This window comes from Lolium perenne, chromosome 5, assembly GCF_019359855.2.
Source record: "Lolium perenne isolate Kyuss_39 chromosome 5, Kyuss_2.0, whole genome shotgun sequence".
Taxonomy (NCBI): Eukaryota; Viridiplantae; Streptophyta; class Magnoliopsida; order Poales; family Poaceae; genus Lolium; species Lolium perenne.
Window position 1 is genome coordinate 140,256,019 of NC_067248.2, and position 72,089 is coordinate 140,328,107.

The following is a 72,089-nucleotide window of genomic DNA, read 5'->3' on the forward strand; positions in this document are numbered from 1 at the left end:
TGGTAATGGCAAATGGAGTCTAGCTAGGAAGGTGGTTGGATGTTAGGGCTACGCAGATGCATCCATGTGTTCAGGTTGCAGCTTATCTACATATATACGTGCGTAAATTGACTAGCTCATTCAGTTCGGATAGATAGATATATGATTTCATTTCACATTTCAAATTTGAAAACAATCCACATTTGTCAAAGATTGTTCTTGTTTTGTTTCCAAGAGCATATCTATTATATTATTAAAGTACAAGACAAACGACGGTGTAGATTAAACATGGCAAATTGAGTGGATTAAATTTAATGCCAAAGTACACATCGTGACTATCCCTACCCACGGGAAAAAATAGGAGATGTACACAGCCAGGCGTTTAAAAAAACTGAATAGATATCATAGACCCAGATACACACGACCAGCCGGATCATTCGTTTAAAAAAACTGCGATATCACGCACCTGCTACCCAGAAAAAAAACCAGAGATATACACGACCAGGCTGGATCGTTTAAAAAAAACTGGATAGATATCCACGCACCCGCACGTACTGTAGAAGATCTATTCAACGTAACCATACTTCAGATCTTCTGTATAAAATAACCGGCCAACCCTGCAGCTCCCGTCCGCGGCCGCAGGAGGACGAGCAGCACGCATGCGAGGATCGAGAAAATGGCGATGGTCACGTGGTCTTCAGGTTCCTCTTCTACAGTATCCTAGCACACCACAAACCCACACCTTCGGTGGTCGGCCTGACATACGGCATCGGTACAGCTAAGTTGCAAGATCAATTCGGTACAGCTAAGTTGCAAGATCAATTCATCCATGAATTTTCGAGGTTCAGCCACATAACCAGTTGGTCGATGTCGCAAAATCGACTCATCTATGAATTGTCGATGTTCAGACGGCCGCCAGCCGGCAAATCGGAGGCACGGCATGAGCAAGCCCAATACAAGCTCAAGACGGAAGGATACCAAATAGATATCAAATAAAAAAAGATAAAAGGCACAACAGCAACGCCCATTGATTATTGGGTAATATCTGCAAGCATTCTTATCTGTGTGTGGTTAGATGTTAATCCCATCCCTACATGTCCTGACAACTTCTGATGGATAGTTCCGAGGACAGCAAGATTCAGACTAAGCAGCAACTTTCGTATGGTTCCAATGGCAAATGAAAAGAGTTGATTTATTCTGGAGCAACATGCAAAGCCCTGGTCACTCACCGCCTCATACATCGCAATCGCCGCCGGTGTGCTGCCGCAGGCTTAAGCCACTGTCTTGCAAGAGGCAGTCTCTACGTACAGTTCACTGTCTCTGAATCTTTTTGCGCACTTGAATGTCCCTTGTGATTTGAAACAAGAGGAAGACAATAATAGCGTCTCGACTAATTAGTAGATGCAACCAGGTACAAGCTCACTTCTATATAGCCTAAATGTAGTGCTTGAAAGATATATAGATGTGGTTTAAATTCTATATCAGATATGACATGCATCTGTGCGATCATTTGGTTGTGAACCATACATATTGTATTGCATAGGCCGATGTGTTGGACTTTTGCTAAACACAGATTAAGAATCAATTTCATTATACAAAAATGAAACTTACGAAAGGGTGGATAAAATAGAAAAGAAGTCTACAAAGCATGGAGACAATCATAAGAGGTCATGCAAGTCATAATCCATCTTTAAGGGGTAGGGTAATTAGTTCTATGGATGATGTGTGAAAAAACTCTTTAAACATAGCAACAGATATATTCAGATACCTATCATCACCATGCTCTCATTCATGTTCCTATGATTCCAAATAATGTTCCAGCGATGAATGATCATGGATATACTATATTATTAAAGCAGAAGTTTATTGTAGTATGTGGCTAGCCATATTGGGCAACCGAAAATGCAACACCCTTGGTGGAACGATACACATCAGGGATCGAGAGAGGAATAAAAGAAAAAAAAATTATTATGACAGTCTATTATTTTGCAGCACGCACACGATCTCATTAACCTAAGTGTTATGTTCCCACTATTGTAGTTAACGGCAATCTAATACCTTAAGCGTAATACTCTTTTTTTAATAATCATGTTGTAATTAGGACGGTTTTTTATAATCCTTATTGAAAGTATATTTGAATTGTAAACAAATGCTAATGGAACAACAAATAAAATTAAAGAAAAGTCAGATAAGAAATTAATGAACTATGTATATATGACCAATAACAAACAAAACAAGTTATACTAAATAAGATATAGAGAAAATCTAGCCGCGCGAATGCGCGGGTCATCCAGCTAGTTAGTCATAAGTTAGAGTTTCGGTTTAAAACATAAAGGGGGTGATTCAAGTTTGGAATCAAATTTAATTGACAAACGAAGTGGGTGGGCGATACAATTGCATTTCTTACACTAAATATACCATCATTAACTTAGATGCATCTACAAGAAAACGTCAAGGTGCCGATGACCAAAACCTGTGCCGGCGACTTTTTAGTGTGCCGACGGCACAGGAAAGTTCGTGCCAACGGCCACCGTCAGCACATGGCCTCCGCCGTGATGGCGAGCCAACATCGTTAGGGGTTGCTGTTGGCACAAGCATTTTTTTCAACCCCCCCCCCCCCTCCCCCGATCGATATCGCCTTTTCAGTTGTGGAAAAAATAAAAGAAAATGAGCATAGCAATAAGTACTTTGACATGAAGTTTGAATATCAAATATGTTACCTTAAACAAACAAGATTATCATTACTGTCACATGATGAACATACCACATGCATTCACTTTATCCCTAGTGAGGTAGCAAAAGAAAGACAAAGTCATAATAGATCTTGAACATATTGTCTCTATCCAATCACTAAACACGTGCTACTCCATCTAACACACACATCAACACATACACGCTCTTGCATAGATGTTGGATCATAACATAAACTTAAGAATGGGGTACATAATATACATCTATCAATACATCCCACCATATAATAAGATCAGATCTCATAAAAAATATCATAGAATAAGGATCCACCACATAGGTATTATAAATATGACCATAATCATGATAGGCAGCTCATATGGCACTAAGGACTATGAAGAACATGCGAGAAATAGATCAAGCTACTGCTACAAACCCGTAGTCCAGAGATGGACTACTCCCTCTTGGTCATGGTGATGATGAAGACGTTGGAGAAGGTAGAGACCCCTCCGGCGGTGATCCCGGCGGAGTTTCCCCCTCCAATCATTCTCTGGAGCAGCCTCCGTTTTCGTGTTTCTCTGTTTGTGCGGCGCTCCAATCCCGAGAACTCTTCGGGGTTATATATATAGTCGTTTTTAGGGCGCAGCAGCGGGCGATCGTCCACCTCTCCATAGAGCCGGGCAGCCAGTAGGCTAGAGCTGAAGCCGATTTCACATGTCATCCGGAATCGTGGAATAAATAATGTTTTACTTCCTGCGAAGCGAACCCGGATTCGCTCTGCTAAAACATTATTCATTCCTCACCCATGAATAACATGAAAATGAAACTACAAGAAAATATTTAGTTTGTCTAAAAAATCCTATCGGGGCCGCTGCTTTGAGGGCTGGTGTGGGAGCAACACCGCAAATGGAGGATGCAGTGCAGGCGCCCCCATTCGGCTGTGTCGGCGCCTATTTAGGGAGCACCGGTGAAAATGCTCTAAAGACCCTTTCCAACCGGGAAAATAGGCCCGTTTTCTTCTAGTGATGACGCTAGAAAATCTGTGTTCACCATTTAGAAAAAATATCCACGTTGAGTGGCTACGGCAACTATGAATACTTACAACTGCATGATATGATAATCTAGACGGATATGTATACGCAGCTGATGATCACTACATAAGATGCATCTGCATCTAGGTATGCCCAATGGATTTGTCTAGGAAGAAGATAATATCTAATTGGTGGGACTGGGATTTTCGGTAACCCTAGTTACCAAGAATTTTCGATCGCTTACCACATGAGTACTTGGGAAGGCTTAAAAGCATTCCCACTCGCGTCCCCCAAATCGTCCCCCAAAGGAATTTGGGGCGCGCCGGACAAAAAAAAACATTTTCAGACGTATCCTCAAAAGCCGATTTTTGTTTGGCGCGGTCCGGTACGGTGTCCGGCGCCCCGAGCCCATCCCTGCCCCACAGGGGACGCTCCGGGGACGCTGGACACACGGAAAAGCGAGGCAGGGAGTGGCGGGGCCGACGAGTCAGTGACACATTGAATTTTAACCTAACCGTCGCCTACCTCACGACGGAAGTTATTGACGCGTAGCGACGGTGCAGTTTCCGCAGAGGCGCAGCGAAGCGTCTCGTCGCGCCTAGCTCTGCGTGTCGGCGTTAATGAGCGCCACCACTCCCCGCCACCCTCCGGCCTATAAAAAGGACCGCCTCTCATCGTCCCTCTCACACACAAACCCTAGCGCCTCTCTCCCCAACCCTAGCCGCCACCATTTCAAGAGTCGACGCCATGGCTGGTAGAGACGGAGGCCGAGCTCGCGGCTGTGGTCGTGGTCGTGGCCGCGGCAGAGCTGCACGCTCGCCATCGCCTGCGATGCCATCGTCGTCCTCATCGTCGGACATGCAGGATGAGGAGGGCCATGTGTTGTTCGAGTTTGTCGTCGTCCTCAAGGGCGACCCGCACAGCCTCTAGAGGCTGCCGGACACCTTCGCCAACTTCGTCGCCGGCGACGAGCGCCCGGGCTCGGTGCATCTGCGGGAGGATGACTGCGGCTACTGCCGGTGGATCGTGGACGTGATCTACAACGTGCGCGGCAGGATGTACCTCCACATCTGTTGTGGATATACTTCATGGGTGTACCATCGACAGTGCCTAGATCCGGCAAGCCCGGGTGGTCCATAGACGGTGATGGTGGTATGGGGCCCATCGGGTGGCCCAGATGATGTAGATCAAGCTGGATGAGGTCCAGCCCAAGAACAAGGAACCGGATCGACCAACCGACTCTGGAAGTCGGATCCAGCCTGGCCCATTAGGGGAGCTGGATCCGGTACGACATGTGAGGGAAGGTGGATCCTTGACGTACACGGCAAGATAACATACCGTAGTTAGGCAACTTGTATTCCGGCTAGGACTCTCCTTGTAAACCCTAGATCCGTGTATCTTTATAAGCCGGATCCTGGGAGCCCTAGAGGCACAACCACAACTCATTGTAATAACGCGAAAGCGCCCATATAATTCTAGACAAGCAGCAGTAGGCCCTGTCCTCGAGCAGGTGTTCCGAAACTGGGTAAATCGCGTACCACCGTCCCGAGAACTCTCCGCCCTATGGCCCCTACTTCTTCTCCCCCTCGTGAGGATCCCTCCTTCGAGGTATCGTCGCTTAGGCAACGACAGTTGGTGCCCACCGTGGGCCCTGCGGCATCTCGAGGCCGGAACCGGGAGGGTTCTACCTTCGGAGGCATTGGCAACACCATTGCTGTGGGGCGCGTCTTGTACGCCGGGAACTTTCCGATCGTCCCTCAGGACGAGTGCTGGATTCCGGCTAGGACAGACCCCGTCAAGCTCTCCATCATCCCGATCGGAGGGATACACATCTTCATCGGTGAGACCGTCGGTTCTGACGGGAACGCTCTGGTAAGTAACGCTGACGCGACCGCCGCCGAGCGGGATGCAGTCGCGAAGATCCGATCTGAGATGCAGGAGTTTCCTAAGGAAGATTCCGCCTTAGATCTGGAAAATTCAAAACCCACCCAATCCGCCCCTGAGCAGGAAACAACGGTGGAAGACCAATGCAGATCCGCCTGGGTCTCCCAGGTGTTAGAAAAGAAAAGGTGCCACTTCGTGCACTTCCTCGCTCATACCGCAGGAACCACCCTTCCTCAGGATGGAGCTGGACCCATGCAGGATGAGGCTACCGGAGCCGACAACGCTCCGGAACAACAAGAGGTTGTCGAAGACAGCGACGCCCCAGATTAGGAAGAGGATGCCAGAGACAAAGAAGAATCGATCCTGGGCAACCTAAGCCCAATTTTCGGTGATGCTTCCACTATGGATACAGAAGAGTACAACCGCGCCATGAAAGAGTTAAAAGATGAAGAACAAGCTGAGGCGGAATCCTCCCCGCCTAAGGAGGTTTTCGCAACCATAACTGGGCTGGATCAAGGAACCGACGAAGAGACAACCCCTTCCGACCCCTTGGAGGCAGGCCCCTCCGACTATGAGACTCCGCAACGGGTGCGATTTCGCATCGTGCAAGAATCCGAGGACCATCTGTCCGCAGAGGAGCTCGTCGAGCAAGCATGCATAGGTGCCATCGCACACGCGCCAGTCCTCAACAAGCCAATAACTCCGGACGACGTCGCAGATCCAGAAGCTCTAGAAGCTACAAGGATTGAGATGCTAGACACCGCCAGGAGAATTGGTCACACTGCAATGGCTATGTTGGAGGAAAGATCAGAAGCAGAAAAGGTTATGCAAAACTTCCTCCAAAGAGAGAAGGAAGCTGTAGACTCTACATAAAGCTAAGCAGCTCTGGGAACACTGGGGGTCCATGATGGGCGATGCCCACAAGGAAGCAGACAGGATCCGGCGGGAGGCTGTCACCCCTCGCAAGATCAAGTTTGCAACCCCCACTGATCAGCAGCCGCTCACAACTCCAAAAGATAACATGAAGAAGGCCGCAGAGCTACTGGCTAAAAAAGACGAAGAAGTCGACATCAATCACCTCTGCACACTCGTTGCATCAGCAGTGAAGCAGCAGAGCAAGGCAGACACTTCGCGCAAATTGGAATCCAATCCGGAATTATGTATGTCCACTGCACAGAAGGACGCCCCCGGAGGCCAGCATCGTGACGACGAATCGCGCACCGGATCCACGGAGCGCAGAAGGAGAACCAGAGAACATCCAAATCCGATCCCCGTACCCTCAAAGACACCTCCGTCAGACCCGAAGAACGGAAAGGATCTGATTTATACTGGCAAGGACAAATACGGAACCCGTCACCTCCGCCCCATGGGTACCCGTGTCCTCCATTACCTCGCCACCGTAGTCTAGTCGGAAACACTAGGCCCCATGGGCTCGGTGGAATCAACATCCGCGACAACATGGCCCCTTAGAGGAACAGGAACACGGAGCGCACGCCGGAACCTCGCTAGAGCCAGAACGAAGAACGCGAGCCGGAGCCCCGCAGAAGCCGGAACAACGGAGGCGACTGTCACCAGGGTGAAGGTAGACACAGAAGCCGGAGTCAGCAGCGCGAAGGACGTGGGGAATCTGAATGCAGAAGCAAAAGATCGCATCGGCCCCCTCGTTGATCTCCATCCCCACCACCTAGTGGCGGAGGTGGAGGCGCAGGCGGAGGACAGAGATCTCGCTCCCGCTCAAAATCTCCTCGCAGTGGCCCGCGTGATGCGCGGGAACGTCTCAACAAATACAGATCTGACTACATTGGCCCAAAGTGCTTTGGCAGGATGATTCGAGAGGAACGAACGCCAAGGAGCCTGAACCTCAAGCTACCCGGAAACCTGAAGCATTATGATGGCAGTGAAAGGCCGGATACCTGGATCGAGGATTACTACAATGCAGTGACCTTCCCCAGAGGAACCCCTAACATAGCCTGCCGTATGCTCCAGTTGTACCTTGTGGGTCCAGCCCGTATGGCTCAGCGACCTCGAGAAAAACTCCATCTTTTGCTGGTTCGACCTGAAGAACGCCTTCGAGAAGCACTTCAGAGGCACCTACAAAAGGCCTGCCACGACAAGCGACCTACAAGCTTGTATCCAGAAGAAGGGTGAAACATCAAGGAACTTCCTCGGCCGATGGTTAGCAACCAGGAATGAGTGCGAGAACATTGACAATCGCACAACTATGCACGCCTTTATAGGTGGATTGCAGAGGGGAGGACTGCTCCGACATAAGCTTACTTGCTTGGTCAATGAAGATAAGCTAACCTTGGATGACATGATCAACATCGCTAGCAATCACACTGCCGCCGATGATGACGCAGCTAACAAGTCCAACCCTTTCGTCAAAAAGAGTGCTGGTGCATATCACACCTTCCTCGGAACTCCGACGTTCCGGGCCAAGAAATCGGCCCTCCGGATCCTCAATGCGACGGTTCCAGCCGTACCTCAGTATGTCAAGTGGTCGGAAAAGCCCTGCACATTTGACAGGGCGGCTACGCCCTGGTTGTGAGTCCCCGCATAGACGGGTATGACTTCTCCAAATGCCTTATGGATGGCGGAGCTAGCCTAAACATCATGTACCTGGAGACTCTGGAGAGGATAAACCTTACCAAGGAACAGCTCAAGCATAGCACCACTGAGTTTCATGGTGTGGTTCCGGGTAAAAAGACGAACTCCCTCGGCAGCATCAAACTTCCCGTGGCCTTCGGCGATGTTAATATTTTCCGCAAAGAGATGATCACGTTTGAAGTTGTGCCTTTCAGAAGCTCCTACCATGTAATCTTTGGCAGGCCCACCTACCACAAGTTCCACGCAAGGGCATGCTACATCTACAACAAGCTCAAGATTCTGGGTCCTAACGGTATGATTACCATATCCGGAGACTACAAGAAAGCTCAGGATTGCGAGGAGGGCGAAGCCGCCTTTGTAGAATCCGTCATATCTGGAGAGGAGCTACGAGGCTACAGGGCCGAGGTGGATCCGAAAGAGATGCATACCACCAAGAAGCAGATATCCGAACAGAAGATATCGTTCAAGGCCGCGATAGACACCAAGAAGGTCGACCTCAAGGTAGGCGACAGCTCCAAGCAGGTGTCGGTCGGAGCCGATATGGACCCCAAATAGGAAAGCGCGCTCGTCGAGTTCCTCCGAGCTAACATGGATATCTTCGCATGGCAACCTTCTGACATGTCCGGAGTACCAAGGGAACTCGCCGAGCATTACCTCAACATAAATCTGGGAGCAAAACCGGTGAAGCAAGCTATGCGACGCTTTGGAGATAAGAATCGACGTGCCATAGGGATGGAATTAGCAAAGTTACTAGAGGCAGGTTTGTAGTAGAACTAATCCATACTGATTGGGTCGCAAACCCCTTCCTTGTACCCAAAAAGAATTCTGAAATACTAAGAATGTGCATCGATTACTCCGACTTGAATAAGCACTGTCCGAAGGATCCGTTACCCTTGCCGCGCATTGACCAAGTCATTGATTCGATGGCAGGGGCAGAACTTCTGTGTTTTCTTGACGCATATTCCGGGCATCAGCAGATCCGGATGAAGAAGTCCGACCAATAGGTGACCTTGTTCATCACACCCTTTGGCACTTACTGCTACATCACCATGCCTTTTGGTTTGAAAAATGCAGGTGCCACCTACCAACGTACGATGCAGTGATGCCTGAAGGACCAAATTGGCCGGAACGTGCACGCGTTCATCGATGACATCGCGGTCATGACCCGAAAAGGATCTGACTTGATCAGCGACCTCACGGAAACCTTCAAGAATCTCCGACGGTACAAGATGATGTTGAACCCGCTGAAGTGCGTCTTTGGCGTACCAGCCGGAAAAGTCCTTGGCTTCATTGTATCTCACAGAGGCATTGAAGTTAACCCGGAAAAGATCAAGGCTATTATGTGCATCAAAAGGCCAACTTGTCTCAAAGATGTGCAACGACTAACTGGTTGCGTTGCTACAATCAGTAGATTTGTTAGCCGTCTTGGCGAGAAGGCACTACCTTTATACAAGCTGCTGAAGAAATCTGACAAGTTTGTCTGGGACGACGCGGCAGATGCAGCACTTCAGGGGTTGAAAGATATACTCTCTTCCCCACCTATTCTAGCGGCACCAGCTAAGTCAGAACCTATGTTCCTCTATCTGGTAGCCTCCAACAAGGTCGTCAGTCTAGTTATCATGGTGGAGCGAAAGGAAGAAGTCTATGAACACAGAGTCCAGCGGCCAGTTTACTACATAAGCGAGGTCTTAACGGAATCCAAGCAAAGATACCCTCACTTTCAGAAGCTAGTCTATGGAGTTTTCCTAGGCAGCCGGAAGTTGAGGCACTACTTCCAGGAGCATCATATGACAGTGGTGAGCAAAGCTCCCTTGTCAACCATCATCAATAATTCCGACGCAACAGGGCGTGTAGCAAAATGGGGCATTGAATTATCTGCCTTCGATATCAACTACCAAGCCAGAACTACGATCAAATCCCAAACTTTGGCGAATTTTCTCGCCGTTTGGACTGAAGCGCCGGAGGGCGCACCTGTGCCGGAACCTGAACCTTGGATCATGCACTTTGACGGATCCAAACAGCATCAAGGCTCGGGGGCTGGAGTTACCCTGAAGTCACCAACCGGAGAAGAACTGCAGTACGTCTTGCAGATTCACTTCGAAGCTACAAACAACATGGCGGAATATGAGGCTCAACTACATGGATTACGCATCGCTAAGGAAATCGGGATCAAGCATATCATATGCTGCGGAGACTCCGACCTGGTGGCACATCAAGTTGCCGGAACCTGGAACGCCAGAAACTCCGTTATGGCAGCTTACAGATACGAAGTTGACGAGATCGTCAAGAGCTTCCTCGGATACGAAGTCAAGTACGTCAGGAGAGATGATAACACAGCGGCAGACATGCTGTCCAAGCTCGGATCCGGTCGGAAACCAATCCCACCCGGAATTTTCCTGGAGCACCTACGGACACCCTCAGTCAAGGGCGCTAACCCGGAAAACCCAGATGTGGCAGTGTCTCCGGCTAAGGAGGTAATGGCTATTATTCCGGCCTGGACACAACCTTTCCTGGACTACCTCATGGATCAAAAGAAGTTGCCGGAGGACGAAGTCCTCGCGCGACAGATCATCAGACGAGCAAGATCCTACACAATTGTTGATGGACAGCTCTACAAAAGAAGTGCAAACGGGGTATTTCTCAAATGCGTCTCAAATCAAGATGGCATTGAAATCCTCAGAGAGATCCTTGCAGGGGTTTACGGGCATCATGCCGCCCCCGGATCACTCATTGCAAAAGCTTTCCGGCTAGGATTTTAATGGTTAACAGATAAAGAAGATGCTGATAAAATCGTGAAAACCTGCCGAGGTTGCCAGTACTACGCTACTCAGCCAAATGCTCCAGCTCAGAAGCTAAAGACCATCCCTATTACTTGGCCGTTCGCGGTCTGGGGGCTAGATATGGTCGGAAAATTAAAGAAATCATCTCCTGACGGTTTTGAATACTTTTTGGTCGCTATTGACAAGTTCAGTAAGTGGATCGAGGCAAAGCCACTGAGAAAAGCCAATGGTGCTACGGCATTGAAATTTGTTTGCAGCCTCGTGACGAGATTCGGCATCCCACACAGCATAATCACAAATAATGTCACGAACTTTGCACAAGGATTATTGAAGGATTACTGCAATGACGTAGGGATCCGGCTTGACCTTGCATCTGTGGCTCATCCACAATCTAACGGTCAGGTTGAACCAGCCAACGGCCTTATACTAGCCGGAATCAAACCTCGCCTTGAAGAACCGCTGCGACGTGCAGCCGGAGCTTGGGTTGAGGAGTTAGATTCTGTTCTGTGGAGCTTAAGAACTACCCCTAACAAATCAACCAGATTTACTCCTTTCTTCCTGGTATACGGATCCGAAGTAGTGCTCCCCTCCGACATCATCCATGATTCACCGCGAGTTTCCGCTTACAATGAAGAAACTACTGACGAGGCTCGACAACTATCTGTGGACCTGATCGAAGAAGCTCGGAATTTAGCCGACCAACGTTTCGCCATTTACCAGCAGAAGCTCCAACACTACCATAGTCGTCGAGTTCAGAACCGCTCGTTTATGACAGGAGACTTGGTCATCCGCCTTCGCCAGGTGAAAGACCATAAGTTGCAATCTCCATGGGAGAGACCTTTCGTCATCAGTAAATTACTTCACATCGGATCTTACTACCTCGTTGATTTCCGAGATTTAAAGGATAGACCTGCCAATTGGCACCGGAAACGCAAGCGAGAGGATCCGGATGACATATATGATGAAACAGATCATCCCTGGAATATAGCACAGCTACGTCCTTTCCACACTTAGCAAATTCTGCATTACATACCTTGTAATATCTATGATACATGATCAATGAAATAAAGCATATGGTTCACTCTTAGAGTCTTTTACCTCCTTTAGTTTTTTCATTTTTGGATCGTGTATGTTTTCTGACTAAAACCTCAGAGCTGGATATTTTCGCCTAGGTGTGTATGAAAGTTGTGATTTTCAAAATCGTCCTTTAGGACGTAAGCTTAAGTTTTATGCTGGACAAGTCTTTCGTTGCGAACTCATGGATTCCTGGTAGCGACTTCTGGCACCTTGGCTGGGGGCTTGTTTCCGCGGTTATTGAAGGATCGCCATTGGGCTTCGTCGCCGCAGGCGAGTCTTTCCGGCTAAAGGTCTTCCGGCTCGTGGAAGGTCAAGTGAGCAAGCCGGAAAACTTAGAAGCTAGCACTTGCTTTTTTTCAACAAACGAAACATTCATTCATAAAATATAAAGGATTGCAGGATAAGTTTTCCGCCCACGTGCAGTTGTTTCGTCCCTAGCTACTTAAAAATACTTAAGTTATATTACAAACCCACTCCGGGGTCAAAATGATGCATCTCATTGTTTTTTAACAGGAATCACTCGGAGGCTTGTTCTTCATCCTCCGAAGCTTCATAAGGAGAGCCCTCGTCGGAACCATCACCAGAGCCTTCATTGGAGCGGTGCGCACTGGACCCGGAGCCCTCTATGACGTCTTCATCGTCTTCGTCATCCTCTGTGTTGGAAAAACCTTCGGGAAGTGCATGCTTGTTATACCAAAATGAGTGATCAATTCGTCTGGCAAACAGCCTATCGTATCCTTGGGTTTCCGCGAGGGTGGCCTTGATGTTGGTCCCCTTAGGAGCTCTGCGCGCAACGGTCTTAAAACTCATGGCAGGGAAATGTGCCTTGCACATCGCCAGGGTGATGGAGGCAACTCCGCGGGCGGAAGGTTCTTGCCAATCCTTGATGAGATCCGGCACCATCCGCATAAGCTTGGTCATCCGGTCAATAAGCGTGGTGCTGGCTCTCTTCAGGGACAGGGACTTGGCGATTCCACAACAAGCCTCAAAGAGGTCATCGACGGAATTCCGCACTTCTTCTTACGCTTCAGTCCGGCTGAGAGGAGACTCCGGCGGCCATTCAAATACGAGACATGATGTTTCACATGAACAAAATGCGTGATCAGTTTTCTGGGAATAGGCCGGGATGAATGCAGTAAGGAAGGCCGAAGAATGAGAAGTCCTTACGGAAGATCATCTTGTCAATAGCGGCCGCTTCCACCTCATAAGCTTTCGACTTTGACACCAGAGTTTTGATCTTCTGGTTGCTCGTCTTTAGCTTCTCAGCAAGATCCGATATGTCTTTGATGTGCTTCTTCTCGCGTTCCTTCTTCTCTTTGGTTTCCCTCTCGGAGGATTCCTTCAGAAAGTTCTTGAGGGAGGCATGCTCAGCTTTTAGAACTTCGAGTTCCGCGGAAATTGCGTCGATAGAGGGGCGCTTGGCAAGTTGTTCTGTTAGGCGGAAAGCAAGAGCAAAGTAATTATATAAAATAATTGTTCATATAAAAAATGCGTTGAGGAGCTCGAAGCTTAGTCGGAATTTTTACCCTCGTTATTTTTCAAACGAGTTTCAAGGTGAAGGATCGCCTTCTGGCTCTCCGCATCCCTTTTGTGCAGGCCCTCAATCTCCGCCTTCTGCTCTAGTACTAGCATGCGCAGATCTTCGTGCAGCTTGCGGGTGTTCTGTGAAGCAAAAGTAAGAGGTTAGCCGGAAATTTAAATCTGGGGGGCTGGGCGCGAAGTTAAAATTTCTTGTGCTGGGAATATTTCAAGTTTCCGCTAAGATCTTTTGAGTTTCGATTCAGTTAAAGTATCGGTTTACACATGTTACTCGAAAACGTCCAAACCAATGCTTGGGGCGGATGTTACCTGGCGCACGTTCTTGTGCTTTGCGAAGAAGACTTTGAGATTGCTCTCAGCTCGTTCAAATCTTGCCGCTCTGTTTCCGGGTTCCCCCACACTTCGTTCATCAAATTCGTCATTTCCGCATGACGTTGTGATAGGGGAACTTTGTTGAGAACCGGAAAGAAATGCGGGTGCGTCTGGGGCGTACCAGTTGCACCGCTGAGTAGCAACTTCTTTTCGACATCATCAGCCGGAGCTTCAGTCGAAGTGACATCGGGCTTTTCATGCGGAGGTTGTGATGAGGAGGCGCCTTTGCCGGATTCCGCAACTGGTTCCTCAGGAAGGTCATCAACGTTGATGACGTCCTTTGGATCCGGCTTAGCAGAGGAAGAGGTTTTGGGCGGAACCTCCACTTCCGGCGTAACTAGCATCGTGGCAAGGGAAGGCTTGGCTTTCTTCTTGGGGTTCTTGGGGTGCTTGCTTCCGGAACTTTTGTTGCACAACAAGAAAGGACACAATACATAGTATATGTCGTATCGCAGTAGCAAAAGAAAGTTAGTCGGAAATCAAGCACTTACGAGGATGAAAGGAAAAAAAATGCTCGATGTGGCGTTGGGACTGTTTGCTGGTATCAATTTGCTTGAGGCGCTGCTTCTCCTTCTCAGCTTTCCGGGTGGCTGTGGCGCTTCGCATGCACGCTTCGAAGCTGGGCCGGAGGATGCAGCCCTCTTGCGCTTGGCGGGAGCCGGAGCCTCAGGGGCTTCCGCATCGGAGGCGGCCTCGGGATCAGTGGTTCCGGTGTGAGGAACTCGGGTTAAGGTTCCGAGATCCTTCTCCTCGAGGGCCTCAAGCTGAGCATGTAAAGACCAAAAAACATAGACAAATAATGCAATAGCGAGATAGAGATTCGATGGTTAAGTCAGATGACTTACCGCGGTCCCGGAGCCGTTCATGCGTATGTCAATGTTACACACGTGAACGTGAAGATCACGCGGAACTTTGATCAATACCCGGATCCGTTTGTCCAAGGCGTCGGCGGAGAGGTTGTCATTAGAGGCACGCATGAGGTCGTCGCGCCCTGTGTTGAAGCGGTTGGATCCGCTTGGTGAACCACGGCATGGTCAGGTCCTTCCCCGACAAGCCCTCTTCAGTCAGCTTGCAGATCCGCCGAACTGCCCCTGTTAGCTGAGGCGACTCGGAAAGGTGAGGGCATTGGGACCAGGCGGGGGTCTCGCTGGTAGGGCCATCTTTCAATTCCGGCAGCGCCCTCGAGCTAGCCGGATCGGAGACATCCTTCAAGTAAAAGAAGCCTCCGGACCAGTACCGCACGGACTCGTGCCGGTCAGTGTGCGGGTAGACGCGGCTGGGGCGGAGTTTGAAAGTGATGCTCCCGCAGGTAGCCAGCGAGGAGGTCTGCGAGATTGTCTCCTTCTTGACGGAGAAGTAGTATTGAAATAATTGAAGGCCGGGGTTTACCCGGAGGTGGCCCTCGAAAAGTGTGACATGGTTGCTGATGGCCAGGATACTGTTGGGGGAGATGTTGTGAGGCTGCAGTTGGTACGCCTGGAGGATTTCCTTGAAGAAGTCACTCGGCGGCAGCGAGAAACCCCGCTCTATCAGCGCCTTGGTCACCACCCACTCTCCGGCTTCGGGAACTGAGCCAAGGCACGCGGAGTCGATCGCCAAGATCCGGGTTGCAGGAATCCTTCCGCCTCGAGGTTGCGGAGTTCGTTCTCCGTGGTGGTGCAAGGCCACCATTTCCCTTTGGCTTGACCGTCGCAGGATAGGGCCTTGGATTTTTTGGCGGCAGCCTCTTCCGCTTTCTTCTCCATCTGCTCGGCTCCGACAGTTTCTTCCGGGTTGGCCGATGTCCCTTCTATGTTCTTGCTGGAATCCTTTGAAGGATTCAGCTGAACGGGGACGAAAGGCGGAGGAGCGGAGGAGATTGGAGTTGCGGATATGGGCTCGGACGACGACGGAGGCGGAGTTGATGAAGACATCTACAAAAATTACGAGATAGCTGACCTTAGCCGGAGCCGATTCTATACCCTAGTCATCCCTACCAACCTCGGCGAAAAGACTAAAGCTCGAAGGACTTACCGGAATGGTGTCCACGGTGGTCGGAGTCGCCGGCGGTGAGATTTTCGTCGCGGTGGCTCGTCGGACTTAAGAACACGACGAACTCGATGAACTCCATGCGGCGGCGCTAGACTCCGGTGATCTTCCGGCAGACTCCGGTATGGTGGAGGGAGGAAGCTCGGAGGCGGTGATACGTCTCCAACGTATCGATAATTTCTTATGTTCCATGCCACATTATTGATGTTATCTACATGTTTTATGCACACTTTATGTCATATTCGTGCATTTTCTGGAACTAACCTATTAACAAGATGTCGAAGTGCCAGTTGCTGTTTTCTGCTGTTTTTGGTTTCAGAAATCCTAGTAACGAAATATTCTCGGAATTGGACGAAATCAACGCCCAGGGTCCTATTTTGCCACGAAGCTTCCAGAAGACCGAAGAGGAGACGAAGTGGGGCCACGAGGTGGCCAAACCCTAGGGCGGCGCGGCCCCTGCCCTGGCCGCGCGGCCCTATGGTGTGGGCCCCTCGTGCCGCCTCCTGACTTGCCCTTCCGCCTACTTAAAGCCTCCGTCGCGAAACCCCCAGTACCGAGAGCCACGATACGGAAAACCTTACTGAGACGCCGCCGCCGCCAATCCCATCTCGGGGGATTCAGGAGATCTCCTCCGGCACCCTGCCGGAGAGGGGATTCATCTCCCGGAGGACTCTACGCCGCCATGGTCGCCTCCGGAGTGATGTGTGAGTAGTCTACCCGTGGACTATGGGTCCATAGCTGTAGCTAGATGGTTGTCTTCTCCCCATTGTTCTTCATTGTCGGGTCTTGTGAGCTGCCTAACATGATCAAGATCATCTATCTGTAATTCTATATGTTGCGTTTGTTGGGATCCGATGAATAGAGAATACTTGTTATGTTGATTATCAAAGTTATGTCTATGTGTTGTTTATGATCTTGCATGCTCTCCGTTATTAGTAGATGCTCTGGCCAAGTTGATGCTAGTAACTCCAAGAGGGAGTATTTATGCTCGATAGTGGGTTCATGTCTCCGTGAATCTGGAGGAGTGACAAGAACCACTAAGGTTACGGATGTGCTGTTGCCACTAGGGATAAAACATTGGTGCTATGTTCAAGGATGTAGTCACTGATTACATTACGCGCAATACTTAATGCAATTGTCTGTTGTTAGCAACTTAATACTGGAGGGGGTTCGGATGATAACCTGAAGGTGGACTTTTTAGGCATAGATGCATGCTGGATAGCGGTCTATGTACTTTGTCGTAATGCCCAATTAAATCTCACAATACTCATCATAATATGTATGTGCATGGTCATGCCCTCTCTATTTGTCAATTGCCCAACTGTAATTTGTTCACCCAACATGCTGTTTATCTTATGGGAGAGACACCTCTAGTGAACTGTGGACCCCGGTCCAATTCTCTTTACTGAAATACAATCTACTGCAATACTGTTCTACTGTTTTCTGCAAACAATCATCATCCACACTATACATCTAATCATTTGTTACAGCAAGCCGGTGAGATTGACAACCTCACTGTTTCGTTGGGGCAAAGTACTTTGGTTGTGTTGTGCAGGTTCCACGTTGGCGCCGGAATCTCTGGTGTTGCGCCGCACTACATCCCGCCGCCATCAACCTTCAACGTGCTTCTTGACTCCTACTGGTTCGATAAACCTTGGTTTCTACTGAGGGAAACTTGCCGCTGTGCGCATCACACCTTACTCTTGGGGTTCCCAACGGACGCGTGTCGAACGAAAAGACAATACGTCAACCACGCGCATCAAGCAAATTTCTGGCGCCGTTGCCGGGGAGATCAAGACACGCTGCAAGGGGAGTCTCCACTTCCCAATCTCTTTACTTTGTTTTTGTCTTGCTTAGTTTTATTTACTACTTTGTTTGCTGCACTAAATCAAAATACAAAAAAATTAGTTGCTAGTTTTACTTTATTTGCTATCTTGTTTACTATATCAAAAACACAAAAAAATCAGTTACTTGCATTTACTTTATCTAGTTTGCTTTATTTACTGTTGCTAAAATGAATACTCCTGAAAATACTAAGTTGTGTGACTTCACAACCACAAATAATAATGATTTCCTATGCACACCTATTGCTCCACCTGCTACTACAGCAGAATTCTTTGAAATTAAACCTGCTTTACTAAATCTTGTTATGCGAGAGCAATTTTCTGGTGTTAGTTCTGATGATGCTGCCGCCCATCTTAATAATTTTGTTGAACTATGTGAAATGCAAAAGTATAAGGATGTAGATGGTGACATTATAAAATTAAAATTGTTCCCTTTCTCATTAAGAGGAAGAGCTAAAGATTGGTTGCTATCTCTGCCTAAGAATAGTATTGATTCATGGACTAAATGCAAGGATGCTTTTATTGGTAGATATTATCCCCCTGCTAAAATTATATCTTTGAGGAGTAGCATAATGAATTTTAAACAATTAGATACTGAACATGTTGCTCAAGCTTGGGAAAGAATGAAATCTTTGGTTAAAAATTGCCCAACCCATGGACTGACTACTTGGATGATCATCCAAACCTTTTATGCAGGACTGAATTTTTCTTTGCGAAATTTATTGGATTCAGCTGCTGGAGGTACCTTTATGTCCATCACTCTTGGTGAAGCAACAAAGCTTCTTGATAATATGATGATCAACTACTCTGAATGGCACACGGAAAGAGCTCCACAAGGTAAGAAGGTAAATTCTGTTGAAGAAACCTCTTCCTTGATTGATAAGATTGATGCTATTATGTCTATGCTTGTGAATGATAGGACTAATATTGATCCTAATAATGTTCCGTTAGCTTCATTGGTCGCCCAAGAAGAACATGTTGATGTAAACTTCATTAAAAATAATAATTTCAACAACAATGCTTACCGGAACAATTCAAGTAACAACTATAGGCCATATCCTTATAATAATGGCAACGGCTATGGTAATTCTTATGGGAATTCTTACAACAATAATAGGAATTCACCCCCTGGACTTGAAGCTATGCTTAAAGAATTTATTAGTACACAAACTGCCTTTAACAAATCTGTTGAAGAAAAGCTTGGGAAAATTGATATACTTGCTTCCAAAGTCGATAGTCTTGCCTCTGATGTTGATCTTTTGAAATCGAAAGTTATGCCTAATAGGGATATTGAAAATAAAATTGTTACTACAGCAAATTCCATCCAAGTTAGAATTAATGAGAATATAAGATTAATGGCTGAACTGCGTGCTAGGTGGGATAGAGAAGAAAATGAAAAACTAGCTAAAGAGAAGAATGTAGCTAAAGTTTGGACTATTACCACCACTAGTAATGCTAATGCTACACATGTTGCTGCACTTCCTACTATTAATAATAAAAGAATTGGTGTTAGCAATGTTTCCACTTCTAATGCAAAGCGCGAGAAACTGCCTGAAATTGCTAAAACTGCTGAAACTGCCTGTGATAAAGCTGCTGAAATTTTTTCCAACATTGGGGATGATGATTCCATTGATTTAGATTATAATGGTTTGAATTTTGATGATTGCCACATCTCTGAAGTGATAAAGTTCTTGCAAAAACTTGCTAAAAGTCCTAATGCTAGTGCTATAAATTTGGCTTTCACGCAACATATTACAAATGCTCTCATAAAAGCTAAAGAAGAGAAACTAGAGCGCGAAGCCTCTATTCCTAGAAAGCTAGAGGATGGTTGGGAGCCCATCATTAAGATGAAGGTTAAAGATTTTGATTGTAATGCTTTATGTGATCTTGGTGCAAGTATTTCTGTTATGCCTAAGAAAATTTATAATATGCTTGACTTGCCACCGCTGAAAAATTGTTATTTGGATGTTAATCTTGCTGATCATTCTACAAAGAAACCTTTGGGGAAAGTTGATAATGTTCGCATTACCGTTAACAATAACCTTGTCCCCGTTGATTTTGTTGTCTTGGATATTGAATGCAATGCATCTTGTCCTATTATATTGGGAAGACATTTTCTTCGAACCGTTGGTGCTACTATTGATATGAAGGAAGGTAATATTAAATATCAATTTCCTCTCAAGAAAGGTATGGAACACTTCCCTAGAAAAAGAATGAAGTTACCTTATGATTCTATTATTAGAAAAAATTATGATGTTGATGCTTCGTCTCTTGATGTTATTTGATTTACACTTTCTGCGCCTAGCTGAAAGACGTTAAAGAAAAGCGCTTATGGGAGACAACCCATGGTTTTTACTACAGTACTTTGTTTTTATTTTGTGTCTTGGAAGTTGTTTACTACTGTAGCAACCTCTCCTTATCTTAGTTTAGTGTTTTGTTGTGCCAAGTAAAGTCTTTGATAGTAAAGTTCATACTAGATTTGGATTACTGCGCAGTTTCAGATTTCTTTGCTGTCACGAATTCCGACCTGCCTCTCTGTAGGTAGCTCAGAAAAATATGCCAATTTACGTGCGTGATCCTCAGATATGTACACAACTTTCATTCAATTTGGGCATTTTCATTTGAGCAAGTCTGGTGCCATTTTAAAATTCGTCAATACGAACTGTTCTGTTTTGACAGATTCTGCCTTTTATTTCGCATTGCCTCTTTTGCTATGTTGGATGAATTTCTTTGATCCATTAATGTCCAGTAGCTTTATGCAATGTCCAGAAGTGTTCAGAATGATTATGTCACCTCTGAACATGTTAATTTTTATTGTGCACTAACCCTCTAATGAGTTGTTCTAAGTTTGGTGTGGAGGAAGTTTTCAAGGATCAAGAGAGGAGTATGATGCAACATGATCAAGGAGAGTAAAAGCTCTAAGCTTGGGGATGCCCCGGTGGTTCACCCCTGCATATATCAAGAAGACTCAAGCGTCTAAGCTTGGGGATGCCCAAGGCATCCCCTTCTTCATCGACAACATTATCAGGTTCCTCCCCTGAAACTATATTTTTATTCCATCACATCTTATGTGCTTTGCTTGGAGCGTCGGTTTGTTTTTGTTTTTGTTTTGTTTGAATAAAATGGATCCTAGCATTCATTGTATGGGAGAGAGACACGCTCCGCTGTAGCATATGGACAAGTATGTCCTTAGGCTCTACTTATAGTATTCATGGCGAAGTTTCTTCTTTGTTAAATTGTTATATGGTTGGAATTGGAAAATGATACATGTAGTAATTGCTATAATGTCTTGGGTAATGTGATACTTGGCAATTGTTGTGCTCATATTTAAGCTCTTGCATCATATGCTTTGCACCCATTAATGAAGAAATACATAGAGCATGCTAAAATTTGGTTTGCATATTTGGTCTCTCTAAGGTCTAGATAATTTCTAGTATTGAGTTTTGAACAACAAGGAAGATGGTGTAGAGTCTTATAATGTTTACAATGTGTCTTTTATGTGAGTTTTGCTGCACCGGTTCATCCTTGTGTTTGTTTCAAATAGCCTTGCTAGCCTAAACCTTGTATCGAGAGGGAATACTTCTCATGCATCCAAAATACTTGAGCCAACCACTATGCCATTTGTGTCCACCATACCTACCTACTACATGGTATTTCTCCGCCATTCCAAAGTAAATTGCTTGAGTGCTACCTTTAAAATTCCATCATTCACCTTACAATATATAGCTCATGGGACAAATAGCTTAAAAACTATTGTGGTATTGAATATGTACTTATGCACTTTATCTCTTATTAAGTTGCTTGTTGTGCGATAACCATGTTTCTGGGGACGCCATCAACTATTCTTTCTTGAATATCATGTGAGTTGCTATGCATGTTCGTCTTGTCTGAAGTAAGAGAGATCTACCACCTTATGGTTAAGCATGCATATTGTTAGAGAAGAACATTGGGCCGCTAACTAAAGCCATGATCCATGGTGGAAGTTTCAGTTTTGGACATATATCCTCAATCTCATATGAGAAAATTATTAATTGTTGTTACATGCTTATGCATAAAAGAGGAGTCCATTATCTGTTGTCTATGTTGTCCCGGTATGGATGTCTAAGTTGAGAATAATCAATAGCGAGAAATCCAATGCGAGCTTTCTCCTTAGACCTTTGTACAGGCGGCATAGAGGTACCCCTTTGTGACAATTGGTTAAAACATGTGTATTGTAATGATCCGGTAGTCCAAGCTAATTAGGACAAGGTGCGGGCACTATTAGTATACTATGCATGAGGCTTGCAACTTGTAAGATATAATTTACATGATACATATGCTTTATTACTACCGTTGACAAAATTGTTTCATGTTTTCAAAATAAAAGCTCTAGCACAAATATAGCAATCGATGCTTTCCTCTTTGAAGGACCATTCTTTTACTTTCATTGTTGAGTCAGTTCACCTATCTCTCTCCACCTCAAGAAGCAAACACTTGTGTGAACTGTGCATTGATTCCTACATATTTGCATATTGCACTTGTTATATTACTCTATGTTGACAATTATCCATGAGATATACATGTTATAAGTTGAAAGCAACCGCTGAAACTCAATCTTCCTTTGTGTTGCTTCAATGCCTTTACTTTGAATTATTACTTTATGAGTTAACTCTTATGCAAGACTTATTGATGCTTGTCTTGAAGTACTATTCATGAAAAGTCTTTGCTATATGATTCACTTGTTTACTCATGTCATATACATTGTTTTGATCGCTGCATTCACTACATATGCTTTACAAATAGTATGATCAAGGTTATGATGGCATGTCACTCCAGAAATTATCTTTGTTATCGTTTTACCTGCTCGGGACGAGCAGAACTAAGCTTGGGGATGCTGATACGTCTCCAACGTATCGATAATTTCTTATGTTCCATGCCACATTATTGATGTTATCTACATGTTTTATGCACACTTTATGTGATATTCGTGCATTTTCTGGAACTAACCTATCAACAAGATGCCGAAGTGCCGATTCTTTGTTTCTGCTGTTTTTGGTTTCAGAAATCCTAGTAACGAAATATTCTCGGAATTGGACGAAATCAACGCCCAGGGTCCTATTTTGCCACGAAGCTTCTAGAAGACCGAAGAGGAGACGAAGTGGGGCCACGAGGTGGCCAAACCCTAGGGCGGCGCGGCCCCTGCCCTGGCCGCGCGGCCCTATGGTGTGGGCCCCTCGTGCCGCCTCCTGACTTGCCCTTCCGCCTACTTAAAGCCTCCGTCGCGAAACCCCCAGTACCGAGAGCCACGATACGGAAAACCTTACTGAGACGCCGCCGCCGCCAATCCCATCTCGGGGGATTCAGGAGATCGCCTCCGGCACCCTGCCGGAGAGGGGATTCATCTCCCGGAGGACTCTACGCCGCCATGGTCGCCTCCGGAGTGATGTGTGAGTAGTCTACCCCTGGACTATGGGTCCATAGCTGTAGCTAGATGGTTGTCTTCTCCCCATTGTTCTTCATTGTCGGGTCTTGTGAGCTGCCTGACATGATCATCTATCTGTAATTCTATATGTTGCGTTTGTTGGGATCCGATGAATAGAGAATACTTGTTATGTTGATTATCAAAGTTATGTCTATGTGTTGTTTATGATCTTGCATGCTCTCCGTTATTAGTAGATGCTCTGGCCAAGTTGATGCTAGTAACTCCAAGAGGGAGTATTTATGCTCGATAGTGGGTTCATGTCTCCGTGAATCTGGAGGAGTGACAAGAACCACTAAGGTTACGGATGTGCTGTTGCCACTAGGGATAAAACATTGGTGCTATGTTCAAGGATGTAGTCACTGATTACATTACGCGCAATACTTAATGCAATTGTCTGTTGTTAGCAACTTAATACTGGAGGGGGTTCGGATGATAACCTGAAGGTGGACTTTTTAGGCATAGATGCATGCTGGATAGCGGTCTATGTACTTTGTCGTAATGCCCAATTAAATCTCACAATACTCATCATAATATGTATGTGCATGGTCATGCCCTCTCTATTTGTCAATTGTCCAACTGTAATTTGTTCACCCAACATGCTGTTTATCTTATGGGAGAGACACCTCTAGTGAACTGTGGACCCCGGTCCAATTCTCTTTACTGAAATACAATCTCTTTGCAATCTTGTTCTCTTGTTTTCTGCAAACAATCATCATCCACACTATACATCTAATCCTTTGTTACAGCAAGCCGGTGAGATTGACAACCTCACTGTTTCGTTGGGGCAAAGTACTTTGGTTGTGTTGTGCAGGTTCCACGTTGGCGCCGGAATCTCTGGTGTTGCGCCGCACTACATCCCGCCGCCATCAACCTTCAACGTGCTTCTTGACTTCTACTGGTTCGATAAACCTTGGTTTCTACTGAGGAAAACTTGCCGCTGTGCGCATCACACCTTCCTCTTGGGGTTCCCAACGGACGCGTGTCGAACGAAAAGACAATACGTCAACCACGCGCATCAGGCGGCGCTGTGCAGAGAGGTGAAAAGGGGGCGAATGGGTGATTAGGGGTGAGCAGTGAGATATTTATAGGCCGATGATGAGATTCGTGCTCCGCATCCCGTGGTCGGAACGCAAGCGTCGCGCCGTTGGATGGTTGACACGTGTCCAAAACCATAATGGTAAAAATGGCAAAGGATAAGTTACCGCACAAATCGCCCGAAAATGGCGCCAAGATTGGCGGAACCGTTTGAACCTTTTGAGGTTCCGGGTAATAATTTAAAAACGACCAACCGTTATCTCTGCAGGGGAGTAACCCGGAGACGCATTTTAAAAATGACGTCGATGGATGAAGTCCCGCGGGATGAAGCACTTTTCTGGCATGTGAGCTGGAAAGGAAAAGATCATGAAGTTGGAGTTCTTCAAGTTTCCACGTGTTACCGCGAGGATTGTCGGAAGCAACGATGATTTGGCAAGGCGGAAACAAGAGATGAATCTCGGAGAACTCTGGGGCTACTGTTGTGGGTATACTTCATGGGTGTACCATCGACAGTGCCTAGATCCGGCAAGCCCGGGTGGCCCATAGACGGTGATGGTGGCATGGGGCCCATCGGGTGGCCCAGTTGTTGTAGATCAAGATGGATGAGGTCCAGCCCAGGAACAAGGAGCCGGATCCACCGACCGACTCTAGAAGTCGGATCCGGCCTTGCCCATTAGGGGTAGCCGGATCCGGTACGACATGTGAGGGAAGGCGGATCCTTGACGTACACGGCAAGATAACATACCGTAGTTAGGCAACTTGTATTCCGGCTACGACTCTCCTTGTAAACCCTAGATCCGTGGGTCTTTATAAGCCGGATCCTGGGAGCCCTAGAGGCACAACCACAACTCATTGTAACAACGCGAAAGCGCCCATATAATTCCAGACAAGCAGCAGTAGGCCCTGTCCTCGAGCAGGTGTTCCGAAGCTGGGTAAATCGCGTACCACCGTCCCGATGACTCTCCGCCCTACGGCCCCTACTTCTTCTCCCCCTCGTAAGGATCTCTCCTTCGAGGTACCGTCGATTAGGCAACGACAACATCGGCTAGGAGAAGTTCGCGCTCTACCACCGCCTCGAAGCCGGCTCCGTGCTCGTGTTCTCCTACTTTGGCGACAAGGACATGAGCGTCAAGGTGTTCGACGAGACGTGTTGCCGCCGGAACTACCATGGCGACAGCGCCGAGAAGGACGACGACTGATGAGTATTGTTTCTTCGCAGCGAAAACATGCACGAAGGTTTCTGGTTGTTCTTCCTCGGAAGAACCAACAGGGGCACCGTCAACAGCTAGATTTTCCAGTTTGGGTGACTGGGTGTGCCCTCGAGTGTTCTTTCTTGGCAGTGAATACACGAAACCTTCGATGCCCGGCCTAGTTAGGTTTAGTTATTTTACAATATTTTATATTTGTGTCAACCATGGTTCAAACTATGTATTAGTTTGTGGAAAACCATGTTCCAAATTATGTCTTCGTGTAAACCACGTTCCCAATTATGTATTAGTTTGTGGAATATTTCTTCTCTTTATTGAAATAAAAATGCAAAAAGAGAGAGTATTTTAATGTTTGGGGGCGGCGTTTGGGGGACGCGGCTAGGAGCAACACGTCCCCAAACGCGGCACGAACGAAACACGTCCCTCCAGACGCTCTGAAACAATCAAATCCCAAGGACGAGGAATATTGAAAGTTTGAAAGTTTGAAGCATAGGAGTTGGGATGAGAGAAGAGACACATAGGATCTACTATGTTAGACTAAGCTAACCAATGCAGATTCAAACGGTTTGGGATTTTTCGCATGATAAACACACTTACCGTAGGACCAGGAATTCGACTTACGGTCCGGTAACCGTGGTATATTTGGCTCGGTAGACAAATCCCTGGCACTACGTACGTGTGCACACGTAGAATTCAGATGCCAGCGCGCGGTGAGCAATGGCTTCATGCTGGCAGTCCAGTCACAATTTTGCTCGGTTCAAACGAAGTCGATCTATCCGTATTGTTGAAGACATGCGGCGGAATACGTACGAGCATGCATGGAGTTGTGCAACCAAGCCCGCTAGCTAGCTCCAGCTTTGCTCGTCGTTTTGTCTGTACTATCAATGGCGAAGTTTAGCCGTGACGTACGTAACTACATATGATGTAATAGGTGGGATGGATAAATGGACATACGTGCTCTTCGACAAGCTCGGGTTCTCTTTGAAGAATGCGAATTGATCTCTTGATCGGGTACCCATGGTGGCAAGCGAGACCTACCCACCGATCCATCACCGTTCGATCTTAATTAGTGCCCAAAATGAACAGCGATCAGTTTTTTTCAAAAAAAGAAAAGACGAGCAGCTTTCGCTCGCATCCCCACGCCACCGCTAGAAGACCCGCCATGCGAAACCCTGGCGACGGCAATAGCCGGTAGGGTCCTCTTTCTAGCGACGGTGGCGCATGATTCGGTGGCAGTTTGGCGACGAGTTATTGTGGGGCACGATGGCGAGCACGACATGATGAAAATGGAGGAGACGCAACCTCCCCGCGGCGAAGGCGAGCCTACTGCCGCGACCGCGAGCTCCTAGCCCGTTCGTCGCCTATCTTAGTGGCCCTATAATTCAGGACTTGTGGCGGCGGGCTAGTGTGATGGCGCCTGAAGGCGCTGGCTGCTGGACACCATGGCGGTGCCGACAGTCGGAGATAGGCGATGACCGGCTCCATTCTCATCGTTGGCCCTCGTTCAGTGTTGGTCAGCCCCCCCCCCGCGTGATACGCAGGAATACGTGCCCAATTATGTAGCAAACTACTCCGTTGGCATCAAACTGCTTTACTACTAGATGAATATGCGCACTTCGCCGCGCCGTCTGCATTTCATTGTTGCATGGCCTGTTTTGTACGGTGTAACAGTGCATGTCACTCTTTTCTTTGTGTGGTGTGGAGCGGTGACTGTGGCATGACATGCGGGCTGCACGTGTGAATGGGGTCGTCGTTGTGCGGTGAGAACAACAATGAACAAACTTGTTAGCTCCCTCAATGATATCCAAAGAACCAAAACGCCATGGAAAGTGTAAATCAAAAATGAAGATGACAAAGGATCCCGATAATGTGGATGAGTATGGGGAATATATCGAGTGAGGGTGGGGACCACTGATACAAAGATAGCCTTCTTGTATACATAATACTATATTTGTCTAACCGTTGCCCTGAGATAACATGATTATATCAACTATAAAACTGCAAGGTGCCATAAGCACACTGAGAAACAACCCAACAAGATAGTAGATCACCCAAGTCCACAAATGTAACCGCTTGCAAGAAAAAAGTAAAGCCAAAGTTGGAAAAAAATATCTACTTGATTGCATAATTACTAATCTAAGACGCTACACCCTAAAAAGTTATCTATCTTTGAAAAAAGGGCACACAGTTAGTTGGTAGAAGAAACACTACAACATAGTATTGATCAGTCTCAAGAGTATATTAATCAAGAGAAGCTTATGAACCTACATTAGAAGAGTATTATAAAAAAAGCAAAATAATATATAAAGCATAGCCTAACATTGAGAATTCAGCTAGAGCTTTTGTTTATTGAGCGGAAATTTTCGTATTTATTGTTCATATAGGATTCAAAACGCATGGGATATCTCACTGCTGCAGGTAATCAGAAAGGAACAATAAGTAAACATACTCTTACAACATGACAAACAACGATTCAGCTCTCACAGACTAACTAACAAAAACAAACAGAAAAGATTCAGTGAAAGCTTTTGATTTTTTAACTGGGGAATTTCATTAATTAGCAACACTTTACAGAGATAGATCTGAACGGCAACAGTGCATGTTCTGAAAAAACAACTCTCATTGATCATAACCCAGATTCTGGAGAATAACTTAAGCCCTAAAAGCAATACTTCTATCAAGCATCCTAAGTGTCAGCCTAACCTGATGATACACTCGATAGTTGTGGCGCCTCGGAATGTGATAGATCCTCCTGTGACCGAATGATGAACTATTGAATATGGCTGCTAACTGGGGAGCGATCTCCCATTGACCTAGAGCTGATATGAAATCATTGGCTGCAGCAGCGGTAATATCACTCTATTGTCCATGAACCAATCTTCATCTTGGATGCATAGAATTGCTCCAATATGAGTTCCGAGTTGCAGCCCAAATGCTTTGGGTTGAAGTGCCAAAGAGACCTTCGGCGAGACTACAGAGACATGGAGTTGGGATCAGTGTGGAGTTACAAAGTTTTGGATGACAATTACCAAACCTATATGTGTTGTTTGTTGACCTCAGTTAAGCTTCCAGACTGCATCGACTTGTATAAGTGGGCATGCTAAAGTATTCAAAATTGAGCTGAGGCACCAGGTTGGATGAGTTCTTGGCGATCGCCAAGACTTGGGGCTGAAGGGGCTTGCAAGAGAGCCACTGTGACCTGAACCTGAAGCACAAATAAACAAAATTGTCACCATGAATTTTTCAGAAATTGCACTACCTGAATACTTTATAATTGATATGCAATGATGGCATGGAGCATTTATATGCTAATGTTTTTTCATAATTATAAGCTCACAAAAAGTGCCAAAAAGGGCAACAACTCATAAAACTCCTTCAGCCAAAAAAGGTCGATAGCTCACAAAAATCCATTAAAAAAATAATCTGAGCATACTATTCTAGTACTGAAACCTACAACCTAGACAACCATTGGAATCAAAGTTGGAAGTATAATATAACTGCTAACTGAACAATCAGAAGTTAAGTAGAAAAATAATTAATAAGTCACACAAATATGTCAGCGAGAGCACATGAGGACTATAGACCACACTTGTTTTTGCCAAGAAATACCAGATCAGATTCAATGTTGGAAGAAATCAGAATGACCAAATAAGCATGTGATATGCAGTAGATCTAGAAACCTATTGCACTCATCACGTGGTTATAAAATGAGAAAGAACCATCTCTCTAAACGAATCATCCATGTCTATATTTCTAAAAATAATAAAACTAATAAATCACCGAATCTCGTGGCACATATCAGATAATCTGACCTGGATCATTTTGATTCTTTTCTATGTTAGTTCAGTTGAAACGTCATAGTTCTGTCGAAAAATTGCAAAATAAAAAATATACTGCAGATTTCAGGGAAACAAATGCATGACAAAGTTTTTGTACAGAAACACTACCATAGAGGGTCACATCTCCTATGTATCGCATACAAAACCAATAAAAGAATCTCAATTCATACTACGTCAAGCATAAATCCATAAACACCTACTATATTGCACAACTATGACTCAATATTAATTGCCTCTCAACCCAAAAAAGCTACTGAACGCATAATGGGAAAGAGACCCAAATGGTTGGAGAGACCTTAGTAAGTCTAGATCACTCTGCAGAACTAAACCAGTGCATAATAAAATATTTCAATTTCAATATTTTAAATCACTGAATGTAACTCACGAAAATATAGGACGCAGATTACTGATACTGCACCGACATGATCCTTCAAAAGTTGTAACCACCAAATGCAACATTCAGTGTCACCACGACAAACAAGAGGACATCAGACTATTATAAAAGATAATAATGAAGTAATAAAAAATATAGGAATTTGTTTGTTTACCAAATAGAGTGTTCCGTAGTTGCACTAATTATCTTTCTTAGGTTGGTACTACCAATACTCCCTCCGTTCCTTTCTATAGTGCCTATAGATTTTTGGCATTTGTTTCAGAATATAAGGTTGTAGCTTGACTTTTTTTTAATTACACCCTCTCCTGTTCAGCTCCCACACAACATGCATGAGAAAAAATCCATATAAAATTGGAAACAATTAATTGAGATTCCTAATGCATGGCCCAACGATTCCTTAAAATTAGGCAGCAATGTTTTACTTTCCTTAATTGAACTTGGCTGCACATATATGGAGAATCAATAAGAGAGATTTGTGAGATTTGTTATGGTAAGTTAGGAAGATACGGATTTCCCAAATTTTACGTTGATCTCAAATCGTTCAGCTAGGGGGTCTTGTGTAAAAAATACTCTTGCGCTAATTTCTGTGCCAAAAAACTATAGGCACTATAGAATGGAACAGAGGGAGTATCATATTTTGAGTAATTGTTTGTATCCACATATAGGGAGAAATAAATCATTTAATCATCTAACAGAGAAATGTGTAGTGATTTCTTTGTCTCCCAACTAATATCTTACTTCAACAAATAGGAGCTGACCATGCCCTTATTGAAGTGTTTCAGAAGCATGGTCGTAACTTTCTTCATGCTAACTCATGCGAAAGTATACGCTTTCAAATATTAGAGAGCTAAGAGCGTACAAGTCATAACACTAATTCTTATTTTTTTTACTTTTCATATCATAATCGTATAAAACAAAAGAAAACACATACAGTAGCTTATATTGGGAGACCAGCAATAGGTTTATTATTTACTAATTGTATGATCGTGAGATGTTGCACAATTAGGAACTCTAACCCACAAACCTTTAAGATAATCTTTACTATTAGTTTGCAATAGGTGGTGTCCGTGCGTTGAAAAACCTTGGTACGTCAAAAAAAGCCAATCCGTCCGCCCGTGTTAGCGCTAAAGAAAACCGGAGTTAGTCATCGCGTTCAGCGTTAGCACAAAAAAAACCAGAAATAGCCATCTCCTTCCGCGTTAGCGCTGAACCGGAGATAGTCCTCACGAGTCACGAGTCACGCCTATATCTACTTGGTGGTTCCGAAAACAACTCCACCTCAATACGTATAGATCGAGCAGGACAAATCGACCACGATGTGAGATCGACCAAAGCGCTAAGATCGAGTACAACGGAACCCACGACCAACAAACGAAGAAGCAAGGCCGAGGTACCCCTCCACGCCGGCGACGCGAGGTGGCCCTGCTGCGGGACCGGCTCGAGCTTCTGCAGGCGTTCCTCCGCGACTCCGGCGGAAAACTTCAGACCGGCACCAACACCGGCGGGCTGAGCCGCCCCTACGTGGCCAGATTAAGCTGCAGCGCGTGGTGGCCCTGCTGCGGGACCGGCTCGGGCTTCTGCAGGCGTTCCTCCGCGACTCCGACGGAAAACTTCAGACCGGCACCAACACCGGCCGGCGGGCTGAGCCGCTCCTACGTGGCCAGGTCAAGCTGCAGCCCTGCCTTTTATACTTTGCTGGCACACCATGAATTCTGGCCCGATTTGATGGTTGATCGTCTCCACCTACCACCAGCCTGTCCGCCGTGTGGAAGCTCTACACAAGGCGCAGTAGGATTGCCGGCCATCCTGGAGCACGACATGCACCCCTTGGTGGCCAACTCGAGCACGCGGCAGCGGCATGCATCCCCGGTCTCCTCCAACCAGAGTGGCACGAAAACATGTACTAAGCCGTCATGACCTCCGACGAGTAGCGAGCCATGCATGGTGTTCAGCGAAAAACGATTTTGGATAGATCATCCCTAACAGATGCAAGACGCCAATACGTTGCGCACGGTTCTACGAGACGAATTCTCCCGGTGCAACCGAGCGCCGTCAAGGAGAGGCCACCGTCTCCGGAGCTGTCGGCTGTGTCGACCGGTTCGCCCTTGACATGACAGGGCTACGCCTCCTTGGCCCCAAACTTGAGTTACTTTGAGGTGTACCACGCTCCGAGCCTCCGACCCAAGCAAGGAATGGATCGCCCGTGTCATGAACCTCAAGGGAAGCGTCGCGTGCGCCGGCAGCGCGTCGACGCCGGTGCGGGGCTGAACTTCCAGACAATGTTCTATGGGCATGAGAAAACGATCCTGCAGCTAGCGGTGGGAGAGACCGGGGAGGATACCCTCAAATTTGGGGACGGCGACAAGCTGATGTGGATCAGGTTCCTGGAGATGCACCGGAATAAGTCTTTGTGCCTGTTGGGGCGACGCCAACAACCGGCTAGAGAAGCTGAAAACGATGATGCTTGAGAAGTAAGAGCATCAGAACATACAGATGCAGAAGCAACAACAAATTCAGATGCCGGTCAGGAACTGATTGGTGTCCACGCACGCCCAAGACCGGCTCGCTAGGCTTGGCCACGAAGATTTTGGATAGCTCTGATCGGGGCAAAGGAATCGCTAGAGAAAAAAACAGAATCGCTAGAGAAAAAACAGTGTGCAAAGAAATACAGTACTACTGAAGATAATTAAAAAGAAACATATATAGCCCCAGTTCCTTGGAAAATAGGAGTAATATATTTTTGCCGCAAGAAACAGGCTCTATTTTCACTTTGCTTTGGACATGCATTTTACCATAGAGAAGCGTCTCCGCGGCATGGATCTTTTCTTAACAAGCTTCAACTCCGATCAAAAATCAAGCAGGGGCAACAAATATGTACCAAAATTGCTAATTTTTGTTATTTTTTTTAGGCCTGTGTGGAAAGTTATCCGGTCAGTTTGTCCATACTTTTTCGAGGACACACAAAATCTGGTTGCTGCCCAAATTTTTCTGGCACTGCCACATGGCCTTCATTTAACACTTTCCACAAACAAGAAACTTTGAAAAAAAAAGAATACCATGTAGAAAAATAAGCAAGTTTCTGGTTATAGATTTTCAGTACTCAAATCGTTGTAAACTACTCCCTCCGTCTAAAAACAAGCGACTCTACTTTTACTAGATACGGATATATCTATAACTAAAATGTGACTAACTAAGACACCTATTTTTAAACGAGGGAAGTAAACATTTGCCATCTACATATTTTATTAATTATTAACACGAATTTATTATTTATATATATATGATGAATATAACATTTTCCATCGACAACATTATTATGATACTTCGCAATACTTATTTTGGTTTCAGTAATAATCTATTTATTGTTGTGTAAAATAATCTATTTATTATGAAGTATCACATTGTTTTTGGTTTTTGTAACAATTATTATGAAGGTTTCAGTGAACTAATTGGTGTCCCCGCACGCCAAATACTATTTATTGTTTTGTAAACTATTGTGTTGTATTGAGATTTATACATAACTAAATTCAATTCTATCATGTGTAAATTATGTCGCCGTAGCAACGCACGGGCTTTGTGCTAGTAATGTTAAATCTCTCAAAAAAGATGAAACCCCTGATTTACTTACCCTCACCATAAGCTGATGTCTAGCCCAATTTTCCGATGTTAGGCCTGAACGTCAACATGAGAAACGAACGTTAGTAGAAATAAATAGCACATATCTCTTGGATCAACCTGTCCTATTTAATCAGTAGTAAGATGGATGTACAGTCAAGTCTGGGATAAAAAATAAGAAATACACGAAGCTTACGTATGGTAACTAAACTGAACACAAATTTTATAAGTTTCAGCAATATATAAGTTATTTTCAGAAAATAGTGTGACCTGTGGATGGTAAGTACAATGTGGTACACCGATCTAGCTCAGCGTGCACCAAACCTATGCATTGGCTAGTACTACTCCATTACCTGAGAACAACTCAAAGAACGCAAAGATCGATAGTGTGCAATGTGGCGCTTGTGACTCAAGGAAGAAGGAGGTTACTCTGGGTGTACATACCGTTCTAACAATAGAGCGCTCCTCCATGGTACACGCCAGGCAGCCAGCCCAGGACGCGAAGAGCACCAGGCGTCGGTAGCGTGTCTCCCCCGTGGCTGCCTGCCGGCGACGCGCCTCCCCAGCAGCGGTGGCTCCTCCTCCGAGCGCTCCTCCATGGTACACGCCAAGCAGCCAGCCCAGGCCGGGAAGAACACCCGGCGCCGGCGGCGCACCTCCCTCGCGGCTACCTGCGAGCGACGCGCCTCCCCGGCAGCGGCGACTCCTCCGAGCGCTCCTCCATGGTACACACCCCCTTCATCCATTTTCCCTGTCGATCCCTCTCCTTCTCGTGCTCTTGAGTAGGGTCAAAACCCTAGCTTTTGGGGATTCTGTAGTACCGTGACTTATCAATTTGAGCAGGGACGGAACGGACGGCACGGTCTAAGGTAGGAGCGCGAGGCAGCTGTTCCCGCACAGGCCCACAAACCACTGGCCCACCAGCAGAAATCGTTGACCGCTGAAAACGCACCGGCAAAGCGCTGAGGATGCACCGATTGCAACAGGCTTACATGTTGTAAATAATTCAAGGATTACTTCAGTCTCCAAAAATACTGAAGTATTAAATATTGTTTGTTTGGATCTGATAAACATTGTGCTTTTTAAATTGAAGTATTATCTAAATTATAAGTTTTTTTTACGTATATTGAATAAGGAGCCATGATCCTTTTTTCTACAACTGAGAAAGGAGAAAAATTAAGTATTGCTTTGCCAAGCACTAAAATGCTATGGTATTGGTGTACTATGATTTTAGAAAAACTATGTTGCTATACTAGACCTAAAACATTTTGTAGAAAACAGAGTTTCAACTCGACTTCCGGGATGCTTCCTCCACCCAAAAAATGAATTCCGAATTCGGGAAATACCTCCCTTTGAGAACTCGACAGCATAAGGAATCTGGGCTTGTTAAGAGGCGCCAACCATGCTTTCCTAGGAGTGCCAAGTTGAAACTCTCTAGGTCTCTAAACCCCATTCCTCCTGAAATCTTCGGAGATGCGAGCTGTTCCCAACTAATCCAATGCATAGATCGACGATCCAGGGAACTACTCCACCAATACTTTGCCATATACGAGGAAATAATCCTGTACACCTTCTTTGTTAATTTGAAACATGTCATTGAGAAAGTGGGGATAGCCTGTATCACTGCTTTCAGAAAAACTTCCTTTCCAGCGCACGAAACCATCCGTTCAGATCCCCCATTAAGTTTACTTCGGATCCTTTCACCAATATGATCGAAAGTTCCACTTGTGATGCGACCAGTTGCGGTGGGTAAGCCAAGATAACGTTCATTGAACGCTTCCACCACAATGCCCAATGTATTCTTCAGTAAGTGCCGAGTACCCAGTGGAGTATTTGGACTGAAATAGATAGAGCTCTTCTCCCTATTGACACACTGCCCTGAACAATCACTATCACTAGTGGAAAACGGGGCAATAGGCCCGGTCCATTTGGGCCTTTAGACCCGGTTCCCGAACCGGGACCAACTAGGCGGGGCTAAAGGGGGTACCCTTTAGTCCCGGTTCAAAGATAAACCGGGCCTAAAGGCCTCGACACGTGGTGCGGCCAGGGAGCTCGCGGTAGAAGGGCTTTGGTCCCGGTTCGTGGTACGAACCGGGCCTATGTTTCTCTGCCGCGGCAGAGAATTGCTATTTCTCTGCCGCGGCACAGATTTGGGCTGTACCAGCGTTTCTCTGCCGCGGCAGAGTTTCAGCAATGCATATATATATCATTCAAGAAACCACAAAAAATCGTCATGAATATATATAGACATCGTCAACAGTACACGACATAGTCAACACAGTACACGTAATGCATGCATATTTACAATACAACATGTCCTGAACGAATATCCTCCGCCGTCACGATCTTCCGATAGTGCTCTCCACCTGGGGTAAGGACCTCGGTAATAAAGAATCCCGCGATTTCCTCTTGAATTGCTTTTATTTGATCCGCTGTTATGAGAGTGTCCCGCAGGCGTGTCATCTATATTTAAAAAAGGAGATCAATATATGAATGGAACTCAATACAATAGATGGTACTAATTAAGATTAATTGTGAAAATTTGTTATCGTACACGAGTGTGGTGTATTTGGGCATCCCCACCCTTGGGACAGGACATGCCACGCATGAAGGTGCAGACGTAGTATCCACATAAGTTATTCCCTTGTTCCTGCCTCATACACTTTACGAAAAAATAGTTCGATCAAACTAATAATCAAGCATCGTATTGAAAGTAAATATCATATATAAAGTTTCACGGACATAGCTATATATATAGTACTACTTACAGGGTAATCTCTAAATGTAAGCTCCGGTTTCCATTCACCCGGAACAGTATTGATGAACCGTTTTCAAGCCCTGCCCGGCAAAAAATAATGAGTAAATGAGTAATTGATTAGTTGATGATATCTTCGAATTAGAGCAGATGAAGATGCCAATACGAAATTGATTGAAACTACCTCTGGAGGATGGCAGCCATGTCCGCCCATTCCGCATATTCTTTACGTTTCGAGTCCATGACGTTTACGACTCCAAGGTGAAGATCAATGATTAGGAGAATAAAGTGGAAACTGCACAAGCATAGCTCAATGATTACGAGAATAAAGTGGAAGGTGCACAAGCATAATGTATGTTATATATAACACTCACTTGAAGTTGTAGGGAAAGAATATATCCTCTTTGTCTGCTTGCTTCTCTAAAAACATTACGATGTTGTCCTCTGTGTCCTTGGGGTACCGTCGAACCGTAACTTCATGAACTGTGTTTGGGTCTATGAACCCCAGCGGTAGGAGCTTGCCTCTTTTGTATTCCAGCTTCTTCATTCTGCATAATTAAATGTATAGCGTACACAAAGAATATAATGAGGATAATTGTTAGTGCAAATGAATGAGCTACAAACTTAATTACACAAATAAATCACTTACGAGAGTAGCAGCGATGACAGCTTTGTCGAGGCGTCTTGATTGACTAACTGAAACAGTTGTTCTCTCTCTAGGGTTGTCTCGTCTGCCCCCCGGCAGTTATGCTCATCTCTAAGATACACCGTGATGTAGCTTTCACATCTTCGACAGGCTTTCAGGTACCAGTCATGCAACCTTCGCATCTGAGTCCCTAGACGCGCGAGCTCGCCAGGTTTGACGAGATCAGATCCGTATCTATACTTGTTTACCACTTGAGCCGTTGGATAGTAATCTTCGTACTCAACTGATGCTCCCTGAGCTCTAGCCGCCCGTTCGATCATCGATGCCGTCTCTGGATCATGATATGGCTCCACGATGAAGTGGGGTGCGGCCTGAATGTCCTGCTGTCCAAGCTGGGCGACTTTTTTTGCTTCTTTGCTCGCTCTAGAGGACTGTCCAAGAGAGCGGTCATAATCAGCTCTCAGCTCAGGTCTCTTCATTCTCGTCTCGGCAAAGTGCTTCACTGTCTGCGGTGGAATAAACATCTTCTTCGGCGCAGTTGCAAGAAACGCCTTTTGCTCTTCAGTCTGCTCATGTGGCAACAACTCTGGAGTCTGTGCCCTCATTGGAGTTGATGATCTCTTCGGAGCTGTAGGAGGTGCCGCGGACCGCTTCCTCTTTTGCTTAGGTGGAAGCGGCGGAGTCTCCTGACGAGGAGGAGGAGGCGGCGGAGTATTTTCACGCGGAGGAGACTGGTCATGGATAGGGGAATCATCATCGCGCAGAGGAGAATCATCACGCGGAGGAGACTGCACAGGTGGCGGAGGAGGCGGAGGTGGCCTGCTTGTTGGCTTCTCACCTGGAAACACAATGTTCTCCTTCCGCCATTGCACGGTGGTTCTACGGGCTTCTCCCAGTTCTTTGATTTCCCCATCTTCACCTGCAGGGTGCTCAAGCACCAACCCCTCATACTCTCTCAACACTTCATCCACCATCACAACAGCAAAGTCGTCTTGGACCGGACGGCAATGGTAAGACCTTGTAGGTAAGAGGATGCCGACCGCCGCCTTGAAGGATAGGTTGAAAACTTTAACATGCAGCTCACAAGGACGGCTCTCAGTGAGATCATCCACGGGGGGGTAGCGAGGAGGCTCGACCACCTGGTCATCATCATCATCATTATCCACCTGCTGAGAGGAAGCCACGCTGCTTTTCCGGTGTGGTTGAGATTGCAGCGGGGCGATGGCATTGAGCAGTGCAGGATCTACAGCCTGCCCCCGAGCCATCTGAGATGTAAGTACTTGGGTTACCATGGTTAATTGGGCTTGCATGGTGCTCATACCCTCCTCTAAGTTAGCCAGGCGGTCTGTTTCCCTTGCCTTCCTCCTCTCATGGCTTTTATCAGGAAATCTCTTCCTTTCCGCAGGAAAGCCATACTTCCACTACCGCGTAAGGGGGCGCCGGCACAACATCCTCTATTTGGGGGGCGCCGGCACTACCGCGTAAGGGGGCGCCGGCGTACATCCTCTATTTGGGGGGCGCCGGCACTACCGCGTAAGGAGGCGCCGGCGTACATCTCTATTTGGGGGGCGCCGGCACTACCGCGTAAGGGGGCACCGCGCGGCGTACATCTCTATTTGGGGGGCGCCGGCGTACATCTCTATTTGGGGGGGCGCCGGCGTTTTTGCGCGCTAACTATTTTACACTAACACACTAACTATTGTTTTAACTAAAGTTCTAACTATTTTTCACTAACACACTAACTAAATATTTTACTAACTAATTTTACTAATTAATTTTCTAACTATATTGTTTTAACTAATTTTTCTAACTTAACAAACTAATCTAATTTTTCTAACTAATTAACAAACTAAACTAATTTTTCTAACTTAACAAACTAATCTAATTTTTCTAACTAATTAACAAACTAATCTAAAAAAAAAAGACTAAAAAAGAAAGAAAAAAAAAAGGCCGGGTGGCCGGCTGCCGGGGCTCTCACCTTGCTTGCCGGCGGAGAGGAGGCGCGCGGCGGTGGAGGAGAGAGGAGGCGGCGGCGGGCGCGTGGAGGAAGCAGCGGCGGGCGTGGAGGAGTGGCGGCGGAGAGCGCGCGGAGTGGCGGCCGGCGGCGGTCGAGGGCCCGCGGCCGCACGCGCGCGGGGGAGAAGAGGCGCGGGCGGTGGCGGTGACGCGGGCGGCGGGCGGCGGCGGTGACGCGGGCGGCGGGCGGCGGCGCGGCGGCGCGGCGGCAGCACGGTGGACGGCGACGGCGACGGCTACGGCGCGCGCGGCGATTGGGCGGCCTGGCGGCGTGCGCTCGTTCGTCTCCGCGGGATTGATCTCCGCGGAGACGAAGGAGTTGCAGTTATACCCCCCCCCCTTTGGACCCCGTGCGTGGTACAAACCGGGTCCAAAGCCTTTGGACCCGATTTGTAATACAAACCGGGACTAAAGGCCATTTTTGCTGCGTTTTCGCTGCGCGCGCAAAAAAGGCCTTTAGTCCCGGTTTGTAATACAAACCGGGTCCAAAGGCCACTTTTTTAAAAAAATTTCATTCCCGCCTTATTTCAAATGAAAAAAAGCCACCGCACTGCCACACGTGTCCACCGCCGTGTAGTGGCCACTGTCGCCACCGCCACCGCCTGGCCACCACCGTCACCGCCATGTACGGGCCACCGCCGTGTACTGCCCACCACCGCCACCGCCATGTACTGGCCACCACCGCCACCGCCACACGTGTCCCTTCCCCGTGCCACGTGTCGCCGCCGCTTCCACGTGCCTCGCCCCGCCGTCACCGCCATGTACGGGCCACCGCCGTGTACTGCCCACCACCGCCACCGCCGTGTACTGGCCACCGTCGGCACCGCCGTGTACTGCCCACCACCGCCACCGCCACCGCCTGGCCACCACCATCACCGCCATGTACGGGCCACCGCCGTGTACTGACCTTCCCCGTGCCACGTGTCGCCGCCGCTTCCACGTGCCTCGCCCCGCCGTCACCGCCATGTACGGGCCACCGCCGTGTACTGCCCACCACCGCCACCGCCGTGTACTGGCCACCGTCGGCACCGCCGTGTACTGCCCACCACCGCCACCGCCGTGTACTGGCCACCGTCGGCACCACCGTGTACTGCCCACCACCGCCACCGCCGTGTACTGGCCACCGTCGGCACCGCCGTGTACTGCCCACCACCGCCACCGCCACCGCCTGGCCACCACCGTCACCGCCATGTACGGGCCACCGCCGTGTACTGCCCACCACCGCCACCGCCACACGTGTCCCGTCCCCGTGCCACGTGTCGCCGCCGCTTCCACGTGCCTCGCCCCGCCGCCACCGCCGTGCGACGTGTAGATCCCGCTTCCACGTGCCACGCCCGCCGCTTCCCGCGCCACTGGCGCCGCCGCGGCCACGGGCCACGCCCCGCCGCTTCCCCGCGCCACCTGTCGCCAAACTTGCCGCGTCGCTGTGCTATAAAGCGCCGCGTGCGCGCGGAACCACACGTCGCCGTCGCCTCCGTTCATTCGTCGCCGGGATGCCGCCGCGCCGTCGCGGCTCGTCCGGTTTCCGTGGCGTCCGAGCGCGGCCGAACGGTAGGTTCTACGCCGAGATGCGTGCCGGTGGCTTCCGGCTCACCCTCGGCACGTACAACACCCCGGAGCTGACGGCGCGCGCTTACGACGCGGCCGCATGGCGATTTCGGCGGCCACGGTGCGACATGAACTTCCCAGACGTCGAATCGCTAGAGGAGGCGGAGTTCCTCGCGCCGACGCCGTGCCTCGTCGACGACGAGGACCGTCGCCGCCACCGCCAGGTGCAGCACCGGATCGCAATCGCCGAGCACGACGAGGAGTTGATGCGCCAGTGGAGGGCGCAGTTCCCCAACGACGTCGACAACACCGCCGCGTTCTTCGCTGACCTCCGGGCACAACGCAGGTCCAACAGGCGCCATCGTCGGGCCGTCGCCGTGTTCGAGCTCGATAACCCGAATACAACTTGGGCCGACAACGACCCTCGGTGGGACGACATTTGGACCGAGACAACCTCCGACGACGAGTAGATCGACTAGACTAGTTGTTTATCTATTTTATTGTATTTTCAATAAAGTCGTTGTGGCAGACGCTGATGATGAGAAAAGTTTCCCGCCAGATTACATGTGGAATTAAAGTACAGAACTCAACTAAAAATTAATTAAGATACATGGCCAGATAGTACTCGTGCCTAGCCCTATAGTACTCGTGCCTAGCTCAACTGAAAATTAATTAAGATACATGGCCAGATTCGATCGTTCGAGTCATTCAGTCATACTCGTGCCTAGCCCTATAGTACTCGCCACTGTAGTCGTCGTAGTCGCCGTCGTCATCGTCGCTGGCATCGGGGTCGCGGTAGTCAAACCTCGGCGGGAGAGCACGCGTGGGCTGGGACTGAGGGTAGCGCAGGCGGGGGCCACGGTGGGCCATGACGCCCTGGAGAGTTCGGTCGCGCCACCACAGCCGACGGCCGGCCTCGTTGAAGTTCGAAGGAGGCGGGCCGCCCTCCTCGTGCCTGGCGAGCGCCCTCTCACGCCGATTGATGAAGAAGCTCTCCCAAGTCGGGCTGTAGTCGGGATGCCACTGGGGATTCCTCCGCTGCCCGGCGTGAGCTCGAAGTAGTAGTGGTTCGTGATGGCCATCTCGCGCGCCACACCTAGAGGGACAGGAGGGACCGGTACCCCTCCGACGCTCAGCAACCAGCCGGTAGGGACGCGGTAGCCCGGCGGGCAGGGGTAGTTCGACGCGCAAAGCGCCTCCGCCTCCCGGAGGGTTAGAGATACGATGGAAGCCATGTGACCTGGTGATGAGGTTTGCAGATATGAGTCTAGATGTGATATGTAAATGGAGGCCAAGCCAACATATATATAGTGAAAAAATGGCGGGAGGACGGAGGCGGGAAGCAGTGGAAAGCGCGGGAAGAAAAATAGGCGGGAACGCAGTGGCGCCAAAAACTATCGGTGGGATAAGGACGTGTGGGTAACCTTTAGTCCCGGCTGGTGGGTACAACCGGGACTAAAGATCCTTTTTTGTGTCATCTAACAAAACTGTCGGTGGGATAAGGACGTGTGGGTAACCTTTAGTCCCGGCTGGTGGGTACAACCGGGACTAAAGATGTCGGCAGGATAAGAACGCATGGGTGGACGCACTGCTCGATGAGATAAAGCATGTAGCGCACGACGCACTGTCGAAGGAACAAGACAAAGTAGAAGAGGTGCCGTGCCTATAAAAGGAGCATCGATACGCCTTGCCAAGCCCCTGAACGACTACATCTCATCTAACAGTGTTGGGGAAAGGGTTGGGAAATCTCCCGTGGCGCATCTCCACTTTTAATATCTTACATACAGTTACATGATTACACAAAAATAAATGGGAAATTGATTGCCATGTTGAGATACTCATTTGTGCCATGAACATTCTTCAATTAACTTGATGATGGAGCATCTTCATCATTTAATTAATCTTCTTCGGCCATAACCATGGAGCATCTTCATCATTTAACTTGATGCTTGGATCAATGTTCACTCTGAAGGGTGGAATTTCATCAAACTGATTATAATATTCTGACATGTCTGTCTTGTCCTCCACTCCCACGATGTTTCTTTTTCCAGAAAGAACTATGTGGCGCTTTGGCTCATCGTTTGATGTATTTGTTTCCTTATGTTTCCTTTTTCTTGGTTTGGTAGACATATCCTTCACATAGAAAACCTGGGCCACATCCTTGGCTAGGACGAATGGTTCGTCTCTATACCCAAGATTGTTGAGATCCACTGTTGTCATTCCATACAACTTGTCTATGAACCCCGCCTCTGTTTTGTTGACCCATTTGCACCTAAACAAAGGGACCTTAAAAGAAGGTCCATAGTCAAGTTCCCATATATCCTCTATGTAACCATAATATGTGTCATTTGGGCCTTCATTCATTATTGCATCAAACCGGACACCACTGTTTTGGTTGGTGCTCTTTTATCTTGGGCGATCGTGTAAAATGTATTCCCATTTATCTCGTACCCTTGGAAAGTCACTACGATCGAAGATGGTGTCCGGGCCGGCAAGTACAACTGATCTTCAATATGTTTGTTATTCAGGAGATGTTTTTGCAACCAACCACCGAAAGTCGACATGTGTTCACGTCTAATCCAATCGTTCGATCGCCCGGGTTGGGAGCGTAGAAAGTTCTTGTGGTCACCGATATACGGAGCCACCAAGGTGGAACTTTGTAGGACTGTGTAGTGTGCTTGAGTCAAAGAAATCCCGTCCCTACATATCATTGATTTCCTTCCTAGCGTGCCTTTTCCACTTAGTCTCCCTTCATGCCGCGATTCAGGAACACCAATCGGCTTAAGGTCAGGAATAAAGTCAACACAGAATTCAATGACCTCCTCTGTTCCATAGCCCTTGGAGATGCTTCCTTACGGCCTAGCACGGTTATGAACATATTTCTTCAAGACTCCCATGAACCTCTCGAAGGGGAACATATTGTGTAGAAACACAGGACCGAGAATGGAAATCTCATCGACCAGGTGAACGAGGAGATGTGTCATAATATTGAAGAAGGATGGTGGGAACACCAGCTCAAAACTAACGAGACATTGGACCACATCAGTCCGCCACCTCTGTAGACTTTCTGGATTTATTACCTTCTGAGAAATTGCATTGAGGAATGCACATAGCTTCACAATGGGCAGTTGAACATTTTCCGGTAGAAGCCCCCTCAATGCAATCGGAAGCAACTGTGTCATTATCACGTGACAGTCATGAGACTTCAAGTTCTGGAATGTTTTCTTCTCCATATTTATTATTCCCTTTATATTGGAGGAGAAGCCAGACGGGACCTTGATACTGCTAAGACATTCAAAAAATATTTCCTTCTCTGCTTTTGTAAGAGCATAGCTAGATAAATGACGTCCTTTAACTCTCTCATGCAGCTTTTTGGGGTCTTTCCAACGTTGCTGGTCCTCCCGTGCTTCTGGTGTATCTTTTGTCTTCCCGTACACACCCAGAAAGCCTAGCAGGTTCACGCAAAGATTCTTCGTCACGTGCATCACATCGATTGAAGAGCGGTCCTCTAAGACTTCCCAATAGGGTAGATCCCAAAATATAGATTTCTTCTTCCACATGGGCGCGTGTCCGGCATCGTCATTCGGAATGCACCGTCCGCCAGACCCTTTCCAAATATTACATCTAGATCCTTGACCATACCAAATATATCAACACCATCACGATGGGGAGGCTTCCTCCGGTGATCAGCCTCACCGTTGTAATGCTTGCCTTTCTTTCTTACGGGATGGGTAAGCCTAAGAAATCGACGATGCCCCAGGTACACGACCTTCTGACCTTTTTCCAAATAATCACCTTCGAGCTCATGTAAACAGTGTGTGCATGCATTGTATCCCTTGTTTGACTGTCCTGAAATGTTACCAAGAGCAGGCCAGTCATTGATGGTTACGAAAAGCATCGCTCTTAGGTCAAATTCCTCCTGCTTGTGCTCGTCCCACACACATACACCTGCTAGGGACCACAGCTGTAGAAGTTCTTCGACTAATGGCTTCAGGTACACATCAATGTCGTTCCCGGGTTGCTTCGGGCCTTGTATGAGCACTGGCATCATAATGAACTTCCGCTTCATGCACAACCAAGGAGGAAGGTTATATATACAAAGAGTCACGAGGCCAGGTGCTATGGCTGCAGCTCTGCTCTCCAAAAGGATTCATGCCATCTGTACGAGACCAAACCGTAAGTTCCTTGCATCCTGTGCAAAGTTTGGGAACTCTCTATCGATTTTTCTCCATTGGGAGCCATCAGCAGGGTGCCTCAACATCACGTCTTTCTTACGGTCTTCTTTGTGCCATCGCAACAACCTAGCATGCTCTTTATTTTTGAACAAGCGTTTCAGCCGTGGTATTATAGGAGCATACCACATAACCTTGGCAGGAACCCTCTTCCTGGGGCGCTCGCCCTCAACATCACCAGGGTCATCTCGTCTGATCTTATACCGCAATGCAGTGCACACCGGACATGCATCCAAATTCTCGTACTCATCGCGGTAGAGGATGCAGTCATTAATGCATGCATGTATCTTTTGCACATCTAATCCTAGAGGGCAGACAATCTTCTTCGCTTCGTACGTACTGGCGGGCAATTCGTTACCCCTTGGAAGCTTCCTCTTAATTATTGTCAGCAACTTTCCAAATCCTGAGTCAGTGACACCGTTCTCTGCCTTCCATTGCAACAATTCCAGTGTCGCCTAGCTTTTTATGGCCATCTTCGCAAGTTGGGTATAACAATTTGTTGTGATCTTCTATCATCTTGTCGAAGGCCAACCTTTCCTTTTCAGTTTCACATTCTCTCCTTGCATCAGCAATGGCCCGGCCAAGATCATCATCAGCAGGCTCATCTGGTGCCTCTTGATCTTCTACTTCATTGTCTTCATTGCCTTCTGCAGTATCATCGTATTCAGGGAAATTGGGATAACCGTCATCATCCTCTTCCTCTTCGTCATTGTCTTCCATCATAACCCCTCTTTCTCCGTGCTTGGTCCAACAATAGTAACTGGGCATGAAACCGGATCGCAGAAGGTGGCTGTGAATGAGACTCGAGCGAGCGTAATTTACGGTATTCTTGCAGTCCACACATGGACAATACATGAAGCCACCATGTTTGTTTGCCTCCGCCACGGCCATAAAATTATCCAGGCCCGCAGTGAACTCGTCAAACCGTCGGTCAATGTACATCCATTGCCGATTCATCTGCATGATATAATTAAGCTGATCAAAACCATTACAGAACATCACGATGTATATATACACATGCATTTTATCAATTGCAGATGAAAAGGATAAAGTTGTTAACCTCGATGAAGAAGAAAAAAGCAAGTTAAGTGTGGCTTGATTTGTGTAAACTCAAGTGGCAAATCCTCTTAAGCATTTCATCGAACACCTCTTGTGCATGTGAAGAAGAGAGGAAAGCAACACACCCCTCTTGTGAAGATAGTGAAAAAATGGCTAAGTGTGGCTCACACTTGGGCAGGGGCAAGGTTATATAGCCAGGGGGGCCTTTGGACCCGGTTTGTCATACAAACCGGGACTAAAGGGTTCCCCAGGCTGACACGGCCTGCCGCGCCCAGCGGGTGGACCCTTTGGACCCGGTTTGTATGACAAACCGGGTCCAAAGGCCGCTACAGGACAGGCGCCAGCGGGTGGGGTCGTCCTGGGCAGAAACGAACCGGGTCCAATGGGGGCATTGGACCCGGTTTGGTTCAGCAGTGGGACATTTGCTTGGGACCAAAGGCCTCTTCTCCACTAGTGTATATATTCTCAAGATCTCATTTAACCGCTGGCAACTCTGCTCCTTCGCATTCATAAAGATGAGACTGTCATCTGCGAATAACAGGTGATTAATCCATGGAGACCGAATGCTCACTCTTATTCCTCTGTCAACATGTGCTCCCCCAAAAAGATTTAGTAGGGAGGTAAAACCCTCCCCACACAGCAGGAAAAGGTAAGGAGACATCGTATCACCTTGGCGAAGTCCACGCGATGGTGTGAAATATGGTAACAACTCACCATTCATCCGGACTGAAAAACGAACAGAAGTGACACACTTCATAATTAGGCGAACAAACCCAGCGCTGAACCCCAACTTCAACATAATAGCCTGAAGATAATGCCACTCTACACGGTCGTATGCCTTCATCATATCCAATTTGACAGCGCACACACAATTCTTCCCTTTCTTTCTTTTTCTCATCGCATGCACACTCTCATGAGCAATTATAACATTATCGATAATAAGTCTGCCTGGAACAAACGCACTTTGTTCCTCACTAACAATATGATCCAGCCACATCCTTGTCCTATTCGCAATACATTTTGCTGCAATCTTGTACAGAACAGAACATAGGGATATTGGTCGATACTGTGAAATTTTCTGTGGGTGTCGTACCTTGGGTATTAACGTGATAGAAGTGTCATTCATCCCCAATGGAAATTCTCCACCATTCAGAAAACTCAGAACAGCAGATACTATGTCATCTTCAAATCCTCAATTGTACAATTTCAGCCCCTCATGTTGGTAATTTCTCAGAAATTCACTCTATTATTATTCTTTGCCGGAAACTGTGGCTAGTCGATAAATTTTATTAAAATCATTACTAGGGTTTGGGCACGATATGTCACTTGGACAAATTTTGAAGTCTCATATGAACTATTTCTTTTTATCAATGTAGTCATATTATGAAAAAGTTTGTTCTAAAAAAAGCAGCATCATGAGATGGTCCGGAGGACATCAGTTTCAAAGAGGGAATATGTATGATCCAGGCAAGAGAAAATTGATTGAACATTAGTAGTATCTTAATTTAAAAGAAGTGGCAAGAAGGAAACTCGGGATGAGTTATTTGTTTGGCGACCATGATAGCAAGAAGGAAAATAGCTACGAGTTATTTGTTTTGAATGGTTGGAATAAATAGAATATGAAGACGAGGCTATGTGGAGAAAGAAGAAAGGAAGAAAAATCACCAATGATCACGTGTTTAAGTACTGCATGGGTTTGAGGAATTGAATGTGCTAAAAGAGTCAAAGGTACGTATTGTGAATAATTTAGCTACTTGAGTATTAGAATGTGCTAAAAGTGCTCAAGGCAGGGAAGAACATGCAGCACCATGACGATGCCTCCAAAGGCTCGGTTGTGTCGTTCCCTCCTTAGGGGCACCGCCAGGTGGTTGTTTTTGAGTCCTAGGTGTGCTAGTTGGAGTCGGTGCTTGCCACTCAGAGTGTGGGCTCCGGTGGCACTAAGTACACCACCGCCGACGCTTATTTGTCAACATGTCGTACGGTTTTGTTTACTGCTGCTCGCCGACATTATGCTCTAATTCACATACGTGGTACTTGTTACTTGTTCTTCTTCTTGAACTGTGCTTGCTCTCCATTGACAAGTTCATCCGCAAAATAATGCACATCACTCTGGATTAGTTGGGGCACGACTTGTATGAGATCTGGGCATCACCTGCGATCAAAGGATCGAGTATTCTGGACCATTAGATGTGAAACATGTGGTACAGATTCGATTCCATGGAGTCGGTGGAACATTTTACAAATAAGACCCCGTTTTTCTCTGAAATAGTAACAAGTGCGCTGTACCCGCCCATTTCCACCATGTTTCTTTCGAACCCTAGTTCCCAAATACGAGAAGCCGACAGCGGCGACGGCGGCTCTAAATCCTGTACCAGTCTGTCCCCATCCGGTGCCGACGTGTATCGAGGGAGACGGCGACGATCCTCCTCTCACGCCTTCTCTCTTGTGGCGGCAATGGAGTCCTAGCAACGGTGCCTACACCCTACAGCTCGTCAAGCCAACTTGGGATGGAGCCGACGGAGTACTTTGATGGGGGAGACATGAATGGGGACTCGAAGGCGCCTGTTTCTGTCACCAGATGTTGCCACGTCCTCAATTGGATCTGCCCGATAGCCTTTACAGGTACTTCTATTTCGGATTGCCCCCATGTTCTGTAGTATTATTCTAATTTCAGATATTTGCTCCCTCACTAATGGCAATATGAAAGTCAAAAAGAACAAGTGGGCATAGTTCTTTCCTGGTCTTCAGCGGAAGTGATTAATGAATTTCCTAGCTGATTGTGTTGTAGTGCAATAAACCACAGTTGATTGCTGAACATGCCCCTTTCATGTCCAAAAAATTTGCCACTCCATTCCTGAACAAGTAGGTTCCTAGATCTCTATGCTTACAATGTTTTGATGCATAACACTTTGTGCAAAAAGAATTTGTTCTGAAGATCCGGCGGAATTTGTTCTAGTTTCCAGTACACTTTCATATCGGACAAGAGTTGTTTGAAATAGTACATTATTTCTCTCTTGTCACCAAAGTTGCAGATACACAATGACAATTGACAACGTTGAGTGATGCAAGAAGGAACTCCGAGCCAGTGGAATGTCGCCATTGAGCTGAAGCAGAATGGCATGCCTGCGGAAAGTCACTATTTCAGTTGTATGAGTCGTGTTTTTGCACTAATTTTGATACATCACTTTCTTCCTGTCTCAATTCCAGCTCGAATGATGTACTGATGAGAACTAACAAGAAGATTGGTGAAAACAATGGAGGACTGAATGAGTCATGTTCAATTCTAAGTATCGTGTTCCTCAAAATTTATGAGTAAGCATTAGTCTGTTCAACATAATATCTGTTATATTTGTAGTTTTGTAATTACTGGGATGGTGTTCCATGGTTATGAGTTATGACCAGTGGTCCTTGGAGAATTATATAGCTGACAGCTTCTCAGTCCAGAGCAACAATTTTGCACTTACTAATTTTGAATTGTTCCGTATGATGAACTAAATTATAGAAACTTTATACTTTATCAAGCTTTAGAACCTTGACCTGCTGTTCTATGTGGTATAGTGGCATTATAAAAGGTTGCAGATGTTTGATGTTTATCACAACATACTTCCTCTTTCATTTTTCTTATTGAGGTTTCTTGTTTGTTTAATGACATTACAAACTGCTGGTTAGTTGGTTCTGACAGTTTACTTGGTGTTGCAGTTGTGTAGCCTGAAAAGGTAGATGCTGGAGTTTTTGGATTACTTCTGAGGAGATCCTTTCTCAGTTGAAATATGGGAGGAGTTTTGTAGCGTCTGCTGTACAAGCGTCACAAAGACTGACAATGTATAGGCTAGTTAGTAAGATCAGTTCCTATCATATGCCAAAGGACAGAGATCTGTGGGCACCTGGGATTTGTCTTCTCATAGCTATGGTTTGTTATGTACCTTAGATCTGTCGAATTCAAAACTCCTGGACCAGAAACACTGACAACAAGATTGGCGCATATTGGCACCGTGTTCGCACTTGTGACCATGTATTATGATTTTTTGTTTATCCAGATGTATCTCTGTATGTATGTGATAATTGATATGGTGAATGGAACAATACTGGGTTCTTGTGCGTAAAGGAGAGACATAACTGAGATGAGCATTCACATTTCATGTCTTTCTGAGCATTCAAATACTGAGCCTTGAATGACATGTATGAGAGACTGCCTGATCTTAGTTTTAATGTACAATTGAATGTATGAGTAATGCCAAACTTCCTCAAAATCCAATTCATATGCGTGCTGAAGCAGTTTCAATAATAATGTGATAGCAACAGCTACCGGAGCGATTTGTTGTATTAGTCTCTTGCAAAAAAATTCTATAGCAAAGTCTGTTCCGGGGGTTTCAGATAACCATGTTTAGCAGTACAGTTTGATGCCCACTTAAAAGGCTGACCACTAGTTAACAACTAGAGTAGCATATCAGAAATAGATAAGAGTTCGTCTCAGGAACACAATTGACTGTTTCAGATCTAGAACTAAATTAATGAACATCCAGGAAATTGTGTCCTAGAAGAGGAACAAAATAATTCAATAAACACAGTGGAAGTTCACTAAAAGACTTAAGTGATTAAGCTATGCAGAAACTCTTTTGTTTCTTCCCACTGTTAACACTTCAATCTATACCAGCTAATAAATCAACAGAGAATCGCGCAACTGAATTTAGAACATATGCACAAACAGAGTTATAAGAGAATGCATAGGTGGACTAAATAATCACATAAAATGCATCGATTACTATGTCCATTGAACCAATATTTTCATCTCATTACATAGTGCAGAGCTGCCAAGCAGCGCCATTCAACAATAGCTTATATAGAGCGATTTAAAGCTCCAAAAGACAAACAATACTTAATTTTTTCTTCGGACACTTGCAGCTGTCATGTAATGCTTCCTTGCATGTGACACATCCTGGAATTCACTAAGAGGAAGCATCTTCGAATTAATCTCAGAATAAAAGTTGGCATCACTTAATTTTGTCATTCCCAAGCTACTGTCTGTTTCTGCAAAAAAAAAAAAAGACCGAGCTGAAGCAGACATGTTTACCATAAAGAACCAGACATATTAGCACTATTAACGCCAAATAGTCACCTCAGATAGTTGGTACGGTACACAGATTGGCCGGGCATTGAAGGATTGGCGAAAGGTTGCACTAGTCCTCTCCATATAGACTTTTTCATGACATTAAAATCCAATGGACCTTTTCTCCTTTCCTATCATTCAGGCCCTCCTGTAACACATAAAAATTCATATGTGTATATTACATGTATTTGTTCCTTCCATAAAGGAACTAAAATCAGAATGCAGCTGAGCATGGAGATTTTTCCATGAGCAGTAACAATTATTGACATAAAAAAATTAGGAGAATCACAATAAAAGAAACCAGATACGAATTGTTGAAATCCAAGCTCGGCAAATTCCTAAATTTTGATCGATTACATGCTAGCAGCCTGCCACATCGACTATTTGGGGGAAGGAAATCAAAGATAACAAAAAAAAAAGACCTTGTCGGGCTGTAAGAGAGATGAATGAGCAGCTTCTCATCACTGCCATACCAACAAACTGCCTAAGAAATTACACAAAGTTGGCTTGGTGTATACTTAGAAACTTGATTTGCGGGCTGCCCATTTTGCATCCTTACTTATAGAAAAGACCGGAGCACCAAGGCAGTAGAAGTGCCAGGTAAGGGAGGACAGTTGGGTTGGGTAAGGAAGTATAGTTGGCCCAGATCGGCACATCAAATTGGTTAATTCCCGAGCTTTATTCCAAAGACAAGAGAGATAAGGCCAACAAGAGCATGGCTATTTGATTTGACACGCATTAATGATTTACTAGCATCACCTTATACTAGAAATATTTCGATGTCACCAGATGAAATGGAACATCTAACATGAAGTAGTCAACAAGCCTAATTCATAAAAATCTTCTCCTTTCTATTGTGCTATGGGCAATAGCTGGAGTTCAAATGTGCGACATGGCAAGAACTGGATCCGATCTAAAGGCAATGCAGCTCATACTAGAGAAGGTTCTGAACCACTTAACTGATTGTATAACATGTCATAAAGCATCAAAATCGTATGAAAATTTGGTTAATTTCACTATGTGGTACCTATCAATAGATTCCAGTAAAAAGAACAACGAAATGTGATTGTGTATGGACTAGTATTTGCAAACATATTGCACTTTCGCAAGTAACTGTGGCCTGTAGTATTCGAAGGGCGATGTTGTGGCGCCGTTCCAAGTTGGCTTGACGAGCTGCAGCCACCGTCTGTAGGACTCCATTGCCAACACACGAAAGAGGGAAAGAGGGAAGGAATGTCGCTTTCCCCCTCGGTACACGCCGGCACAGGATGGAGACGGATTGGTACAGGATGGGGACCGCCGCCATCGCCGTTTGGCTGCGCCTCGAGTGAAGGGGATTTGAGAACTAGGGTTAGAACAGAGCGGGTGGGGATGGAAGGACACATAGCCACAATACAGAGTAGAACGGGGAGTTAGATGCAAAAATGTTCCACCAGATCTAGATATCCGATCTGTGCCACAAATTTTACATCTAATGGTCCAGAATACTCGATCCTTTGATCGCAGGCGATGCCCAGATCGCATCCAAGTCGTGCCCGATTAGTTGTGGGCACACGACTCTGGCTATTCTAACCTTTTGCGAAAGCGGACGTTGCACATGTTGTGCTGTGTTTAAATTGTGTTGGATAAATAGGGTCCATATGGGTCCAACAAACCTAACCCTACCAACGTAGTGTATTGTAGGGGTTCATAGCCAAAAACAAAACAAAAAAAATCTAACTAGCGTATTTTGACTGCCCATGATCTATCTAATTAAGAGTAATGTTGTAAAGGAGATGGTTTCGGTGACATACCCTCGTACACCTAAAGCGGTTTACGTTCCGGTAGAACATGGTTGATGTAGTCTTACTCGTCGCCGACCTTAGGGTCGTGTTCAATCTCCTCGTACGACGTCTAGTGCTGCAAGTGCCGCACCTCGTAGGTTTCGCACACGTATGGTGTTGGTGACGACTCCCGAACCTCTTGATCTAGCTGAGATTGCGGAAGTAGATCTTCTGGATCGAAATCCTGGCAGCGCTACCACGTACCGGATTATGTCGACTCCCTCCATGCGTAGCCCTTCGAGGAGCCGCACTCGGGAGAGAAAAGCACCCTAGGGAGAGGGGTCCTTGAGAGATTTATGTGTGTTCTTTTTCCTTCACGTGCTCCCTGTGCCCCAGCTTGGCCCGGCCAGCTTCCCCCCTTGGCACATGGGGTGGCCGTCCACCCCCTTTAATGGGCTCCCCTTCCAGGAGGGGCCCATTTAGGGTGCGAAGCCTTTATTAATTAAATAATTTTATAATTAAATACTACTTTACTTAATTAATATATATTATATATTATTTAATTGCCAATGATCCAAGACACCCGAACATCCTTCAGATTCTGTTGGAACCCTTTCCGGTTCTCTCTTTCTTCATTTCTTCGGAGATTCAAATTACCAAAATAATCTCTAAGCATGCGCCAACCCTTAAGCATGTTACCTTACGGTTCGGTAATACTCAGACATGAGCGAGATACCTCTTCGGTCAATGATCAATAGCGGGACCAGGATGACCCCTATGAATTCCACGAAGATATGATCGTCGTTTGAACTATTACGTTGTGTCATATTTCCTTTGTCATTTCGATACCGGCACTCGTCCAAGATATGATTATCGGTATCAACATACCTAGTTCGTTACCATCAAGGCTATTCTACTTGTTCATGTGTAATTCCATCCTCATGCATGACCTAGTCATGCGTTGCGCAACTTGGATATAATATCACCGAGTGGGCCAAGAGTTTTTTTTCCTCACGCGGATGAACAAATCCCGCTCTTGATACATACGCCTCAACCCATCCCATCGGAATTCCTAGATACAACATTGTGATCATCCTATTACGTTGTGACAGTTGATGCAATCAAATCAGCCTCTAGTGATAGTGATTAGATATGATCTCACGGTCTAAGTATTATGTCACTACGCTTTCATAAACACTGTAACGATAAACTTTGTGATTTGATCGCTTTACAATACTTATATATTTGGTAAGTCATTCATATCATTCACCTAACGATATAATCTCATTGTCAAATAACGTGCATGTCCATGATCGGAAGCATTCGGTCATCGAATGACCATAATCAGCTAGTTCGCACACACATGTGCTTACTAGGAAATCTTCATTTGAACCCTGATTGTTTTTAGAGTCTAAGTAGGTTTAAATTTAAAATTTTATATTTGTTAGGAATATTATAACTGAGACAAAAGGGAGGGCTTTCAGGACCTTGGTCTTTTGGGCTGTCCGATGGCGCACCATAACCCTCTCAGCAGACTGTACTGGCCATTCCATATTCCGGATATTTTCATCTTGGAACTCTCCCAGAAGTTGTAACCACGTATTCTGGCCAGGATTTTTTACACCATTATTCCACATGTTACTCCCTGTGCTGGTTGACTGAACAAGCTCTTGGTTCTCTAAACAAAAATAATAAATTACCATGCAAACACAGAGGGCTAAAATTCACCAGCCTCATAGTTATATCCTTGTGATCATGAGCGTATCTAGTATTATTCCCACCCAATAAAAAATCTGTATTTATTTATTGCAAATTATTTACATTCTCACATTTATTTTACTTAATGCTAGAATATTACAAATCTTATGGAAAATTCATATATTTAATAGCTCATTTAATTCTGATTTTCTATTATAATTGAACTATTCGGCATAAATGATTGTTTGTATGCACACAGTTATACAGATTTTGTATGAAATCTTCCTAAGTAGATTGTTGTTTCTATCCGCACATTTATACAGATTTTGTATCAAATCTTCCTAAGTAATGCTCACTGGAAAGCTATATATATATGTGGTGTCACCTGCGAAGATGAAACTTATCGCGTACCTCGTTCTCTCACGTCTCGAGATATCTTCACTTAGGCTAGGATGGAACATTCCTACAATATTATTCATTTTCCTTTCTCAGAAAATCCAAGCAGGTCGATTTCCTCCAACCAACAAAGAGGTGAGCATGTAGATCCTTAGGCCCTCCACAGTGTGGTCGATGCCACGCCCTGAAAATATTGCCACCTCGGCAGCGATGGAGTGAGAGAAAAATCAGGCACCGATCCTCACAATGTGGTGATGCCTCAACAGGAAATACCGGGCCCACTTATATTGATAAAATGTGTTGATTGAACCAATGCCCAGGTTTCTAGCAGAGAGGGAGTTGGTGTTGGCACCTAATAACATGCATATTTTAGTGGCACTTGGAAGTGGGAATCGGAGCATGGAGAAGCTCTGATGCCTTGAAATTTCGACGCGGGCACCGGCTCCACAGCGTGCGGGCACCGACGATTGAAGCCTGAAACGAATGGGGCACCGATAATTTGCAACGCTGTGGAAGGCCTTATGGACCATATCCCTCTCACGTGTGTACATGTGGATTTCTCTCGGCTTAATTCTTATGCATATTTTATTTTCTAACAAATCAAAGGATGTGGATTTCATGTACAAAAGATCGTATATTTTTAGTATGATCTACAATTATTTTTCAAAAAAGCATACCATCTACTACAATTATGATTTACATATTTGAACAACATTATAGCACATTAATTAATACAAATTTTCCTAAATACTCACTTGGATATTCTTTTCACCTTTATGAACAAGCATCAGAAATGCGCAGCGGCAGGAGTTATGTGAGTTTCCTTGCCTCTCTTTGCTTCATGCTCTCTTATAAGTCTATATTTATGATCAAAACTACACTTCTGGATCTTTATATATCTTGAATCCATTCACAGTTCGCCGCACATGTGACATCTGCTGGTAGCTACTATGGAATTGTTGCTACAATGGACGTGTATGGACACAATAACCTCACTAATGGCCAAGTGAGCACAACCGGAATTTGGATAACTAACATGGCGGGTCATAAGTCTGACGAGGAAGCGATCTGGATAGGATGGCATGTATGTTGTCTAGTTCGAGACATTTTTTTTTTCATAAAGTGATTTTGTACATAAACTGTAGCCAGTGTGTGCTTTCATCAGTGCTTGTTATAAGTATTTTACTTCTTTTTAAGCTTGAGGTAACCGTCTTGTGTTGCCTTTGACGTACGTAGATTTACCCAAAACATTACAGGGATTCACACACTCGCTTCTTCACGTATTGGACGGTATGTTTGTTCCTTCGAAACCAGTTCACTTATTTATTTGGCTCGATGTTTTGTACCTGGAAATTCATAAGCTTGTGAAAATGTACTTATGTATGAAACAGAGAGATGCGTATAATAATACAGGTTGCTTCAACATGGACTGTCATGGTTTTGTGCCTGGAAAGGGAGCCGGAATAGCTCCGGGTGCTATAATAACTCCCGTCTCTGCTGTCAACGGGCCCCCGCCAAAGATCACAATCAAAGCAATCCTGGTAATTAAACACATGCTGTTCACTAAGCACGTGAAACCCAATGATCTAACTAAATGTGAGCTAAACAAAACACCCATAACTAAAATTCCTTTTTCGTGATGGCAGGATGATTCAACGGGAATATGGTGGATACTAGCCGGGTTAAATGGTGAATCAGTAGGACAGGTTCCCAGCTTGCAGTTCAACAGGTTAGCCAGCCTGCGCTTCTCCTCATCTAGGACCCCTGTCACCAGAACCTCGCTCTTGTCAAAGTTAATCTTCAGACCCGACATGTTCTCGAAACACAGGAGGAGGAACTTGAGGTTAGCAATGCCTAGATCCGTAGGTTCGATTAGGATCATCGTATCATCGGCGTACTGAAGGTGGGTGACCCTCCCTAGGATCAGATGCGACACCACCCCTTTGATGTGGCCTGCCGAGTTAGCCTTAGCAAGCATGGCCACCAACGCGTCGACAAGGAAATCAAAGAGGATCGGGGAGAGTGGATTTCCATGTCTTACGCCCCGCGCATTCCGGAAGAAAGGTCCCACCTCTCCATTAACATTGATGGCAGTTTGGCCACCCCTGACCAACTGCATCAAGCGATGAACCACCATGGCCGAGAAACCCTTTCTCAACAACACTTCCTGGAGAAAGTCCCAATTGACTCTGTCGTATGCTTTCTCAAAGTCAAGCTTGAGAAGGAGGCCCCCAAGCCTCTTAACTCGAAGCTCGTGCATAATCTCATGTAAGGCCAGCACCCCCTCATGTAGACATCTACCACGGATAAACGCAGTTTGACTACGATCAATCGTCCTATGAGCAAGCGGCGCCAAGCGAATAGCGAAAGCATTGCCCACAAATTTGCAAATAACATTAATAAGAGCTATGGGCCTGAATTGCTTGATAGTATCCGCGCCTTTGACCTTGGGGATCAGCGTAATAATCCCAAAATTGAGCCACGCCACATCCACCCTTCCCAGGACAAAGGCGTTAAGAAGCGTGAGAATATGTCCTCGCAAGATTCCCCAAATTCTCTTGAAGAAAAGAACCGGCAGGCCATCCGGCCCTGGTGCCGAGTCAGGTTTCATGCTCAAGAGAACCTCATCTAATTCCTCTGGCATGAAAGTGAGTTCCAGGGCCAGGTTTTCCCCATCCGAGATTCTCTTGCCCCTCTCCCAGAGGTCAGGAGCCAAGGAGAACACCCTGTCCTCCCCCGACGCCCCCATGAGCCCCCGATAGAAGTCATATACATGCTCCATCAGGTCTCGCTGGTCGTCCACCTCCCCCTGTGGTGTAATCAGCCGCGGGATGGAGCACTTCCTCCGTTGGCTGTTGGCGATGGCATGAAAGTATTTGGTGCAGGAGTCCCCCTCCAAGGTCCAGCGCACCCTACTCCTCTGCTTCCAATATTCCTCCTCCATCGGGTCGATCATGACCAACTGGTCTTCCACATGATACCTGAGGGCCCAACCCTCCTTGTCCAAACCCGTCCCATCAGCCTGCCGGTCTAGTTCCTCGACCTGGTTGAGCAAGTTCTCTTTGAAGAGCCGCTTCTCCTTGCCCAGGTTGGCGCCCCAGCCCTTGAGAAACTGCCATAGGTTACGAGCCACGCACTGCCAGAGGTCAATGCAATCCCGATGCGGATCCAAGTCTAGCAGAAAGTGGTTGAGTTTGGACATCACAAGCTCCCCGAAACCACCAGGTTTGGAAGAAGAACCGTGGAGGTGGACACCTCGTCGCCTCCCCACTGTCCAGCAAGAGCGGATTGTGGTCTGAACCAATCCTCGTAACCGCTGTGACCGAGCAGAGGGGAAAGCGAGCCTCCCAGGTCGTGGACACAAAGACCCGATCCAGGACACACCTGATCGGGTTAAGCTGTCTGTTGGTCCAAGTGTACCGGGCCCCTGCCCGGTTGATCTCCCGCAAAGCCATGGAGGTGATGGAGTCATTGAATCGGCGCACCCTAGGCCAATCAATGTTGTCGGTGCTCTTATCCCCCGCGGAGCGAATGAGATTGAAATCTCCGGCGATCACCAGCGGAACCTGACACTCGGCGACCGCCCGCTCCAGTTCCCCCAAGAACTCTTCCGTCCTCCCATGGTCGGCTGGGACATACACCAACATGAAGCACCAAATCATGTTGATATTACGTTGAAGAATCTTGGCTGAGATGAACAAAACCCCTTTCCTCCATTCCCCCACCTCGAAGGTTTCATCCCGAAACCCCAGAAGTAAACCCCCCGAGTGGCTGTCTGCTGGAAGCCAATTCCAGGCAAACTGTCCCCCGCACTCGAGGCTCCGGAGCTCGGCCGCCGTAAAATCCTGCCTGATAGTCTATTGTAGGCCAAGGATGTCTAGCCGATTGCTCCGCATGTAGTCTCTGAGCTGGGTCCGGCGCCCCTCGCGGCCAAAACCCCTCAGATTATACGCAAGTGCTTTCATTTGGGCGTCTTCCTCTTCCCTTGCCCCTTCCTGACGGCTAAGGTCGCACGCCGTGGGCGAGTAACGCGCGCACCCTTCCCCGGACTAGACCCCTGTCCGGGGGGGGGGGGTCTGTTGGATAATTAGGCACAATTTCCATGATTAATTCCAGAATATTAAGCATGACGACAGTAACTACTAACATGTGAAACTCAAACATACTAGATGTAGTGATCAACATGAACAGTAGCAGAGCAAACAGTACAACATCCATCGCTAAACAGATCGAGATATGTCGCACGTACCGATCTGGTGGAGGTGGCGGTGGAGGTGTAGCAGATGATGTCGCTGCAGTAACGTTGTTGATGACAACGTTGTTGACGACAGGGACGACGGATCGAAGTAGATGGCGTTGAAGACGACGGTAGGCAGCACCGCCCGACTTGGACGGAAGGCGACCCGTGATGAAGAGCTTGAGCAGTCGTGCAGAGCGCTTCCCAAAAACCTAATTCGCCCTCTCCCGTACAGGATCGCAAGGACGAGCGGTTCCGGAGACCTGCTCTCCCGTTCGCCGATGCACGTCGGCTCGCGGGATGGAGTAGGCTACGATGGCGGCGCAAGCAGAGAGAGGTGGAAACCCTAACTCGTGTATTGGATCTGTTTCTGCGGTAGCCGGGCAGGAGATTATATAGGCTCGGGAAACCCTAGGCAACGTGCGTGGGCCACGCCCACGTCGCACGAACGTTTCGAGTCGGTTACAGATAGCCCACGATCCGGGAGCGACCCGAACCGACTAACTGCGACGCGTCCGTCTAGGACTCTGTTCGTTTTCCTGAGCTACAAAAAGTAAGGAAAGTCTCGGCTCGAGGCTCAATCCACTCACCACGAGCGCGGCGCGGCGCGCGTCGTGACGTGTCGTGTCGTGTCGAGTCGAGCGAGCGAGGAGGAGGAGGAGCGCGCGTGTAGCACTCCTATTCTCACTCACTTACTAGTGGTGGAACAACCCACCTTATAAGGTGGTCTAACTTCCTCCCAACTTTCCATGTGGGACTAAACTTCCCACCTCTTGCCACTCCCTAGTGAGCTGCCACCAACTTGGGCTCAAACTCACAAGGCTACCACTATGTGGGCTTTGAGATTTATAGGAAAAACTGAAATCTAATTTGGGCCACTAAAAGTGGGCCCAATATTTCAACAATCCCCCACCAGATCTCAAATCCCCATTTAGAGATTTACCAATACTCACTGCTTGTTTATATACCAGTGTTTCAAATGGAGACTGTTAAGTTGAACTTCCGCCTAGAACCTTAAGCTACATCCACTCACACTTGAACAATGGACTAAGCCTTGAATTGCAAGTTTTGCGTGAACAGGGTTTCACTCAAAGTCATGACCAGTACATGGCTGCCAGTAGCCTACCCCGCGGGTGAAGCATATGCGTCATACTTCATGGTCTCTTCATGAGTTTACTAGAGATCACCCAAATCTCATAGATTGCGACGTTTAACAATCGGACTCATATAGGTGTGTTATTTCAAGAATGCTCTGTAGGACAGCATCTTTGCTAAAATAGCCAACATAAACACATTAAGGCTTGTTGCCAACCTGCCTTACAAAGAATCGAGAGTTGTGCATCTTCACATAGAGAGGGTTACATAATACTCTCCTCAATTAAACCACTAGTTTGTTCTTCCCAGGTCCTAATTCACGGGATCTCCGATCACAAAGGTTGGGTTGCCACTATGGTGTAACATCAACGGGTCTCAAACCCATCTCCCTCGATGCACTTTCTATCACATTACGTGATAGTCCCTTTGTAAAGGGATCTGCCAGGTTTTTGTCTGTTTGAATATATGTAACAGTTATTACTCCGGAGTTTCGCAATTTCCTGACAGACTTCAAACGTCTCTTGACGTGTCTTGATGACTTCGCGTTATCCTTAGAATTGTTCACTTTGACAATTACAGTTTGATTGTCACAATTCAAAAGGATTGCCGGAACAGGTTTTTCAACCACAGGCAAGTCCATCAAGAGCTCACGCAACCATTCTGATTCAACAGTGGTTGTGTCCAAAGCAGTAAGTTCTGCTTCCATAGTTGACCTCGTCAATATGGTTTGCTTACAAGATCTCCATGACACTGCGCCACCTCCAAAGGTAAATACATACCCACTTGTGGCATACAGATCAGCTACATCTGAGATCCAATTCGAATCACTATATCCTTCAAGCACAGCTGGGTGCCCTGAATAGTGAATCCCATAACTCATTGTACCACATAGGTAGCGCATGACCCTATCAAGTGCATGCCAATGATCAGTACCCGGGTTTGACATGAACCTACTCAACTTGCTAACAGCAAAAGAGATGTCGGGTCTAGTCGCGCTCGCTAAGTACATGAGTGAGCCAACGATCTGGGAATATCTCAATTGATCTATGGCAATCCTCCGGTTCTTGCGTAGTGTCACACTGGGATCATAAGGTGTTGAAGAAGGCTTGCTATCAATATAGCCGAACCGGCTCAAGATCTTCTCAACATAATGGGATTGCGTTAGAGTAATCCCACTCTCGTTCTTAATCAGCTTGATGTTCAGAATCACATCAGCTTCTCCCAGATCTTTCATATCAAAACTCTTTGACAAGAAAGACTTGACCTCGTGTATTACTCTCATGTTTGTACCAAAGATCAGAATATCATCCACATACAAACATAGTATAACACCTTCGCCCCCACCATAGCGATAGTAAACACACTTGTCAGCCTCATTGACAACAAAGCCTACAGAAGTTAAAGTTCTGTCAAACTTCTCATGCCATTGCTTAGGTGCTTGTTTCAGGCCATATAAGGATTTCAGCAACTTGCACACCTTTCTTTCTTCACCTTTTACTACAAACCCATCAGGCTGATCCATATAGATTTCCTCTTCCAACTCTCCATTAAGGAAAGCTGTCTTTACGTCCATTTGATGAACGATAAGACCATAGGAGGCAGCCATGGATAGTAGTACTCGAATGGTGGTAAGTCTAGCGACAGGTGAATAGGTGTCGAAGTAATCTTCGCCTTCTCTCTGTGTGTAGCCTTTCGCTACAAGCCGCGCCTTGTACTTTTCAATAGTACCATCAGGTCTTAGCTTCTTCTTGAACACCCATTTGCAGCCCACAGGCTTGCATCCATGGGGTCGTTCTGATAGCTCCCAAGTTCCATTAGAAAGGATCGAGTCCATCTCGTTATGGACAGCTTCTTTCCAGTCATCTGCATCTGGAGATGCATATGCCTCTGCAATGGACGTGGGAGTATCATCCACAAGGTACACAATGAAATCATCACCAAAGGATTTTTCAATCCTTCGTCTCTTGCTCCGTTTAGGAGCTTCATTGTCATCCTTCTCAGTAACATTCTCATGTGATTGTTCAAAATACTCATTAGATGTACTGGACTCAGTAATTATCTCGGTAGAAATTCTAGCAATGCTATGCATATCTTTCATAGGAAACATATTCTCAAAAAATGTTGCATCACGAGATTCCATAATAGTATCAACATGCATATCGTGCACCTCGGATTGAACTACTAAAAATCTATCTCCTATACTCCGAGGAGCATAACCTAGAAAGATACAATCCACTGTCTTTGGTCCAAGTTTGCGCTTCTTAGTAATTGGAATATTGACTTTCGCCAAACATCCCCATGTGCGCAAATACGAAAGTGATGGTTTTCTCCCAGCCCACTCCTCGTAAGGGGTTTTATCTTTATTCTTGTTAGGAACTCTATTCAGGACATGACATGAAGTCAACAAAGCCTCCCCCCACCATGCCTTTGATAAACCAGCAGTGGCTAACATGGAATTCACCAAGTCAGTCAGCGTGCGGTTTTTCCTCTCGGCAACCCCGTTTGATTGGGGTGAATAGGGAGGCGTCCTCTCATGAATAATGCCATGTTCCTCACAGAATTCATCAAAGATTTTAGGAAAATATTCGCCACCACGATCCGACCTAAGACGCTTGATCTTTCTCTCTAGTTGATTTTCAACTTCAGCCTTATAAATTTTAAAGTAGTCTAAAGCTTCATCTTTAGTTCGCAACAAATAAACATAGCAAAATCTAGTCGCATCATCAATCAATGTCATGAAATATCTCTTTCCACCTTTTGTCAACACACCATTCATCTCGCATAGATCAGAATGTATGAGTTCTAGAGGTGCCAGGTTTCTCTCCTCGGCCGCCTTGTGAGGCTTCCGAGGTTGCTTTGATTGCACACAACTATGGCACTTAGAACCTTTGGCAATGGTGAAATTCGGAATTAAACTTAAACTGGATAGCCGAGACATTAAACCAAAATTAATGTGACATAAACGAGAATGCCAAACACTGGTATCATCACTAACATTGCCACAAATATGGTTCACAGACTTATTACTGAAATCAGAAAGCGAAAAGCGGAACAAGCCTCCGCACTCATAGCCTTTACCAATAAATTGTCCAAACTTGGAAACAACTACTTTATTCGACTCTAAAACAACCTTAAACCCATCTCTGCATAGAAGGGAGCCGCTAACGAGATTCTTGTTCATAGTAGGGACATGCTGCACGTTCCTCACCGCACGATCTTCCCGAAGTGAACTTCAGATCTACCGTGCCACCCCCACGAACAGAAGCATGTGACCCAGACACCATCCCGACGGAAGAATCCCGGGCGACCTGGTAAGAAGTGAACATGGATATGTCAGCACACACATGAACATTAGCACCTGTATCAATCCACCAACATGGAGATTGAAATACCGAAAGAACAGTAAAGAGATTACCGTACCCATCAGCATTGCTAGCGGTCACCGTGTTGACTTGCCTTCCCTTTTTCTTGCGGTCTGCCCTCTCTGGACAGTCCTTAGAAAAGTGGCCAGCCTCTCCACAGGTAAAGCAGCTCAGATCTGCTTTGTTTATCATCTTCTTCTTCTTGAAGGTTGTAGTCTTCATAGGCTTATTGAAGGAGGGCTTGTTATTCCCTTTGTTCTTGCTGTAGGGTTTCTTCTGCACCATGTTGGCGCTAGACTGACCCTCTCCTTTCTCAGTATTATCCTTAGCCCGAGCTTTCTCCTCAACATCAAGAGACGCTATCAGATTTTCAACTGATATCTCCTGTCTCTTGTGTTTGAGGGTTGTGGCAAAGTTCCTCCATGAAGGGGGCAACTTAGCAATAATGCATCCAGCCACAAACTTGTCAGGTAAGGCACACTTAAGGAGTTCGAGCTCTTTCGCAATGCATTGTATCTCATGAGCTTGTTCGACTACAGAACGGTTGTTTACCATCCTGATGTCATGGAAGCTCTCCATGATGTACAGTTCACTGCCTGCATCGGTTGCACCGAATTTAGCATTCAAAGGTGCATCCCAGAGCTCTTTACCATCTGTTATGTGCATGTACACATCACACGTACGATCAGCAAGAATACTCGTAACGCATCCGACGAAGAGAGTATTGTTTTCCTTGAACTTGTTACGATCTTGGTCAGATATAGTTCCTTCGTGTAAACCATCACTAACTTCGAACACTTTCGTATGAGTAAGCCGCAGCGTGGCCTTAACCTGCCACCTCTTAAAGTGCACACCGGTAAACTTATCCGGCCTCAGTGCATCAGCAAAACCAGCCATTGTTAACTCAGGAAATTGCCTACAATTAGGTTTTTGGATTGTTGGATAATTAGGCACAATTTCCATGATTAATTCCAGAATATTAAGCATGACGACAGTAACTACTAACATGTGAAACTCAAACATACTAGATGTAGTGATCAACATGAACAGTAGCAGAGCAAACAGTACAACATCCATCGCTAAACAGATCGAGATATGTCGCACGTACCGATCTGGTGGAGGTGGCGGTGGAGGTGTAGCAGATGATGTCGCTGCAGTAACGTTGTTGATGACAACGTTGTTGACGACAGGGACGACGGATCGAAGTAGATGGCGTTGAAGACGACGGTAGGCAGCACCGCCCGACTTGGACGGAAGGCGACCCGTGATGAAGAGCTTGAGCAGTCGCGCAGAGCGCTTCCCAAAAACCCACCCGCCCTCTCCCGTACAGGATCGCAAGGACGAGCGGTTCCGGAGACCTGCTCTCCCGTTCGCCGATGCACGTCGGCTCGCGGGATGGAGTAGGCTACGATGGCGGCGCAAGCAGAGAGAGGTGGAAACCCTAACTCGTGTATTGGATCTGTTTCTGCGGTAGCCGGGCAGGAGATTATATAGGCTCGGGAAACCCTAGGCAACGTGCGTGGGCCACGCCCACGTCGCACGAACGTTTCGAGTCGGTTACAGATAGCCCACGATCCGGGAGCGACCCGAACCGACTAACTGCGACGCGTCCGTCTAGGACTCTGTTCGTTTTCCTGAGCTACAAAAAGTAAGGAAAGTCTCGGCTCGAGGCTCAATCCACTCACCACGAGCGCGGCGCGCGTCGTGACGTGTCGTGTCGTGTCGAGTCGAGTCGAGACGAGCGAGCGAGGAGGAGGAGGAGCGCGCGTGTAGCACTCCTATTCTCACTCACTTACTAGTGGTGGAACAACCCACCTTATAAGGTGGTCTAACTTCCTCCCAACTTTCCATGTGGGACTAAACTTCCCACCTCTTGCCACTCCCTAGTGAGCTGCCACCAACTTGGGCTCAAACTCACAAGGCTACCACTATGTGGGCTTTGAGATTTATAGGAAAAACTGAAATCTAATTTGGGCCACTAAAAGTGGGCCCAATATTTCAACAGGGTCACCTCCGTTGGCAGAGGGCCAGCAGCCTCCCGGGCTGTGTGCGCCTCCTCAACCGGTGCCCCAGCCGACCCGGCCTCAAGGGTCCCCTCCCCTTCCACCGAGGCGGGTTGTGCTGCCTCCCTGGCCGCACGTTCAGCCTTCTCCTGTTCCTTGCGGAAGGCCACGTCCGCAAGGGCCGCCTGAACACGTTCCTTAGCCCTGATGAGGGAGATGGCCTCCATCGGCGTCCCGGCCGCCGGAGTGAAAACCACACAATTGTCCACCGCAACTGAAGACAAGTGATCATCCGAAAGAGAGTCAAGGGTGGTAAAATTACATGTCTCGAGGTTCTTCTCGGCTGCCCGCATCTGCGCCTTCTCCATGACCGGCTTGTTCGCCGCCAACCCCTGGTGCCTAGAGCTCTTCCGCACCGTCTTGGCCCCGGACATGCTCCCGCCGTCGTCCACCATGATCATCTTGGTGCGCCTTACACGCGCCGCCGGTGGAACCACCCCCACCTGCACCATGTCCACCTCGTCGACCGACTGCCGGACCGCCGTCGCCACTGCCATCGGGGCACCCGTCTTGGCCACGGCCGGGCCGCCATCGACCGTCATCAGCTCACGGGGCACGGCCGTGGGAGGAGGCACATCCTGGGCCCCCAATCGACCGTCCCGAGATGGACATCCCTCGGCTCCACCTCCTATATAAGGGGGAGTCGAGGGACAAAGAATGAATCGAATCATTGTCTCACAAACCCTAGTTTTTACATCGTCGAGTACTTTTCGGCTGAAACCTTCGAGATCTACTTGCCCTCTACATCCAACGAAACCCTAGTCTACTATTTGTAGGCATTGACAAGTTGATACCTTGTCAATTGGCGCCGATCTTGGTGGCGCCAAAAGAAAAGGAATCCCTCTTGCTATACATTGCGGCTACACCCCAGGTGGTCAGCACGGCGCTAGTGGTCGAAAGAGAAGAAGAAGGAAAACTTCATGTAGTGCAGAGGCTAGTATATTTCATTAGTGAAGTATTATCGCCTTCAAAACAGAGGTACCCGCAGTACCAAAAGCTAGCATATGGAGTATTCACAACCGCCAGAAAATTGCGGCACTATTTTTCGGCGCATCCGATAATAGTGGTCAATGAGGCGCCTTTATCCAATATACTCAACAATCCAGAAGCTACAGGCCGTGTCTCCCTTTGGGGAATAGAACTTTCTCCTCGGGACATCACGTATGAAAAAAGAAAGGCAATAAAGTCGCAAATTTTACCAGACTTCATCGCAGAGTGGATGGAGTTGCAAAACACAGGACCTCCGGATTTATCGAGAACCTGGACTATGAACTTTGACGGGTCCAAAAGGTTAGAAGGAGCTGGAGCAGGGGTGATACTCATATCACCTGAAGGCGACAAATTGAAGTATGTCTTGCGGATGACGTTCCCAAACGCATCTAATAATGAGGTAGAATATGAAGCTCTTATACATGGGATGAAGATGGCGAAAGCCTGCGGCGCAACTCGATTAAAAATATTTGGCGACTCACAATTGGTGGCTCAGCAAGTCATGAACCAATGCGATGCAGTCAATGATAGCATGGTGGCGTACAAAGAGATGTATAATGAGCTGGAGAAGCTGTTTGATGGATACGAAGTAAACCACATCAGTAGGTTGAGCAATGATGAAGCCGACGTTCTTGCAAACATCGGGTCGCAGTGCCTCGCAATCCCTCCAGGTGTGTTCTGGGAGGAGATAACAGAAAGATCCACAAAGCCGAAGAAATCAGCAAAAAAGGAGAAGAATGAGAAACCCTCGGGGACTGCGAAAGAAACATTGGAAGAAGAAGAAGAAGAAGAACATGATCTAGTACTGATGGTGTAAATCCCATGGATGCAGTCGTACATATCATATATCCTAAGAAAGACAATACCTGATGATCCAGTTGAAGCAAGGCGAGTTATTAGATGATCCAAAGCTTTCACGGTAGTCAAATGGGAGTTGTACAAACGAAGTATTTCGGGTGTGTTACAAAGGTGCGTCACACCCGAAGAAGGAAGAATAATCCTAAAGGACGTACACGAAGGAGTATGTGGCCATCACGCAAGTAGTCGAGCTATCGCGGCCAAGGTTTTTCGAGCTGGATTTTACTGGTTGACAGCAATTGAGGACGCGAAGGAGATAGTGCGAACTTGCGACGCGTGCCAGAGATTTGCCGCAAAATCCCACTCTCCGACGGCGGAATTGATGCCCATACCCTTATCTTGGCCCTTCGCTCAGTGGGGTCTCGACATGGTGGGAAAGTTACACAAAGCCTCGCCAGGAGGATACGAGTATATGCTCGTTGCGGTCGACAAATTTACCAAGTGGATAGAAGCAAAGCCGATAAATTCACCGGATGCAGCGTCAGCAATAAAATTCGTGAAGGGCATTGTCTTTCGGTTTGGAGTACCTCATAGCATCGTCACGGACAACGGCAGTAACTTCACATCCAAGGAATTCAAGGCGTACTGTGCAGAGGTAGGCATTAAATTGCACTTCGCGTTAGTTGCGCATCCTCAAACCAATGGTCAAGTCGAGAAAGCCAACGGTATCATCTGCAATGGTATCAAGAAACGCTTGTTAGGGCCATTGAAAAAAGCTCGACACACTTGGCCAGAGGAGCTGCCGAGTGTGTTATGGAGCATCCGAACGACACCAAATACAACGACACAGGAGACTCCGTTCTTCCTGGTACATGGAGCAGAAGCAGTACTGCCGATAGAAATAGAGCACGACTCTCCCAGAGTCACGGAGTACAATGAAGAAGTCTCCAGGAAAGCATTGGAAGATGACGTCGATGCACTCGACGAAGCTCGAGACGAAGTATTGTCAAGGATAACTAAATATCAGCAGGACCTAAAAAACTACCACAGTCGACGATTACGACCAAGATCCTTTCAGGTGGGAGACCTAGTTTTGCGACTCAATCAAGAGCGTACTGAAAAACTTGAGTCGCCATGGCTTGGCCCGTACGTCATCACAGAAGTCATCGAAGGAGGACCGTACAGGATCAAGGACAAGAAGACAGGGAATCTTGAGAAGAACCCCTGGAACGTGGCACAGCTAAGGCGTTTTTACGCTTAGTGTCGAAATATAGTCCTCCTTGTAAAAATACAATGTACTGAAACACCCGCGAGTTTTCAGACGCACTCTTTTCCTTTTTCGGGGCACCGAGTGGGGCCGGGAAAGGTTTTTAATGAGGCGGACTCGCGGGGCTGCAATAAAATAAAGATAGTGGAAATATATATCTTTTCTTCGACACGATCAGGGGCTTACGCCTCGAAACTGGAATATAGATGAATTTAACTGATAAAATTATCTCGCCTTGGTACTGAATACCTCGCCAGATAAAAAGAAGACACAAAATAGCAATGAAAACAGAGCAAAAACACTCGGGGGCTAGTGCCCGCAAATATAGTATAAAAATTTGGTTGCTTTGGTTTAATACCTCGCATACACAATAAAGAGATTTACCACCGAAACACTCGGGGGCTTGAGGAGGAAAAATAGAAATATCTACTAACTTTACAATATAGAATATGTGTACAACATACAAGACGCAATTCCTGAGAAAACTTGACAGGACTAGAAGGAATGTCAATGATGGCTCAATATATTATCTATAGTCATCCGTCCAGTATTGGAAGTACGAGTACTATGTTCACCATAGCTACCCCTTACGAAAAATTCAGCATCCATCCGAAGAAGTTCATCCATCATATCTTCGGCAACAGGGGTCACATGACCCTCAAGCTTGCTAACATCCCTCCTTCTTTTCGCCATCTTGGCTAAGCACTTGGTAACAATCTGGCTCATGTCAAATTTGGGATAGCAGATTTTGATCATCATCATAGCAAACCTAGCACTGGCAGAAAGTTGAGCTCGCACGAAGTGATGGATACGAGGAGCATCTTGAAATTTCTCCAACAAACCAAGAAGAGTATCGGGAGCCTCGTTCCGAGGAAATAGCGTCTTGTAAACCAGGGTCAAGGTTCTGGCGCAGAAATCAAGAAACTCGCGAACTTGACAGGCGCGGTCTTGAAATCTGACAATTTGTCGGGTACGCTCTGGAGTGGCCCAGAAAAGAGAACCATGGTCAAGAGAAAGGTTAACAAGGAGATTCGTCCTAGTATTCACCCTTTCATCCTCAGCAGCAGCGTCGATAAAGGAGCCTAAGTTGGCGACAACATAAGAATCTCGAAAAAGGAAATAGCGAGAAAACGGGAATCTCGATTTGCAAGAGCATACCTGACATATCTGCACTGGCCTCAATCATCAAATCAAGCATAAAATTTTCTCGAGTAGTTGCTTTTTCAGCTTCCGAAATAGCAGCTTCCTTGGCAGTTATGGCTTCTTTAGCTTGTTGAAGGGCAATCCTTTCCCTTTCGGATGCTTTGCGAGATTGTTCCATCATCGCAAGAGTCTGCTTTTTCATGGACTGAAGTTGTTGGCGAAGTTCTTGCAAATCTTGTGGGGAGTGTTTACTTGAAGAACCTTCGACAAGGTCATCAGCAACAAGTGTTTTCTTCGAAAAGGAGGAAGCAGGAAAAGTGTCGGCAGGATGAGGATTTGCGGAGTAGTTATCAAATATCAACTGGAAAAGCAAAATTTCAGTATCAATGATCACACAAAATAGAATTCCATTGATTTTCGAGACATTTACACAGATATTACAGGAGTCTTCAAAAGAACTACTACGACAGTTGTAGCCAAAGTTACTGTGGCAACAACTTCAGAAGGAACAAGAAAATAAAAAACAGAAAAAGATAAAGCATTCTACTAGACCTCCGGCTTTGACGAGCTAGGGGCAGGAGTAGGCTTGAATCCAAGATAAGCGAGGATCTTCTTTGTGTTGGGCTTCGCAGCCTTGATCAGCGATCGCCACTTCGTGGTCTCCATCTCCTGTGTGTCGCCAACTTTGGTCCAGTCGATGTTTTGCTGGCTGTCAGCAACCAGGGCGACAGTGCTTTCAACAGCGACCTTCATATTTTCTTGGCGCAACTTCAGTCCAAGATCTTCTGGTGGATTAAAGCACTTGGCAAGAGCAACAAAAGTCGTCTTTCTTCGGGAAGAAGTAGGGGAAGAGCCGCGACAGTCCTTGCTTGGCCTGATCAATGCCGTCGCGTGTTTCTGTTCCATGAAACTCAAGGAACGCAAGTGCGTCAAGAAGAGGATCATTGTCGGGATCTTCAAGTTCAAATTCCTGGGATGTTTTATCTGTCGAGACAGAAATTTATTGATCAACAAACGAGTAAAGAAAAGCAAGTCCAAAGAATACAAAATGGTTCAGGTACTCACTGACAAAGCGACGGTTTTGCGACTTCAGGCGTTTAATAATCGCGTCTTCGCAAGCAGATTGTGCGGCTATATGCTCGCTCAGCGAAGTCTCGGCGTCGTGAAGCCTCTTCCTAAGTTCTTCGACACCAGCAGCTTCAGCTTTGGCCTTGTCAGCCTCTGCCCTAGCCTTACTAGCATCTGATTCGGCCTTCTTACGAGCCTCCTCACTTTTCTCTAATTTTTGAGCAAGTGTGTTGGCACGCTCGTTGGCCTCCGCCAGTTTTTCTGCCAAGATAGTTAAATCTAGTTAAAATCATGACAAGAAAGGAGTGAGAAGGCAAGGGTAAAGAGAAGCAGAAAGACATTACCTTCAGCTTTGCTAGCATAATCACGGTACCCAACGAATTGGGCACCGAAGCGGATGAATTCCTTAATCAAAGGCTGTTAAAAGAAAGATAGAGAAAGAAAGCGTCGGTAGGGGAAAAAGTGCGATAGCACAAAATCAAAAAGAAGCAAACAGAGAAAACATCGACAGCATCAGAAAGCAGTTGAGGACTTACATCATCCAAAAGAGGAGTCGAGGAGCTACCCAATTGCAAGGTAGGCTCCGTGATTGTTTCAACCCTTGCCCTTTTTGGAGAAGGTACAAGAGGGCTTGCAGGAGGAGTAGGTGCGTCGGTGTTTTGTTGAGGAGGCGAAGATTCTTCTCCTTCAACTGGCGCTTCAGAAACAACTAGAGTATGCGACGTACTCGTTCGAGCAGGCGCATCAATAGCTGGCATTTCTTCCTCGTCAACAGCGAGATAGACGAAAAATTTCAAGAATTAAAACAGCGAGAGCCAAGGAGTAACTTACGAACTGACGAGGGCGTCAAGGTATGGATCGAAAGCTGCCTTCCGACGTGAAGGAGCAGCTTCTTCGGCTTTGGAGGTGCCGGAATCTTCGACGTCTGTCCTCTTCCTTTTGTTCTTTGGAGAAACAGCGGGAGGAGAAGACTGTGCCGATGCGGTAGCTTCAGAGGCAGCCTCCTTTTCAGAGGATCCCGCAGATTTTTGAGAACCTGCGGGTTCATTCTCAAAGGAAGGAGCATCTTGGTTGTCATCAGTGACAACGGCTCGTTCTTCGACTTCTCCACCCTCAGGAAGGGGGGGGGGAAGAGAGACAAGGCTTGGATGGTTCTATAAAATATATATATATATATATAATAAGCAAAAGGAGATGTCAACAAAAGAGTTATGGAAAGGATGTCAAACAAATGTGAGAAAATCGACAAAGGTTACCTCGGGAAGCGCATTGGTGGCGCTATATGGTTTTACGCGACAAGAAGAAGGGACAGGATCTTTCTTGCTGAGGGAGGAGATTTTCCGGACAAGTTTTTCTAAATCCTTGACCGATAAATCCACCGACAAACGATCCACATCATTGTCGCCAGTATACTTCCAGAGGGGATTTTTGCGAGCTTGCAGAGGCTGTACTCTGATTCGAAGGA

At 46.6% G+C, this 72,089-nt stretch overlaps 3 long non-coding RNA genes across 5 annotated transcripts; 2 read left to right on the forward strand and 1 right to left on the reverse strand.

Moving 5' to 3' along the window:
- Nucleotides 1–27,955: 27,955 nt before the first annotated feature.
- On the reverse strand, nucleotides 27,956–33,963 carry LOC127300068 (uncharacterized). Its single transcript, XR_007850903.2, has 4 exons — nucleotides 33,826–33,963; nucleotides 33,395–33,438; nucleotides 28,589–28,738; nucleotides 27,956–28,504 (listed from the first exon to the last, which is right to left on the reverse strand). It is a non-coding gene; the product is annotated as an uncharacterized lncRNA (long non-coding RNA).
- Nucleotides 33,964–33,967: 4 nt separating this feature from the next.
- LOC127300069 (uncharacterized) lies at nucleotides 33,968–34,501 on the forward strand. Its single transcript, XR_007850904.1, has 2 exons — nucleotides 33,968–34,106; nucleotides 34,225–34,501. It is a non-coding gene; the product is annotated as an uncharacterized lncRNA (long non-coding RNA).
- Nucleotides 34,502–47,938: 13,437 nt separating this feature from the next.
- Nucleotides 47,939–49,735, forward strand: LOC127304834 (uncharacterized). Of its 3 annotated transcripts, none has more exons than XR_007853550.2 (3): nucleotides 47,939–48,259; nucleotides 48,664–48,949; nucleotides 49,337–49,735. It is a non-coding gene; the product is annotated as an uncharacterized lncRNA (long non-coding RNA). The 3 variants fall into 3 exon arrangements; XR_007853551.2 differs by having other exon boundaries at nucleotides 48,670–48,949; XR_007853549.2 differs by having other exon boundaries at nucleotides 47,939–48,949.
- Nucleotides 49,736–72,089: the final 22,354 nt, after the last annotated feature.